Source organism: Erigeron canadensis, chromosome 1 (genome assembly GCF_010389155.1).
Source record: "Erigeron canadensis isolate Cc75 chromosome 1, C_canadensis_v1, whole genome shotgun sequence".
Taxonomy (NCBI): domain Eukaryota; kingdom Viridiplantae; phylum Streptophyta; class Magnoliopsida; order Asterales; family Asteraceae; genus Erigeron; species Erigeron canadensis.
Window position 1 is genome coordinate 44,843,715 of NC_057761.1, and position 72,089 is coordinate 44,915,803.

Here is a 72,089-nt window from a genome sequence, read left to right on the forward strand (position 1 = left end):
AAAAGAAGCTAAATCTTACTCGAAACCAACCTATATAGTAAGTACCTCTTATGCCTAATTAATTATTATTATTGATTATGTAAAAGTAAAAGCGATTCATCAATCATATTGAAGAAAGGAGTTAACAGCAATACACCTCCCACGTATCCATATGAATCTCCCCTGCTTTTTCTTCCTTTATATCAACCATATTTTTATTGGTACCCATTTGACATGTTCGCCTTGATCAGAAGCAGGCGTCGATAGTGGAGACTCAACCTCATCGTTATCGGCGTCATCAAAGAGGAATTATGGCTACATCGTTGGAACCAACTGATGAGCTGCTAGCACATTCTTGGCTGATGATGTGATCAGCTTCTTGTGTATCATTAACGTAACTGGCTGTAGTAGAGAACATGATCTATTAAGCGGATAAATAGGGAAGAACTTCTTTTAGGCGTTATCTTGAAGTCGTTGCAATAGTCGTCTTCTGTTTTTAACTTTCTCTTCATAGGAGTACCCATGGTTGACGACATTTTTAAGTGTTGTGATTTGTGAATATAGGGTAGTAGTGTACTAGTGTGTATATATTGATTGGGAGGAAGGTCGTCTAATAAGTCGTAAGGGGCCATTTTGAGATATAATCCATATGTCCCCCGAAAGATGCTGCCCACTTCCTGATACTTTCCTTGTTTCTTTTGTTAACCCCCCTTTTTTTCCAAGTTCACTTCTTTTTTCTTTTCTTTTTTTTTTAATTATAATGCGATTGGACATATATTGACTAAAGTTGTTTCAAGACTTGACTCTTGAGGGCGTATCTATTACTTCTGATAATACAGTTTCGGCTTTTGACTCGGTCCTTTTTTTTCTTTTGGCTACACTAATCAAATACACAATATCATACATATAGTATATATTGAGTGGTTTAAAATTGACTACACTAACAGCGCCTGCGATATCCGATCCAGCCATATCGAAACTCAAGGTCCGTGGTTTGAAAAATGCAAGCTCATAGTTTGCGATTTTTGGAATTGCAAACTTAAATTAAAATTTGTAAAAACTTTTTTAAAAAATTGTCTTTTTGAAATTTTGAATGTGTTTTAGCAATTTAAGTTATTTTTCTTATTAATTCTTTATAAATATTCATGAGAATTAATAATGTTTATGTCACACACCCACCTTAGGCGGAATCGTAGGATATGACAAAAAGACATAACATAGCACATGGAATTTATAATAGAGTTATACTAAATGAAATCCATAAATGTAATTCTCAAAAGCGGGATAAGACTAGGCAACACGCCCAACGAATAGCAAATGATGTAGCAAATAGAATTCAATGTTCAATGCAACCAGGAGTCCATGAATGATCTCTTTATTAGTCTTCCTAAAGTCCTTATACTCAGTCTCCTTAAACATTGTATTACCTGAAAATGAATGCTCGAAAATGTCAACATAATGTTGGTGAGTTCGTAGGTTTAAAGGAATATAAATGAATTTGTTGTGCAATGATATAAGTAGTTTGGACAATTGTGTAAATATAAACATGTAGTAGCATGTATGCATACCAATATCGATCAACGCCATCATAGTTATCCAACAACATAACCCCTTACTCCTGCCAACAACTCAATCACACACTGAATACCAACAACTACCACCTGGAGTATAAAGTTGATCGATAGTTATCAAATAGTCTTCAATAGATATCAACAGACATCTATTGCATCATAGAAATCAACACAAGCAAGTTAACATACACATTTCATAATTACACGTATTTGTCCAATAAAACAAAGTAGTTTTGGCACAGTTAGTAAAGAAATGAAAAGTGTTTTGAGCATCATTTTCCCCCAAAGAAATAAAATAAAAAGGGGCCACGAAACTCACCTCAATCAGCAAGCAGTTGTGCAAAGTCCAAAAGATCACTAGAATCTACACAACATATATATGTACAAGTTATAATTATGTACATGGTCAATAACCGTCCATTGTAACCCGCATTTGATGATATACATATATGGCTACTTTCAAAATATTCACAACTGATTGTCATGTATTATTAAGTTAAAAGTCACATAACTTAATATAGTGTATTTGTTTTAATGATATATCATTGGTTTCTACAAGTTCATATTCACTGGAATTTTTGGTAACTTTATCTATTTTTTATTAGGATGAAACGAATAACTCAAGCTTTCAAATCTTAACCACTGTAACCTTAGAGTGTTATATACTTACATGAATTTTTGCTTAATTTATTTGGCACGTTAACTATTTTTAAAAATTCCATAATTACAGACTAGTCAGAAAATTCACTGTTGGCGCACAGAAATGTTTTATAAAAGTTAAGGACCTTGGAAGCTTCAAAAAATCCAATTTTTTTATTGTAAACTCTTAACATCTTAAAAATTTCTTCTGAAAAAAATAAACTTCCAGTTCATAAAATCCCACGATATGACTATTTGAAGTCGACTCAAATCTGTTTGGAAAACTCAGATTTGCGCAGTTTTCTTATAAAATTCATTTGACAAACTTAAACTTCATGTTTTGACACGAAACCACTTCCATCAGAAAGTAGACTTCCTGAACTTAATTTTAGACAGAAAAAACGTGACTTAAACTTCTTTCATGACCAAGATACAACCTTTCAAAGTTAACAAACCGAATATGTCCAGATTCTGAAATAACTCAACTTACTGTTTTAAAGACTATCACAACTAAATATTCATATATAAACTTTCAAATCTTTCCAACACCTATTTACATATGTTATTATGATTTCCATGCCTTCATAATTGGATTTCTTTAGTTACATTAATTATTATGCTACATTAAATACTTAAACTTTTAACATTAATATGATTTATACTTCAAGCTTTTGACTTAACCCTAAAAAAAACACCTTTCATTCATTGTTATAAATTTTGCCATAATATATATATATATATTCATCAACATAGGTTACTTATAAATAAAGATTAATAAATAAAAATATATGCTTATATATATATTATATGAAAAGATAAGACAAGTGATTTACCCCAAGATTGATGATTTCCTTTTTGGATACCTTGAAAAAGAATAGAATATAATCTTTAAGAATTTTATTATTAATTGTAATTTAAATCAAGATTCATAAGAATTAAAATTAAGCTTACCAAAAAAAAATTATAGCTTTGATCTTGATAGAGTTTCCTTTGTTTTTTCTCTGGGTCGATGGCAGGAGCAACGCAACAGAAAGGTAATTGTGTTTTAGATATTTTATGATAACTAATAATGTTTTTTTTATATCCCATACTTGTAGAGATAAGTGTTAGTGTTTGTTTACCATTAGGATATATATATATACTAGGTATTTTACCCCGCGCGATGCGCGGCTAGCTAAAATGATTATTTTTACATTAGTAAATAGCTATTCTATAGGTTTATTATGTAAAATTGATTATGTTATAGTTCATGGTTAATTCATGTATCACTCTGGTCACCCTTTGTTTTTTCAGACATGTCGATAGCACAGTCACTTAACCTACTATAGTGATTACACATCCCTTCTAAGAACATTTAACCTAAGATATTTTGATATCATCAACAACACCATTTGTGTAGCCATAAATCGCGTAAAAATGTATTCACCTTACAGATTAACACTACAACAAATCAAACGTAAATCGATAATGTAGCATGTTATCTATTCATCAAACATAATAATGTACAAAGTAAAAAACCAAACATGACAAAATTTAGTCATATAAAATACACATAAATTTAGTCATATGAAATACACATAAATACAATACGAATAAGTAAAAAAAAAAACCGATAAGATAAATAAGAGAAAATCATTATAGTTTTTGCTTTTTATTATATAATAGACTTTGTTTTGTGATTAGAATAACAACCAACTTTAGTTAAAGTTTCGGCAAAAAGAAAAAAAAAAAAAACAACAAAATTGATTGGTCATATATAATCTAATAATATATTAAAATAATTTCTAAAATTTAATATAGTCTTTAAAGTTGTATATATATTTTAATAAATAATATTATTTTTGTCAAATATGTGTGCCAATTTAGTAGATGCATGGACGCTATTTTATTTTTTTAATATGAGTTTTGATATTATTTTTTATCTTGTGTATATAATTGTGATTAATATATTATATTATATTTAGAAAAATAAAATAGATTATTTTGAGAATAAATAAAGGTTATAAAATAAATATATTGTAAAAAATGTATGGAGATGCCATGTAGGATAAAATCCTATGTGGCAATATTTAAAATTAGCTTTAGATTGAAAGAAGGCTTTAGAAGGCTAGGATTCTTATTGTTTTAATATAGATATAGATATATATAATTAAATTATTATTATTATAAACCAAAAAAATTCGGATGAGATGGTAAATCCCTTTTATCCGTAAATCCATTCCAAGAGGTTTGGAGGATGTGATTTGGTATTTTTTTTATAAACTCATTTAATTTAATTGCATTGAACTTTAATCGTTTATTTATTTGTTTAATTAACTTATAATTTAATATTATAATTACTATTCTACATATATATAATTATTATAATTTACTTTCATAGACCTTATTCACCACTAAGTAGTGTATAGAAATTTATCTATGTCTAGAAGTGAATATGACATATAACTATATGTCTAAATATCAACGGAAATAATTATAACTGTCTAAATTTTGGAAGATAAAGTGACTAAACCCTACTTAATGAATTTGAGTAATAGAAATCACTTACTGGCTTGATCACAACATTTTTATGTTTGTTGTACTTTGTAAGCACATTGACTAGTCGAGAAATTAGGAATTCAAGTTAGAGACTATTATAAACTATCGATTTTTGTGACGGGTGTCACAGTTTAACTTTTTGTAAAATAATGTTTTAAAAACCGGTATTTTAGTCATCCCGGTGTAAAATAAAATTCCGGTATTATCGAAAATATCGGTCGACAAGACTATTTTAATTTATTTTATAAAAATCCTACAAAACGTGTTGCAATCTAACGAAAATAGTCAAAATACAATTATAATTCACTCAAAAATAATACCAAACATAGGTATTTCATAACAAATGTAAGTTTTAAAGTTCACAAATAACAAAAAAAACAATATTAAAGTATGATAAAAATAATTTTAAAAAAGATTCAAAAGAAATGAAAATATCGGATCTACCGGAATGATAATACCAGAAAATACCCGGAATACCGGAAATAACGGCCGATATTGCATAGTGAAAATACTGAAAAAATATTGTGCTTAAAATACCGGAGCATCTTCCGATAACAGTAATAACGGCCGATATACCGATATTTAAAACATTGGGTTATAGTACGAAGAGTTCAAAGTGTATGAATCAATAATGCACAACTTAATGTTATAACTGTAAGTCCCAACTATTTCTAGATAGGTGCTGAAGACACCTCTATGTCAATGGTGAGTGTACTTTGCAACACAATCACTTAATCTGGACATGACCAGTTTAGAGTAATTGTGTACCAGGTAATCTGGAGGTTTACTTACTAAGGTGACAATGTAAATAAGTAAATACAATGCAATAGATATAATTGACAAGTATTTATATCGATGAGAAATATGTATTTTTCAAGTGTATTTTATTTATTGATTGTTAAATAAAATACAAGGTTGTTGCGGAACCAAGATAATACAAAGATGTAAATATCCTAACAACTTATGAAATACAATTGATCTATACTTGGAAATTCTCCTAACAATCGAAACACTTAAAGTTGTGAAATGTTCCTTTTTGCGATTGAGAGAATATTGCACAAGTTCACCAATATTGCAGAATGTATGTGTTTGCAAAGTTGTTGAAATACTTGGGCAAGGACCTCTATTTATAGTCGAAGTATGAGCATTGGGATCTCAATTTCGAAGTACAAGTATGGTTGACAGCACACAAAGTATTAGTATATAATCTTTTGTGTGTGTGCTAAATAAAGTAAGACAAAATGTTACTTTATTCAACCACTCTACATCTTTGCACTTTTATCCATAGACACGATTATTGTCCGGTTAAAAGGATGTAGTGTAAAAGGTCCTCCTCGTAATCAGTGTAAAGCTTTGTAAAGACATTTACACTGAAGGATCTCCAGTTGATTGATCTGGTGAAATGTCAACTGGGCTTCGCTGCCATTGTCATTTCCTTTCTTCCATTTGTTGTCTTCGACTTCAACTAGAAGGTCTTCAGATTTAAGTCTTCAGATCTCAACTGGAGGAAGTCATCAGTTGCTTAAACTGTACAATGCAACTGGACTTCTAATATTTCGGACAATTCATCATGCTCTCCAGATGCAGCTGGAGAGCTCCAGTTTATAGCCAAAACTGGACCTAACAAATTCCCCCTAATTGTCCTGAAATATTGTGAAGTATTTTCAAACTTGTTTCTATACAAGTGTAAGTTTGAAATACTTGAGTTTGATAAAACCTATTAATTTTCCAATGCATTCTTATAGATCATCAAATGCCTTGGGTTCAATTTTAGATGTTTTTAGATTTTATCACTATCTACTTGTGGGTTACAATTGGCAACTCGTATATACAACAATTTTACATCAGTTACAAGAAAGTAAAATAAAATTACAAGTAGATAGACAAAGGAAAATTTAAGAATGTGGCCCTTCGCCAATTTTCCTTTTCTTGGCAACTGATGAGATCGACTGCTTGTCTTCCTGATCAAATCCCAATCTTTCTTCAACATTTTCTTTGAACTTGATCAGGTTCTGCAATATATACTCCCAGCCTTTCTCAAACTTGTTCTTGTGTTGCCTCTTGGCCAAAATATCCAACATCTCCACATGTTCAGAATGACCATACTGATGAATATCAGGATTTTCAGTCGTTCGAGTTGGTCCACCAAAGTATTGTACCTTAACCACATAATGTCTGGCACCTGGCTTGATTGAAACTTGCACATCTTGAATTTTGCCCTTGTTATGCCTTCGACGCCGCACATCTTGCAAATATGTTCGAGCCTCAGATTCATTTGTCAGCTTGATCTGGCTTGTGCTTAGCTTCTGAGTGGCTGCTCGAATGTCATCATTGGTTGGTTCAGAAGGTTCCACCCAAGTCCTTAGATTGGCATCTCTGGGCAATGCCTTAGTCTTATGTTTCTTTCCTTTGACCTTGGGTGGATTCAATACTTGGCTTACAATCTTCTTTACTTGTTCAGTCCTTTTCAAAATCCCTTCTGACCTTATTTCCTTAGCCTTCTCCACTGATACATTTAGACAACCAGCATCAAGTTTGGCCTCATCATCTTGATAGTGTTTGTCCAGTTCAACCTCCAGCATTTCATTCACACATTTCACAATCCTTGCATCTTCTTTTATTTTCTTGTATTCCACCAGTTGTATGCCAAGGAGTTGTGCGTCAGTTGCATCAACAAGGGTGAGTGGGAAAGATTTCCTAGATTCTTCTTGATTAATCTTCATTTGTTTCTTTCTTTCCTTAACCAGATACCCAATCCTTGCTAGCTTCTGACTTTCACTTTCAGTGACTGGAGGCAATTGGTCAATGTTGCCAGTTTCTAATAATGGTGCATCAGTGGCCAGCTTGTCAGATTCATCAGTGGCCATAGCCTTTCCTTTATCAACCTTCCCCTTTAGCACAACATCATCAATATGCCCACCAGCTTCAGTACTGGTGGCAGCTACCAGCTCTTTCCCAGTGGTTTTGGGAACTTCAAGGGCAGTAGAAGAAGTATGCACAGATCTTTCCCCCTTGGCAGCATCTAGCCCCTTACGAATACTATCAAAATCTAAAGGGCTTGAAGGCAAATTGGCTAGAGGCTGCCACGACTGCATATCTTTACACTGCTTGAAAGTCCCACAAACCAACCTCATAGTCCTCCATAGATGATTGATTTCCTTAGATTGAGTCATAACATTTTCAAAGGTGTGCACTTGACTCTTTTGTATGTCAGTTAAAAGCTTCGTATCATCTGGCGAGAGACTAGAGGGAACCATCTCATGAAGAACTTCCTTCAACAAAGTCTTCAACTCTTCATTCTTGTTTCTACCAGCTTCAGTTGTCAGATTGGTTAGAGCAGTAGAGTGTTCAGATACCTTGCTGGCCAGAGTATCAAGACTGCACCTCAACCGATCAATCTCAGATGTTATGGGAGTGAGATCAACCTAGGGCGCTGCAGTCTTGGTGATCTCAGATATCACCTTTTCCAAAAATACTTGTTCTCTGGCAGCCAAGGTGTCTTCAATCTTCTGACCAACTGAAGTGGCCAACTGGTTACCAAGCTCAGTCACATTAAGACCAGGTTTTTCAAAGAGCAACTTAACCTGTCTTTCAAGTTCCTTCACATCCACCTCTGAAGATCTGACAATATTAGTTAGTAAGTTGGTGATGGAAGATGTGACACCAGTTTGGGTTAATGCAAATGCCTCCCTTAATGATGTTGCCAGTTGATTGGAGAACTGCACCAACTCATTGAGCTTGCCAAACACTAAGTCCTCATTAGCAGAAAATTTATTGATCCCCAGGTCAACCACTCTAACATTTGTGATATGCTCCTTCTGGTACCTGAGAGGGACTTAGCATTTTTATCAAGTGCCTTTTGAATCTCATCCACCCTCGTAAGAAGGTTTGAGAGATCGGATTGAAAGGCAACAAATTGACTATCCAGTGACGGAGGGGAAGATGTCACTGGACCTGCTTGAAGGGCTACAGGTACAACTGGAAAGGTAAGATAAATGATGGTTCACCAGTTGTAGTAGCAACAGTTGAAAGAAGAGGAGTTGTTGAAGAAATGATGGGAAGAGATTCAAGTTGTCGTTCATGCTGAGAATGCTCAGGTGTGAACGACGGCGACGGTGGTGTTAGGATGTGTTTATTTCTAGGCACACCCATGGAAGATAGTAGCTGGCGAGAGGCGAATATAGGAGGTTCTTGTAAGCTTTCTGGTAAAGGAGGTGAAATTGAAACTTGGCGATCTAGGGGTTGATCAGAAAAGGAAGGGAGCTGATCATGTACAGATGCATCAACCATTTCCTGATCAGATTTAGTTTCAAAAGAGTCCGAGGACTCAAGCTGAATTTCACCCTCAAATATGCCTAGATTCATAAATGATAGGGGTGGCTGAACAGATTGTTCAGGCTCCTGATGACCAGTTGTCGGAATTACTTCCTGAAAAGATGTCACTTGTGCCTCAACCACAACTGCTCTTTCCTCAGTCGTGGTATCATTGGCCGTAGAATTTGGAACCTCGGTCTCCAGCTGTGACTGGCCAGAGACTTCGTCAGTTCGTGCAAGTGTGTCAGAAGTTTGGCTCTGCAAGTTGAGTGCTGACACGGACTCTACTCTGGGTTGGGCTGACCCAGTAATAACTTCACCACTCTCTCCTAAAGAAGTTTCGAGAGTGGTTGCTTGCGGTTGTTCCTTTTGACTTTCTTCAGGTACTTGTTGGGAAGCACCTGAAGGGCTAATTGGGGAACTAATGTCAGTGGCACGTTCTGACCTTTTCTTACGACGGGTTTTTGACCTTTGTGCCTTTGGAGCAGCCTGAAGACCTATTGGGAAGTCTCCAGGGTGGGTGAGAGGTTGGACTGACACACTGGAGCTGGTAGGGTTAGACTGTTGCCCAGGTTCGGCAACTGTCACATTACCAGCAGACGAACTGGTGGGTCCCTCATTTTTTTGAGGCCCGCCCGGTTGTCTTTCTGACTCACCTGGTATTGCTGCATCAGTTTTAGAGAATGCCAGTATCATTCTCGGAGGAATCTGGACCTCGTTAGCAGTGGATACAAGGTTGTCCAGATTTCTCAGTAATTCTGGCACAGAGTAAAGAGACTGTGTGTTTTTATATTCGTCTCTGCCCAGAATTAATTTGAAACAAAGAGATAAAAATCGAGAGAAGGGGATACATGGACCCCTATTACCTTTCAATTTGAAGACAAGGCTTCTGAAGAGGATGCTCGTGAAGTCTACTCTCAGTCCATACCAAAGGCAATATGCCATTTCTGCCTGGAAGGAGTTTATCTGGTCCAAACCACTAGAACTCCCTCCTAAACTCTCCACCAGATGAACCATGAAATATTTCCAAGAGGGTGAAAGCCCTCTCATCGTTATTGACCCCTTGGTTCTCAATACTCCACCTTCCAAGACCTCATTATTGCCCATGTCAAGAAAGACCTGGCGGAAGTTTATATTACTGGGGATCACCACTGGACGTTCATCAGTTCTCCAGTAATTGAGGTTAAGGGCATCCCTCAAAGTTTCAGTGGTGATGGTACACGGGACTGACCCATCCTTTAAGGTGAAAGAGATGGATGAGCAGTCAGGCGAGTTAAAGCCGTGTACCAGAACTCACACAAGTAATCATGGTACATCTTGTGTGGGTTCAAGGAAAAGGCATCGCTGAGTGGAGAATCCTTGAAGAAGGATTGGATTTTCCCAATTAGAGTATCAGCGGCCTGTTGCCCTTGAAGAGATGCCATGGGGTTGTTTGGATTTAATTTAATTATTTTGGAGTTCATGGGGGCCCCAACAGCATGGTGAACGTTATCAGATGGAACATACTCAACAGTGAGTAAGTTCACATCACGAGTACGAGAGGAAAAAGATGAAGAAGATTTAGGTGCCATTTGATCAGATTGTGAAAGTGAAATTGATTTAGGATTTAGGGTTTTGGACTTAAAGAAGAAAGAGAGAAAGGGATCTCGAATTTTGTATGATTGGAAGAGTAAATGAAGGGAATGAATGTGCGAAGTAAATGAGAGAAATGTTTGGGTAGGGGTATATATAGGTAATATAATAATACCAAAATATATACGAAAAGATTTTTAATCCCCAAATTTTCAAAATCGTGTTTTAAAAGATTTTTAGAAAATTTGAAATTCAAAAATAATTAATACCATCTCATCAAGCATTAAATGCTACGACGGCTGGTATTCTCACGCGCCCACTACCTGCAACAATCCCCATAAAACCTGCATTCCTTTTATCAAAATGGTTTTGACACGTCAAGTGACGGTTGGGAGTGGGTTTAGACACTCGAATACCATAACGTGTCACAAGTATTGACCAAGTATACTTACCGTTATGATGATTTGGTTGACCACCAGTTTGAGATAAGACCAAACATGTACACTGGAGAGTGTCCGGTGCCAGTTTCAACTGGAAAGATTTTCAAGTTGCAAAATTTTAAACAACAAAAGAAACAAATTTTAGTCAGTTTCACCTGGAGAATTCTCCAGATGCATTTTGAACAAAAATAAGTTTTGGTCATAAAAACATTTTGAGTCTATTCCCCCTAGAATGAAGAATCCAATTCAAGGATTTAACATTCCCAATTCGCTGATGAGATGTTTAAAAGTCTTTTCATCAAGAGGTTTTGTAAACACATCAGCTAATTGTTTGTCAGTGGGAATGAAATGAATTTCAATATCCCCTTTCATAACATGATCTCGAATAAAATGATACCTGATGTCAATATGTTTTGTCTTGGAGTGCATCACCAGGTTGTGAGATATTGCAATTGCACTGGTGTTGTCACAAAAGATTGGGGTTCTGGTATATTTCATACCATAGTTGAGCAACTGGTTTTTGATCCAAAGAATCTGGGCACAGCAACTGGCCGCAGAAATGTATTCTGCCTCAGCAGTTGACATTGAGACCGAAGTCTGCTTCTTGCTGGTCCAACTCACCAGTTTTCCCCCTAGGAAGTGACAACCTCCAGTTGTAGACTTTTTATCAATCTTACAACCTGCATGATCTGAATCTGAATAACCCATCAGATCTAACCCTGAGCCTTTGGGATACCAAAGACCAAGGCTAGGACACCCTTTCAGGTACCTAAAGATGCGCTTAACAACATGCAAATGTGATTCTTTTGGTTAGCCTGAAATCTGGCACATAAACATGTTGCAAACATTATATCTGGCCGACTGGCAGTTAAATACATCAGTGAACCAACCATTCCACGATACTCTTTTTGATCCACTGGTTTTCCATTTGGGTCAGAATCCAAATTTAAGGGTGCTGCAATGGGTGTGTTTTTAGATGGGATTGAATCATATTTGTATTTTTTAACAAATCTCTGACATATTTTTCTTGGTTAACAAAAATACCTTCCATGGTTTGTTTAATTTGTAAGCCTAAGAAAAATGTTAATTCACCCATTAAACTCATTTCGTATTCTTTTGACATGATTTTTGAAAAGTTCTCACACATTGCATCATCAGTCGAGCTAAAAATAATGTCATCAACATAAATTTGTACCAGCAAGATATTACCTTTTTCTTTTAAGATGAACAAGGTATTATCAATTGCACCTCTTTCAAAACCATTTTTGGTAAGATGTTTGGTCAGTGTGTCATACCAGGCTCTTGGGGCTTGACGAAGACCATACAATGCTTTGTTAAGTCTGTATACCCAATGAGGATGCTTTTCATTCAAGAACCCTGGTGCTTGCTGAACATACACTTCTTCTTCCAAAGTTCCATTTAGGAACGCACTTTTGACATCCACCTGGAAGACTTTAAATTGCAAATGAGCAGCATAAGCCAAGAAAATTCTAATGGCTTCAAGTCTTGCAACTGGAGCAAAAGTTTCATCAAAATCAACACCTTCTGCTTGACAATAGCCCTTGGCAACTAATCTTGCTTTGTTCCTAACAACATTGCCATCTTCATCCATCTTGTTTCAGTAGACCCACCTCGTTCCAATGGGTTCTTTCTTTAACCCTGGAGGACAAGGAACAAGTTCCCAAACATTGTTCCTTTCGAACTAGTTGAGTTCTTCTTGCATAGCCTCAACCCAGCTTGGATCTGCCAAAGCCTCGTCAATCTTCTTCGGTTCAATCAGTGATAAGAAGGTGACGTTCAAGCATTGTTCACTTGTGGCTCTTCTAGTCTGAACCCCACTATCTGGATTTCCAATAATTTGCTCAATGGGATGAGCAACTGTCCATTTAGTGTATTGACTAGGTTGATTTTGTACAACATCAGTGCAAGACACCTGACGATCTTCAACAGTTATGGCAACTGAAGAAGGATCAGCCCAAACTACTTCAACTTCTTCATCAGTGTCAACTGGCGTGTTGACATGATTATCTTCAAATAAAGGCATATTTTGAGGAATTGGAGAAGTCTGATCTGGTTCTAACGTTGTTGTGGCACGAACATCTGATCCAATCACCAGTTTCTGTGGTACATTGAAACTGATGGAGGGATAGAATGGAGTGTCACAGGAGCTTTTCTTTAGTATAACTAGTTCCAAGTCCTGGTGACTGGAAACATCTCTTGGTGTATTGACTGATTGATGAACTTGATCAGATACACCAAAATCAACTGGGACAACTGGAGATAAATCAAGGCTAGGTCTTTTATTGATTGCTTCATTAGATTCATCGAATGTGACATGAATTGTCTCATGTACCTTTTGGAGTCTATAATTATAAACTCTATAGGCTTTTCTAATATCTGAATACCCCACGAAAACACCCTCATCAGCCTTTGCATCGAATTTTCCCAACTGACTGGAATCGTTTAAGATAAACACTGGACAACCAAATACATGGAAATATCCAATATTTGGTTTGCGATTCCTGAGGACTTCATAGGCAGTCTTTCTATGTCTCTTGACATAAACTGACCGATTTTGGTATGGCAAGCAGTTGCCACAGCTTCAGCCCAAAAACAGGTGGGAAGACCAGATTCAGATTACATACTTCTGGTAGCTTCAATTAATGTGCGATTCTTTCTTTCAACCACACCATTTTGCTCTGGAGAACGAGCTGATGAGAAGTTCTGAGAAATGCCAGTGTCAGTGCAAAATGATTCCAATTCTTTGTTGATGAATTCAGTTCCATTATCACTTTGCAACTGACAGACTTTCTTGGTATACTTGAGCTCAATTCTCTTGATAAGAGAGATAATTTCACCAGGTGCATCACTTTTTGATCTGATAAATACCACCCAACAATACCTGGTGTATTCATCAACAACAACTAAAGTGTACCTTTTACCAACTTTAGTTTGAACATTCACTGGACCAAAAAGATCCATATGAAGCATGTGAAGAGGTTCAGTGATACTGAAGTTTTGTCTGGTCTTGAAACTGGCTCTTTTCTTTTTTGTTCATCTCACACCCTGGACATGGCTTCTCCTTTTTAAAGGAAATTAAAGGTATCCCATCCACCAGTTGTTTTCTTGACAACTTATTGATATTTTTGAAATTGAGGTGGGATAACCTTTTATGCCATAGCCAGTTGGTGTCCTCATCTGCCTTAGCATAGAAACAATGCTCTTTTGGAGCTGGTTCCATGTCCATTATGTACACATTCCCTTTCCTTGGTGCAATCATTACCACTTTCCAATCCTTGTTAAATATGGTGCCTTGAGCAATATCAAACAGAACCTTATATCCATCATCACAAAGCTGACTGACACTTATCAGGTTATATTTCAAACCATTAACAAATGTAACTTTTGTGAACTGGACCTGCCCATTGTTAACTACACCATATCCTTCAGTTTTTCCACTTCCATCATTACCAAATGTCACTGCCGGTCCATCTTGGACAGTGAACTCTTCCAGCAGGGACTTACATCCGGTCATAGTCCGGCCAGCAGCGTTGTCCAGATACCATATATTCTTCTTTCAATCGCCCTGCACACCCAAGTAGATAATTAGTTATTTTTGTGAACCGATCTTTTCTTGATGGGTCCACCAGACTTCTCTTGAGATTTCTCAGCAGATTTACTTGGGTTGGAACTGGAGGATTATTTCCAGCTTCAGGAGTAAAAACAATTGGTTTGATGGAAACAACAACATCCTCCTTTTTTATTCCAGATTTTGCTCCTTTTTGAGCAGATTGATTTTGTTTTTGCTTTTGCTTTTGCTTCAATGGAGGAGTTTTAACAACTTGTTTTTCAACTGAAGAAGACGAAGCTCCTTCCAGATTTTTTATTCTGGCAGTACAACTTTGTACTTGCCTAGACAAATTTTGGATTTGACTCTCTAGTTTTAACAAAAAGTTGTTTTCTTCAGGCTGCTGGACCTTGGACTTGGGTTCAGCAAAATTTTGAGTCTTTGGAGTTTTGGGCTCTTTGGACTTTTGAGGTAAAGGATTATCACCAGTTTCCCTTTTAACTGGAGCTTTAGCCTTCTTGGCTCCAGTTTTGACCTCAACAGGGGTGGTCTCAATGGATTCAGATTTGGCAATGTTAGAGGAGTCATAAGGAGTCTCAACTCTAACTGATTCTGGCATCTGGTGAATTGTGGGCAAAACAGCTGCCATCTGAAGATCACCAGATTTCCAGGCAGTTTTTTGAGCATCAATGGTTTTTGAAAAAGCGTCATAATTTTTACCAGATGCTTGTACCCAAGAATTAATAACCATGTGTTCTTTTTCAAGATCAAATTTTAGTTTTTGGTTATCTCTTTCCAATGCCTCATTTTTCAAATCTGACTCCTTGAGAGCCAACTGGACACTCTGCAAATCATTAATTTGACCTTTCATGTTGTTAAACTCAATTAAAACAGTTTCCAAGTATCTTTCACAGTCAGTTCTCATAGTTTCAACAAATAACAGGTCGTCATTTAATGATTCAGCAATATCCGGTTTTAATTCTGTATCCAATTCAACATCATAATCTCTTACCTTCTTTAAAATGATGTCTACCCATCTTCCAGTTGCAACATCATCTTTCACCACTAGTTGTTGATTTTCTAATGCCATGAAACACACATCTCTAATCTCTTTTTCATCATCAGAGAGTTCCCATTTCCCTTCAGTTTGAGCCATCATGCACTTGTTCTTTTCTTTCTCTTTTTCTTGTTCAAGAGACATGAGAGCAATTTGGGCCTTATGTTTCTTGTATTTGGCCTTATAATCATCAGTTTTAACAAAATTTGGGACAACAGGACCAGTTTGGTTGTTCATCTGACTAGATCTGCATTCCTTCATGAAATGACCTTTCTTACCACATTTGTAGCAGATAAGATTGGCCTTATCCAGAGAATTTGAACTGGAAGCATTATTGGACCCATTAAATCGATTAGATTTATGCTTGAACCTGTTAAAGGTTTTAGCAATCATGGCTACCAGATCATCATCGTCAGTTTCCTCACAACCATTACTTAGATTAGTGGTTAGGCCAGAGTTCAGTAAGTTGTTTAACATCTCCTTCATAGAATGTAACTGGACATTCTCAGCAGACATTAAAGCATCACAAGGTTGCCCAGTAAGGTTGGCAACCTTGGAACTCTGAGCATGGTTTAGAGCATCTTGCTCAGCCAATTCTTGCAGCATCATTATCTTCAGTGAATCTGAAGGCTCCATAAAGGGAAGCAATAGTATGGCTGTGCAAGGTCTTACCTTGTCTTAAGACAAGAACCATGTGTGCCCATTTGGATGGCAAGACATCACAAAATTTCTCAAGAAGAATATCCTTATCCTTCTCCACTCCCAAGCCTCTAAGTTGATTAATTAGGCCAGTAAATCTGGTGTAAGTACCAGGTAAACTTTCATTGGGAAGAGCAAAGAAGGATTCATACTTCTTATTAAGAGCAACCTTTCTGGTGACAATGGTGTCATTTCCTCCTTCAAACTGGAGAACTAATTCATCCCACATAGATTTAGCACTGGGAAACAGCACAAGTGTTGGAATTAGTTCCCCAGGAACAGCAGCAAGGATCATGTTTTTCAGTCTGGTATCAAGATCAACCAGTCTGCGATCCTCGTCTGACCAATGTTCCTTAGACTTTTCCCTGGTACCTCTTCTCCCAGTAGGGTCAAGAAGAGGGCTAACACCACTTGACATGGGTATATATGGTCCATCCTTAAGAATTTTCAACATATACCTCGCTATCCCACCAAAATGCAAGAGCATTCTATCTTTCCATGTACCAAAGGTCTCACCATTCCCATCGAATTTGGGAACTGGAGTGTTAGAGTAATGTACATGGACATGGTTTGCTCCAGGAGGAGGAGGAAGAGGAGGAGGGTTAGTATTTAAAGGAGTTGTAACATTAGGATTAGATTCATTTGGACCATAACCATTCTCACCTTCAGCAGCCATCGAAGCAGACCTAGGTTATAAAATTGAAACAATTCAACCTGCCTGCTCTGATACCACTTGTAAGTCCCAACTATTTCTAGATGGGTGCTGAAGACACCTCTATGTCAATGGTGAGTGTACTTTGCAACACAATCACTTAATCTAGACATGACCAGTTTAGAGTAATTGTGTACCAGGTAATCTGGAGGTTTACTTATTAAGGTGACAATGTAAATAAGTAAATACAATACAATAGATATAATTGACAAGTATTTATATCGATGAGACAATATGTATTTTTCAAGTGTATTTTATTTATTGATTGTTAAATAAAATACAAGGTTGTTGCGGAACCAAGATAATACAAAGATGTAAATATCCTAACAACCTATGAAATACAATTGATCTATACTTGGAAATTCTCCTAACAATCGAAACACTTAAAGTTGTGAAATGTTCCTTTTTGCGATTGAGAGAATATTGCACAAGTTCACCAATATTGCAGAATGTATATGTTTGCAAAGTTGTTGAAATGCTTGGGCAAAGACCTCTATTTATAGTCGAAGTATGAGCATTGGGATCTCAACTTCGAAGTACAAATATGGTTGACAGCACACAAAAGTATTAGTATATAATCTTTTGTGTGTGTGCTAAATAAAGTAAGACAAAATGTTACTTTATTCAACCACTCTACATCTTTGCACTTTTATCCATAGACACGATTATTGTCCGGTTAAAAGGATGTAGTGTAAAAGGTCCTCCTCGTAATCAGTGTAAAGCTTTGTAAAGACATTTACACTGAAGGATCTCCAGTTGATTGATCTGGTGAAATGTCAACTGGGCTTCGCTGCCATTGTCATTTCCTTTCTTCCATTTGTTGTCTTCGACTTCAACTGGAAGGTCTTCAGATTAAGTCTTCAGATCTCAACTGGAGGAATTCATCAGTTGCTTAAACTGTACAATGCAACTGGACTTCTAATATTTCGGACAATTCATCATGCTCTCCAGATGCAGCTGGAGAGCTCCAGTTTATAGCCAAAACTGGACCTAACAATAACATACCTTATCAATAGCAAAAGTTACACTTTTAACTACTGAGTATATTTTAATAGACATTGTAATTTAGTGATAAGTAGGATCCATATACTGACATGCATCTTAATTAAGATTAACATAGAGCAGTGTTAATAGGAAAATAAATAGTTAAAGTTGATGTTTTTTTTTAATCGAAACCATATAAAGAAATAAATAAATAAATTGCTCAGTGCCGTCCACTGCGGGGTTTTTGAGCCCTAATACTTCGACGGTGTATATATGGGGGTTAAGATGTAAACAGACCTTAGTCCTACCAAGGTAGAGAGACTGTTTTCAATTTCTACCTAAATGACAAAAAAGGACCTTCGGCCTTTAAATGGGATGAGAATCGAACCCTTGAACTATTTTAGTTATGCATGATGCTTGTAGTTTGCACACTTTCCACCATAACCTAGCTATATGTATAATTGAACATAGAGAAACAAAATCCTTTTGATAGAGATGATGGTTTGGTGCTTGACTTCTAAACTTGGAAGACTTGGGCTATGTATTGTGCTTTTCACACTTTCCACCATAACCTACCATTTAATATATATAATTGAAAATAGAGAAACCAAAATTTTTTTTTTGATAGGGGTGATAGTTTGGTACTTGACTTTTAAACTGGGAAGAATTGGGTTTGATTTCTTTGCCTTAATTTAGGAAATTTGCAAAGAGATGATATGACAAATACATTTTTCCTCAAGTACGTTTTGGTTTTGGTGCCTCAGAACTTGTATGAGATTGCATAAAAAACATCACGAAGTGAAAAAAATCGGTGGTTCGGCCTTCATTTGATGGGGTTTTTTTCGTGCCTTGGATATCTGTAATTGACACAAGTTTTTTCCAACCTTTTGTAATCTTTGTTGTTAAAGTTTCCGAGTAGGTCTAGATTGTGGTTCTGTTGTATTTTTAGACGTTGTTGTTGTAAAGTGTTGCATCTGGCAGCTTGTTAGATGCTTATTAATATAATTTCCGTTGGTCCAAAAAAAAAATTCATAAGAGACGAGTAAAAGATGAAGTTGTGGAAAAGTGTTTTTTTATAAGAGATAAGAGACGGTGTAAGTTATTATTTAATTGTTTGTTTGTGTATTTATTTATTTTACTGTAGTGAGAGTTGAGACGTGCAGTAAGAGATTATATTGCCAACAAAATTATAATGAGAGATGGGAATAAAAGATCGATTAAAGAAAAATAACATTAAGTTGACATAAAATAACATTATCTTTGCGGTTAAAGTTTTCGAGTAGGTCTAGATTGTGGTTCTGTTGTATTTTTAGACATTGTTGTTGTAAAGTATTGCATCTACCAGCTTGTTAGATGCTTATTAATATAATTTCCGCTGTTCTAAAAAAATCATAAGAGACGAGTAAAAGATGAAGTTGTGGAAATTATATTTTTTTATAAGAGATAAGAGATTGTGTAAGTTATATTTAATTGTTTGTTTTGTGTATTTATTTATTCTATTGTTGTGAGAGTTAATACGTGTAGTAAGAAACTAGATTTTAAACCCGTGTCAAATACACGGGCTTTATAACATTATCAATATAAGAATTAATATATTGAAATAAATAATACTTATACGTCAACCGTAAAAATATACTTAAAAAGAAGTTCAGATATTCATATGTAAATACTGATGTCTAAACCATATAAAGGCTGGTATTGAGTTTTTTTTAATACAACTTCTTTCAGAAAAACAGTACTTTAACTTTGAATGCACAATTGACTGAGTTCTTATTGATCTCTTGGAAAAAGGTAATTTTATTTTCGTTAGCCATGGTTGTTAATAACAATAAAAGTAGCAGTTGGTTCGTGTGTTTTTCAATGATTTCTTGTGTTGTGTTTTTATTTGTAGGCTTCAGTTTATATAAGAAGAATTTGTATCTTAAATATAGTTTGATTCCAAATACCAGTAATAACAATGATTATCTTAATTATAGTCTGATTACAAATTAGATAAACATTGTGCAATAAAATATTAATTATTTTTAAATTGGGGTTAAGAGATCGAAAATCAAAAAGTATAAATTAATTTAAACATGTGTTGATTCAATAACTTAAAAAAAAATTGAAGACTGTGATTGATCAATTGAAATTGAAAATAGGTCATTTGATTTTTAATATATATTAAAATAAGATTAAGTTAAAATGCACAAAATATGTTAATAAAACTATACTTTATAAATCATGATCAAACTCCAAGTTTAGCAATGTTAATGTTATGTTTCAAACTTTGATTAAAACAAAACCCATGACTTGTTATTTCTTTCTGTTCACTAACAAATTCTCACAAAAAAATATCATTAAGTTGGATATAAACAACCAATTGATCCTATTTATTTTTGTTTTTATCGGAATGTGATACTATTAATATTTAAATTGGGTTTAAAGGATTGAAAATCAAAAAGTATAAATTAATTTAGACATGTATTGATTCAATAAATTTAAGAAATTGAAGACTGTAATTGATCAATTGAAATTGAAAATATGCCAATTGATTTTTAATATATATCAAAATAAGATTAAGATAAAATTTACAAAGTATGTTAAAAAACTATGCTTTATACATCATGATCAAACTCCAACTTTACCAATGTTAATGTTATGTTTGAATAGAAAAAGGAAAACAAAAACCATGACTTTTTATTTCTTTTTGTTCACTAACAAATTCTCACAAAAATATATATCATTAAGTTGGATATAAACAACCAAACGATCCTATTTATTTTTGTGTTCATCGGAATGTTATACGGAGTATATATATTTTTATATTAGATTTAAGTAATTAAAAGTATTGATAAAGTAGATAATGGGTTTGACAATGTATTTATCCAAATATATCTACTCGATTTTTTTTACTAAATAACCTATTATAGTTTTATTAAAATTAAATGATGACTTCATCAAAAGTCAATTTGATAAAATCGATAACTCTGATTGGCCAATAAGTTATTAGGTCAATTGTCTTTTAGTATAGACGAGAGATAGTGATGCACGTTGCGGCGGTGAGATGTTGGGGGTGATAGGTCAAGTCATAGAGTATGATAGCCAAATGATTTAGCCGTACGAGCTCCGTCCTCGGATTTAAAAATTCGTCGAAAGTATATCGAATAACATCTCTAATGAAAGAACATGAAATTTTAAGAATACCCATATAATTTTTATAATTTATCGACATACGGGTTTTGGGATTAAAAATTTCAAATGAATTAGAGGAATATAATGATTTATAGATGAGAGAAAAAAAATATAAAGTGGTTGAGATTTGAGGAGAGAAAAAAAAATGAGTGGTTGAGATTTAAGTTTATAAAAGGAGAAGGAGTACTGGTTCGGGTAGCCATTGGTTTAGATATACCCGATTGGGTACACCATTATTTCAAGCCATCGGGTAGAGGTCGAGTCAGGGAAATCGGGTAGCGATTTGTGAAGGGAAGTCGAGGAGCGGGTATGGTTTTGAACGTTGGAAAGCAAGTGGGCCCCCTTTTAGAACATTGCAACCTTTTTTTAAATAAAAAAAAAACTTTTACCCCTTTATTTATATACACAACCACATATTTCACACACAACATATTAATTTTATCTTTTCTTTTTACCATCTTCAATATTTTTTATCATCATCTTCTTCTCTCAATTTCCATTTCACACACAACTTACTACAACGAACCTTCGGGATTGTAAAATGACGATCCAAGCCCACCTGAATAACAACTCCAAATATCGTTTTGATGTGAACAACGTCATTTAAGGCGTTTCTGAGAACAAAGTGACGCGGGGGAGGAGTACGTATCTTTTCAACCAGACGACGCGGCTGGGTCTCCTGAGCCCTACCGCTACATTCACCGCAATGACGGTGACTACATTGTTGACTCAGACTATTCCGAGTGTTAGTTATCTATTTTAGTAGTTTATGAAATGTTTTTATTATGTGTTTTAGTATTATTTATATTTTTTACTATTTATTATGTGTTGTGTTTTTATTATGTGTATTTTAGCATTATTTATGTATTGTGTTTTTTTTTTTAATGAAATTATGTTTTATGTTTATATGATTTTTAATTATATGTATTAAATTTAAATGGAAAAAAAAAGAAATTGGGTAAGTTTGATGAATTGGGTATATATTGCAAGAGATTTGAGTATAAGTTGGGTAAATTTGGGTACTTGTAAGTTGAAAGGTTTTGATTGGAGGCCGGATGATTTTGGTAAGTTAATAGATTGGGGTACCACTCCTTCACGGCCCCCTTATAGCTAGGTATAATAGGTAGAAATGTTTAAATTAGTGAATAAAGAATATAGGTACTTTGAGGTAGTTCAAATCATCTTTTCTCTAAAAAAAAAGAGCCAAAATGCTTTATACGGAGTAAAATAGTATTAGATAAAGATTATATTGCCAACAAAATTATAATGAGAGATGGAGTAAAAGATCGATTAAAGAAAAATAACATTAAGTTGACATAAAAAGATTAGTTATGATCAGTAAAAGATATCATCAACAGCGAACAACATAGAGCAAATTATAGATAAAAGACTTCTTTGTTAAGAGTGATATTTGACGCTTGACTTCTAATTTCTTCCTGGGCTTGAGTTTGACTCCCATAGTCGTCCCGTCCCATCCCCATCTTAATTTGATTCTCTTTTCTTCGTTTCGGTATTTAAATTGTTTTTTGTATTTTTAATACCTGACATGTGGATTAGAAAACTAAACAAATATATATTTACGAACTATAGTATGTTTAAAACTAAAAGACAACATATTCCAGTCATATAGTTCCTCCTTTTTAATTTTCTCTTTTTTTCTTTTCTTTTCATTTTAACGTTGTTTTCTGAGTTTAAATTTTTTTTAATATAAGCCCATTAAAAGAAAATCAAAAAGGGGTAGCCTGTCAGTCGACAGCGGAGCCATGACTGACTAAGGCGCGCGTACGTAGCGCTTATTAGGTAGATCACTCACCATGCATCAACCACCCCATGTGATTTTTCACCCATCGATCAGCTAAACCCGGCTCATTGTACCCATGAACTTGAAGTAAGTTTTTATTTTCCCACTAATTAATTAAACAAATTAAATCCTGGATCCGGCCGAGTCTGATATGGGTATTCCCTCTGTAACTAAACTATTTGATGATCGAAAAGAGGAGAAAAAAAGTAGTTTCATTCACATGAATATATACGTGACTGGAATATGAGCAAACAAATATAAATATATATATATTATTATCACAAACACATGCATCAGAGCTAGGAAAACTTGAAAAACTTACTACGTACACATATATAATATAATTAGAAAATAAGAGTACGTTCGAATGAGTCGGCGTTAAATGGATGTAGCTAGCTAAACAATATATATATATGGTCGTTAATATTTTAAAAGGAAGTGTCTACTCGCATAATGCCATGTTTCATCAAAGTAAAGGGGTTCATTCATCAAATTTATTATTGCCGGTTGTTTATCATCATCCTCCTCCTCCAAGTCTTCCTGCTTCTTTATTACTTTCTTGTTAACAATATCGTTTAGCAATTCTTCGTCGTCTTTTGTTAAAGGTACTGATGGAGACTCGTCATCATCTTGATGATCATCAGGCGGATCATAGTCGTTGTTGTTAATGTTGTCGTTATGGAAACGAACAAGGATGTCAAGAATAGAATCGGACGACGACCCAACTACTCGACTACTACTACTAGCACATGATCCTTGCTTCTTCTGGCTGCTGCTGCTGCGATCATCATCATCATCAATGAATATAGTAAGCCTAGTGTCGTCTGCAGGTGTGATCAGATCCTCCTTATTGCACAAGTAATTGTCTTTTGTTAGCCTTCTCTTCATTATTGGTACGTACGTGTTGAATTGAAATTGATCGAATTGAAGGTTAATTTTTAGTACGTGTTGCAACTATATATATATATATATATTCTGATTTACGTACGTACGTAGGTACGTGTGTGTGTAGCCGTTCTGATAAATAAAAATTAAAGGTGATGTGTGTGTATATATAAGAGGGAGACGAGGAAGAGATGTCCAATAATCAAAGATTCAAGAGAGGCTTCTTAATATTTTTGGAAATATTATGGCCGTCTGAATTACCATAATTAGTAGAATCCATTTTTGGAAATATGAACCACGCTTATTAATATTTGATATTTTCTATCAAGTGCGCTATGCTTAATTGGATTAATGTTTGCTTAGTCGAATCAATCGAGAACCTTTTGCATTCCTTAAGCTTCATTAATTATCTGAAAGTTTCTAAATATAAATAATACTTATAATAAATGAATATAGTTTATTTCAATATACCAAACTTACCCTTTCTTTTTTTAAAAACATTTGGGGTTTGCTAAATACAGGTATTAGGGTTGTGTTTAAGATGTATAAATTGTTTGTACATTTACCATGAAAATCAGAGGGCAAACTTTTAATATGGAAGATACAAATTTTTTTATGCACGTTAAATACAGTCCTTAAGGCTGTATTTAGCATTTCTAAAAACATTTAGATGATAGTTTGTTTGTTTTGAATGATTACTTCTCAGAAATAAAATTTTTGAATGATTGACCTACGTTTCTCGAAATTTTAAAATGATCATTAAATCAAAGTATTATTTTTGATCCAGCAGTCCCATTGTGTTTTTGATTGTTTTTGTTTGTTCATCAAAATTCATATATCTCATGCTTTTTATTTTCTCATTAAATTAGACTATATCTATAGATATTTAACATTTTACATATGTAATAAATTTAACGAAACACATATTAAATAATACTAAAATATAAATTTTTAACTAAAAATTGTTTCAATTACATGAAATATATATTATTGTTTAATGATGTTTAAATATATTACATAATATTTAAAATTTAAAAGTAAGCTTTAAGATGTATGAAATTAATGAAGGATAGTAAGCCTCACGATTTGTAACATTTCATTAAAGAAAGGAAAGGGTAAATTCGGTATAGAAAATAAAGTAAATTCTTTTAATGCAAGTGTTTTTTATATTTGAAAATTGTAACATAATCAATGAGGTCTAGGTAATGCCCTAAGGACACTCGTTAGACATTCCCTTAATTGATTAATTACAAACAATCTCTTTTTTTTGGTTTGTTAATGGGTAAATATCACTTTTAGTCCTTGAAATTGGTAGTTTTTGCAATCCACTAAACTCAAAAAATTAAAAAAAACCCAATCAAGTATCCCACTTTTTCCACTTTGGTCACCGCGTCCAAATTCGTTAATTTTTACTGTTAAAATGCTCACGTTTTTTAAATTATTTTTACTGTTCGTCCTTCCCATTGATACTAGATTAAAAGTGATAATCAGACTAACTTCAAGAACGTAATGTGTAATTTACCTAATTTTTTCTATATAAATACTTCTTTCGTCCAATTTTAAATTTTTCTATTTTGACTTTTCTAGTTATTTACTTTTAACTTTGACCGTAAACTTCAAAAAATGTTATTTCAAAACTCAATAAAATGAATATGTATTTTGCCCGATCGATCTCGTAATATGCATGATTTATTTGATGGTCTTTTGTTTAATCTCCTTGTTGCTTTGCTGCCCTGTGGTATCTCATCTGAAAACTGTTTGGTGCAACTTCCAAGTCCTTTTTTACATTTTAAATGCAATTTCAATTACAAAGTTCATAAAATCACACATTCTGTATGCAGTTAGATTAGATGATTAATCTCATCTTTGTTATTATAGTAACTAGTTTATTAATCCGTGTAATACACGAAATAAATATATTAATTTTTTATATAAAAATAATAAATGATTTATATATATGTTAGAAGATGATTGAAGTTATTATTATTCAAAAAAATAAATTGTATCGAATTTGATTAATAGAAAAAGTAAAATTATGGATAATTAATGTCTAACTAAGAAAATATAGTTAATAATGAAAATCAATAAACAAAAGGTATATCAAACATTTTGAATCTTGAGATTTAAGAAGTTAAGAGAAAAAACAACTTAATATTTGATAAAATAATATTATGGATATGTGACAATGCACGGTAAGTATACCTTTATCAAAATTACGTTTTTGAATTCACAATATAAGTTTTATAATACACATCTTTTAAGACAATGGTAGAATTATATATCCTTGATATATTCAAGTTTACAAAATTTAATTTGAAAATTATCTTATATCCATATTAAAAAAAAAAAGAAATAAAATGAATAAAACACTAAAAGTTTCAGTTTAATTGTTATAAATTAATAAGGTCTAACATATTGAATGTTAATTATCATTAATTAAAGTGTATAACAACAATTTAAAGCATTAAAATTGAATAAAGCAACACTTAATATTTTTAAAAAATGGTAAATGAAATCCGCAGGCTTCATATAATGTGTTTTAAAAAACTATATCTATTTAGATTGAAAATGATAAATGTACAACTATTTAATGCACATTAATGCAAGACCTTAGTACTCGTGTTTAGCAAAACTCTTATATTTTATACATATATCTTGATTGTATCAGCATCATATTTATTTATTTTCATTTTTTTTTATAATAACAAACATATAAATATTTATATCAATCTTTAGGGGTGTTTGGTATGATGGAATGGAAATGGGAGAAAGGGAATGGGAAAGACTTCTCTTGTTTGTTTACGACAAAGAAAGGGAATGAGAAAGGAGAAAGAGGAATCAATTTCATTCTCTCCATTCTCTACAATTATCTCCATTCTCTACAAATTGTAAAGAATGGGTGAAAATGGAAAAAAAAAAAAAATTTTTTAAGATGTTATATGTAATAAATGTATTATTATTTAAATTTTTTTTTTTATATATATTCATTCTCTGTGGGTACCAAACAACGGAATCCATTCTCTTTCCAAATACTCATTCTCTTTCTCACTATTTCCATTCTCTATTATATTTCCATTCTCTATGATTCCCTCCCACCAAATACCCCCTGAGTACTTATTTGACATGCAAATACATTAATTATTGATGCATAAGATATTATATGGTTTTTTTATCGTTATCATTTTATAGATATTATAATTAAATTAACCAACTATTCGTAAAAGAGTTGGCCACCACCTGTCACTTTTTAGGAGCAACTTGAGTTCGAATTTTGCCAGAAACATAATTGAATCTAAGTGGTTGACTTACCTTGACACTATACCTGTTGGGGGCTATATATGTGAGTACCAATTCGGTACATGAGATCAAACGGTTCCTATCAAATTACCGTTTTTTTATATTATAATTAAATTTGAACGACATATAACAAACTCTCTATATAATTAATAAGAGATAATATGTTTTTTATTATGTGACAATTATCTTTATTTGTCACTTAAGATTTTGACTTATGTGTCATTTTTTGGTTTTTATCACTTGTTTTTATTATTAAATAGTTATCTACTATCTAATTAAATATAAATATATTATCTATTGTTTAATTAATTAATTTAATGTTAAATATAAATTAATTACTATTTCTTAAAATACAAGAACTCTATATTTTATTTTTGAGAAATTTTGAGAGTTCCTTCCAAATTAGTGTTAGTAAAAAACAACTTTTATGTAATATTAATTTATTTTACAGTTAATTATATTCTAACTAATTCTATCTTAATCCTAATCATTTATAATCAAAAAACAATATAAATTCTTTCTCTTTATTTTTACTTAGAGATATAAATATTCATTTCACCATTTACATTTTAATTATTTTTTCTGTATATGCTAAAAACATAATTATTATTTAACCAAATTGTTAACTTTCATTGATAAAAATTATGTTTTGTTTAAGATTAAGTATACGGTTTTATAAGGAGTTTATAAAACCTATGTGTTGTTTATATATTTTTAATATGAAAAATCCTATATGGTACATTTATTTAGATGACAAATAAGATTTTTTGTTTAGTTGTTCTTTAAATATTTACAGTATTTTTTTTTCATGCCATGTAGATTATTAGTTATTAAAGAAAATTTTGTATTAATGTCTTTGTAATTTTTCAATTTATTTAAACTCTTTATATTTAATATGTATCTATGATTAATTTATAATCTCTTTATTAAAGAAAATTTTGTATTAATGTCTTTGTAATTTTTCAATTTATTTAAACTCTTTATATTTAATATGTATCTATGGTTAATTTATAATCTCTTTATATTTAACGTGGATAATTCATGGCTAATGTAGCTTAAGTCTTTGAGTATCAAAGTTTGTTCTTACTTGTTATTTTTTATTCTTTTTAATATTTTGTGATATTATTTAAAGAAAATACTTAGTCAAATCTATTATTTAGGGATTATATGATAAATAAGAATTTTCAAAATTTAAAGTTGGCCACATACTTATTTAACGTATAATCTAATGTAAAAATTACATATCGAGTATATCGAAGTATTTTAGCATCGAATTAATATAATATAGTGATTTTTTATTTTTTGAATTTTAGAAGGTCTTATTTTACTTTTTAGTTATTAAATAAAAATCCAATCTTTTACTAAAATTCATTAAATTATTCATTTCTTAAAATTAACTCTTTCAGTTTTATATTTTATACATTGAAATTTACTTATGTTGAGTATTTATTTATAAAGTATATTTTATATATTTTATTCTTTAATTTCATTTGTTGTTACATGATTGCATGATTAATTAAGACATTATTAAAGAACAAATCCGTTGATTAGTATTGAAATATATTCACTTATGATATAACTATCTTTAATAAATAAGTTTACATTTAAACATATTGTTACTACAATATTGTAGTCTTATAATTTTATATTTAAAAGATGCATTATTATTTTTAAGAGATATTTACAACAATTAGTTACCATGTAACATATGAATTTACTAGTTTTACATATATTGGTTTGATATATGTGATTGAATTTTCATGCTTTTTGCAATTATTATCAAGTTTTTATTAAATTTTTATAATGATCATGCACATATCTAATGTTAAAAAAAAAAACATGATTTCTATTTGTTTACGATGAATTTAGGAACTTTTTATATATATTGATAAATTAAAATTTCTGCGAGGTAATTTGATTAGAGTTAATGGTAATTGATATGGTTTACCTTTAATTCTATGCATATTTATTACATAAGTTCCATTACTAATTTAGCTCTCGGGGTGTTCAACCTTCTGCACTCGATTAGCTACAACATTCAAATCAGCAAATGCAGTTAATCAACAGGATGCTGCAAGTAAAAGTTATTCGTCAACAATACATTGTGGAACAAGTACTTTTACTCCCCACAAGTTACATGCAGCAGCATTTGGTTAAGCAGATCAGTTATCATATCTTGTTAAATTGTTCACATTTTGTACTTTTCAATTAACATTTTTGGAAAAATTACAAGAAATGTAACACACAAAATGAAACCTCCCAATTCAATGCCTTTCTTCATAATCAAATTTTGTCAACACTCCATCTATACCACCCCCCCCCCCCCCCCCCCCCCCCCCCCCCCCCAAATGCCTCCAATCCCAAAAACTTGCTGAGTAGTTTATGTACATTTAATTGAAAAAAACATCCATTGTCTTTTTAGAGTAAAATGTGTCATCTTTTAGTCTTGCTTTAAGGTTTACCAAGTGCAGCTGCAGCAGATTCTACGTGTGTAAGGAGATAATCATAAATCTTTTTCCTTATCCTATCAATCGTCTCTGGGGAGATATGACAACTTTCTTCTTCTTCTTCTTCCTCCTTGTTACATCCAATTGAGTCTAACCAGTCGTTTACACTCTTGAGCTGACTCAGCATGCCTGCAATCTGACCGTTATCTGAAAGACTGTTAGAGGTGTCAACATCAGCATCCAAGAATCTTTCAACAAATCCCAAGAACCAATCTTGAGACTCCATTTTTAGTTTTTGTGCCAAGTTGATTGCTTCATCAAAACCAACCCCCTTTTCCCATTCTGGTGGAGGTTGAACCACCTTTGCCTTTTGTTGGACATTTGATCCAACCGGTTGTCTTCGTGGAGTTGATGAGTTATTTATTTTTGACCCAATTGACTGCCGTGCTTTGACTTGGGTTTTAGGTGTTGAGGTATTGCTGGAGCCCTCAAGTACTAACACTGGTCGAATATTTTTAGGGGTTGAATCTGTGGTTGAAGATGGTGAGATTAAAGAGGTTAACTTGCCTTGTTTGCTATACACCGAAAAAGATGATAAGTTGGTAGCCATGGCAGCATGGACCCAAGAAGTTGCTTGTTTATGTCTATCAGAAGAAACTTTTAGTTGTTCTTCTGACGGAATTTCTTCATTATCTGATGATGAAACGAGCAGAGTTGTTTTGGACAAAGATTCAGAAATCTGATGAGCATTCTTTAAGTTAGCATGTAATGCCAAGAACTGCTCGACTGCAGGCTGTGGGTTGTCTTCTTTTGCTGAAGAACGCAACTCAGAATACGTGCTGTCAAACAAAAACAAGATGAGATTAAAGATATGAAATCGAAGTCAAAATATCAAAGTAAAACCTTGCTCCAAATTATATTAGGTAAAAAGATGAGATTAAGTAGGGGTGGCCGAGTGAGTTCGGAAAATCGGTTTGGTATAAAATGAGTTAACTTTTTGATACAGGTCAGATCAAGTTGGGTTGACCTGAAACACTTTATGCCCAAAAAATAAGTTTTACTGTCAAATATCATACCATATAATTATATAATTTCTAATATAACCTAGTTTTGTGATAAAGTATTTAGCAGGTCTTCTTTTGAAAACACTTTGGGAGACTTCCAGACCAATGAACCTGTGTCCCGTTTGGCTGTTTAAATAGTAAATGTTAGGTGTGTTAGATTTGGGTTCAAAGGATTCCTATATGGCTATATAACTATATATGTTCAAATTGAGGGCATTCCAGACATTTGGCAACTACTGAAACATATTCCTTAACTAGTGGTATCACGCAAACAATATAGTTTTCATGACAAGGTAAAAGTATTCTTAAGCACGCCAGTGCCATTTGGAACTCACTATCCACTTCTCATGCCAAATTCAACTTTAGAGCTTCTTAAGGCATGGTCTCTAAGGAGTTAGCTTTACCTAATACAATTCGAACCTTAGATATTATGTTTCATGAGAAACCAAAGTCTAGTAAAGCTTTCTGGGTTTAACAAAACAATTATTCTATTCCTCAAACTTCTGAACACTAGGATTTCCGTAAATATTTAATCTTAGTTCATACGAAAAGAACCGTATGGCCAACAAACTGTAACTGTAAAGTATATAACCAGTATAACTAAAGATTATCAGCACATTGTTAGGATTCTTAACCAACAGATTACTAAAAAATCTTATATTTTGAAGGTATAAGGTGGTACCTTATACATTGAAGTAAGGTTTCTGCAGCTGATGCCTCTTGTATCGCCTCTACGGCAGCAATTTGGGCAGAATCCCTATACTTGAGGACTTCCTACGAAATCATGCAAGTTCCCAAAGTGCAAATTAATTTAAGAAAGAAACCAACACTTGCAAACTTAATACTTTTGAGAGAAAAAATTGATGTAAGAGAAGAAAAGGTACCTTTCCAAGCTTTGCAAGAGAAGATGGGAGTGATGACCAAGAAGCACCTCCATCTGTCAATCGTCTGTTACCAAGAGAAACTTTGACCAAGTTTCCTGGTAGACCATTTGCAGATGCCTCTGCTGATGACTTCCTGCCTGGAGACGGTTTTGGTTTATCGGAATGGCCATTATCAGCCATTTCTCCTTTTTTTGCAGGTGTCCGTACCTCTTTAGATGGCTTTACAGATGATTCTTCTTTGGTAGACGGCATCTTTTCACTTGTAGATTTTCTAGGAACCTGCGATGATATATTATTGGTATCAGGGGCCTAAACAACAGTAAATACTTCTCATTTACTAAAAAGTATATTTAGAAAAGGTTTCATTTTAGGGTGGTCTCATGGAAATACCAACCTTTCCTTTTATTGGAAAGTTCTAACCTCTAAGTTGCATATTTGTTCGCTACCATATTTTACATAATCTCATTTATCAATTTGCTCCGCAACAGTTTTCTATATTGTCTTTAGTTCTTTATAGAATGGTATTCTAATAAACAGGCATTCAAGGAATTTCCTAACAGGCAAGAGTAAAAAAAACAATGAAACGCATCTAGTTGGAATGTTAAAAGTACACTAACATCTCAAATCCCCTTTCCTATGGGTGAGAATTCCCTCAAGCTTTTTCCCCAACTTGAGTCAAGTTGGGGAAATCTTGGCCCTTGAATGAAAATCAAGGGCCAAGATTAAAAATCATCTTTTAATCTTGTCCCTTGAATTTCATCTAAAAGCCAAGATACTCTCAACTTGACCTCTCAAGTTAAAAGTAACTTGATGGGATCTCTACCCCTTTCCTATTATAGATTGCCAATTAAGGATGACATACACTGGGTACAAGATATAATCAAAAAGCACAAAATACCAGAGTTATTAATAATGGGAAAAAGTTTCAATAAATTGCAAACATACTTTTCACCTTCATTTCTAATTTGGTTAAGGATTGTGAGAATCGCTACTAACCCTACTTTACTTCTTACTAAAGTTGATAACTTCGGGTATTTTCAGCCAAGAAGCATGTAACATTGTAACACGCTGAAAACAAATTGATTACTCAAACCTTTCATACTAATCATGTCTAAACTAAAAGCCTTCTTTTGCGTTGTAATTTGAAGTGTTGCCAGCTAAGAATGCATCCTACTAGTACAAGCTATTTGAAAGAATATTAATACTATATTACTAATTCAACATGATAAGACAGAATCACAATACTTTTTGAAATGATTCTCATTAAAACACAACTGCAAGATTGAGGCCACAAATTCATTGTCCACTTTAAAAAAACATAAAACTTTAGCAAAACTCATTCAAATGTGATTAGAGCCATGGTGGTAGTCACTAGTCAGTATGATATGGCGATATGGAAACAAACCGGAGATCTTGGTTTAAGATTTCAGTCATAACAAGTTGAAAATCAAACGAATCTTTCCTAAGATAGCAAAATATGGATCCTTTCTAAGATAGTAGGATATTAAACAACTTTAATCATCACATTTTTCAATTTTGGACAATGGCAATATGAAAATAAACATGGTTTAAAGGAGGAAAAAAAATTCAACGCATCCAACATTAGCTGTATTCAAACAGAAATGAATCTAACTAAATGAATAACTCACCGAAGTACTCCGAGGATCAGGCTTGGCATCATTCTTGGTGACTTTTAATCTTGGGGTCTTGATTTCCATATTACCTTCCCAGCTCTTTCTCAAAGCCTTGGGCCCTATCTCAATGCCCTGAACAAAATTTTTTATTGAGTTTCCGATCCCAAATTTTTTCCCACTTGGACTTGCCCCACGAACTGCACTCCCCTTTTCCCCTAAATTCAGTTTCCCAAGTTCTTTATCAAATCCTTTGATCTTTGCCTGTTGCTTAACCCCACTAGAAAACTTCTCAAAAGAAGTAGGCAAAGAGTAACAACTGGTAGGAGATGAAGGAATTGACCTAGAACCAGACGGTTTGACTTTCCCTAAAGACTGCTTAGAATCCTTCGTATACAATACCAATTTCGGCAACTGTGAATTAGATCTTGCCAAAGTCGATACAGTTTTCTTACCCTCCACTACCCCATTTGACCTTAAACTTGTGGAGCTAGAACTAGAACTAGTATCCTTTTTCGGCAATTTAACGTTCCCAACCAACTTAGAACTGGCAGAACTACTACTGCTACCATTGTTATTTAGAAACCCTAAAGAATGTGTGGCAACTATATCTTCAGGGGTACCAACACAAGGATGTCGACCAGGAACCGGTCTAACCCCGTGTAAAATCGGAACAGGGGTAGCTGATTCGAGTCTTTCAACATGTATATATTGACCTAATTGTATCTTATCACTTAATATAAGATCAATATTTTCATCAGGTAAAGATACATAAGTAGCATGAGATGAATCAGATACCTTGAGATAAAACCCTTGATTTTGAAAAAGCTCACCACCAGGAGCTAAAGCAGGAACTATACTTACAACTTGTAATAAAGATGATCTGTGTTCACCACCAACTTTTACATCTGTGTTCATATGTTGAAGCAACTTTAACAACACCCCAGGTACTAAAGTAGCCATTTTTTCTTTTTTATAAAAGCTTCAAAAAAATAAAAATTTATACACTTTTAATTTTACATCATTTTAACAAAAAACCAGGTCTAAAATAGCCATTGTTTTTATACAAGTTTCAATTATTACAAAATTTTAACAAAGACCAAGGTACTAAAATAGCCATTTTTCATAAAGTTTTAATTTTTATATCGTTTTAACAAAAACCCATAAATACCCAGGTAATAAAATAACCATTTTTTTTTTTTATTAACAAAGTTCGAATATTTACATCAAATTAACAAAAACCCAGATCCAAGATTTGTTATTGATATATAAAAAAGCAAACTTTATAAAATTTATTTGGTCCCCAATACCTGAAAGTATTGGAAACTGAAAGTGACAATGGTTTTAAGAAAGAAAGAAAGAAAGAAAAAGACAATTTGACTTTTTTAGTGTTGGGAGTAATAATGATGATGATTAATGTATGTAAGTAAATATGACAACAACTGAATTCAAGAATGAATGAAAAGCAGTTTAATGATCTATGGAGAAACCCAGAAAGGGAAAAAGGTATTAATGATTAATGAATTGCAGGTAATAATAAATTATAAAAATATTAAACGTAATAATGATGCAGAAAAATAATTAAAAGAATGTGTTGAGTTGGAAGAAAAAACAGCTCAAAAGTGAAGGGCAGGCAGATGGAGTATGGTGGTGATCTTGTAAAGGAGTGGTAAAAATGAAATGAAATGTGAGTTTTTGTTTGTGAGGGTAGATTGGGTAATTAAAGAGTAGTTGGGGGTGGGTTGAGATGCACGTTTCTTGCAGTACAACTCTGAAATATGTGGGGTTTGTGGAGCTTCTACTAGGGGCCCATTTGGGAGTCTTGGTTCACACTTCACACGAGCCAAAATGGAATTGATTTACTTCCTAGTTTAACCAAGGTGATTCGAGAAATCAAAATCGGGTGGACCCAACTGAGAGAATAGATTGAATTGGTGATTGGCCTCGGTCTATCGTAGTTCGTTTATTGTTTTTGAACCGTTTAAACCGGGTTGACTTAATGACCTAAATTTAAAACTAGCACAACCATAGTTGTTAAACTCTTACGAGTCATGAATCGACTTTTATGAGTCGAGTCGATTTATCCCAAAAACGAGTCGACTCGTTAGGTGACTCGTTTTTATCCAGACTCTTACGAGTCGTTGCGTAAACTTGGAGCGAGTCACGAGTCGCAAACTTATGACTATTGTAATATGACACTATGATTATATATTATACTTAATTTGTACATTATTTTTGTGTTTTATTTATGTAATTTTGATCATTTTATTTGAGAATTTAAAGATAAATTGTAAGTTTATGTCTAATATGTAATATTCTAGTAAATTTATGAAGGTAACGAACTTATGTTTTGCTCTAAAGACGTCACATATATATAATTACACTATATCATGTAGTACTTATAAATATCCTGACTCTTACAAATCGAGTCACGTTTCGAGTCATGAGTTACAAAAAGTCAAAAATTATGAATCGACAACTATTAGCACATCTGTGTGTGAACTATATAAATCAACTAGATAAATTGTGAAAGAAAAATATAAACATGAGGTTTTAATGTCATGTCATTGTAAATTTAATCTTAGTAAGAGTTTTTTTTTTTTAGCCTTTTTTTTATTTCTCACGGTTCAAGCCCCAAACTAACTAAAATTTTTGTTTTTATGTCAAGTTTCTTAGATATTGTAATTGTACTTATAACTTAGTTTGACATATAGTAATTTGTTAGACGTCACTTTATTTTAATATATATTGCCGTTTTTAAAAAAACAACAAATTTTACTGAGTTGATTTTTACCATGCATTGACCCTTTTACTTCAAAACATAGTAAAAAAAAAATACTCCGTAATAATATAATCAAATCATTTAGAATCTTTTATTACTCGTATAGAAACTAGAAAGACATCTCATATGCATCGCAATAATTAGCCGTCGGTCATGGACAATCTTCACGTGCGCCTCATGCCCAATATAATGGGTTTATTGTTAACTTCTTCTGCACTTCGTATTCATCTCAAATATACACACAACTTTTTATAAGATGTATATATATGTTTGCATATATCCCTGACTTAATTACGTATGAAAGTTTAATTGTTGTCTTCAAAGATATGTAATAAAATGTGTTTTGTAACTTTTTGCTGATTCCTTGAAATATATGTCGTGTTTGGTTCGCAGATTCTAATGGTATCTATTGAGTGTGTTTGGTTGTTCAATGATGAAGGAATATCATTCCATTGTAATGTAAAACATTATCTCATTTGATAGAATCTCTATTCTATGAGGCTGGGGGAGAATCTCATTTCTTCCATCACTTAAATCTTCAAAAAAATAAAAACATTCCGTCAAATTTTATTCCTATCATATTCAAATTTTTATTCCATCCATTCCAGACCATTAGGACTGGGCTTGATGAGACAACCCAGTGGGCCAGCACTGTTTTTGACTTTTTGAGTTCTTGACTTCCTGCACTTTTCTACCGTTACTATCACAAAGTTGCATTCATATAAAACGATCAAATCTTCAAATTTACAATGATAAAATCCAAATAATTTGATACAAAAAAGCATGAAAAGATATGTATTATTCTTCTGTTTGCAATACAAGATTAAGATTAGCATTATATCCTAACATAGTTTAAGCTGGACTTCTCATCAAGTCCCCGCGATTGAAAATTTACCATGTAATCCCCTACTATACGGTGAACTCTTTAAAAATCCGAGGACTTTCTTTTGTGACGACTTCCTCAATAGGCCCATATATTTTCGGGGGTGTAGCCACACCATGGAAAAAACACGCAACAGATGCTCTTGTTTGAGTTACATTGCCAAATGCTCTATGGATCACACTTGTGAACTTGTCATTTGATACAATCTGGGTGTAATTAACACAAAATCATAATTAAGCATCAGTTCGCTATGATGTCATATCAAAACTGAAGTTTTAAATTTGTATATGCAATAGAGCGAACTTCATATTAAAAAATTTTGAAAATTTATAATAGTAGTATTTTTCTTTTTTCCTCAGATGAAAACTAATGGAATGCGACTAGCCTTCAGAAAATATCTCTACGGGCAGGAGCTATGGGAAAATGTCCTGCAGCTTGTCCCCAAATGGGCTTCAACTTGATTTCATGTTATATTCAAGAGATTTTTGTCTATATGTACTTATTTATGTTGGGTAAGACGCAGTTCTCATATCGGAACATGTAAAACTCTAGGCACATGGTTTTACAGTGAAATTACATTGGATAGGGACTCACAGGCTTATATACTTCCTTGATATGAGTTGTTAAAAAGAGATTTCATTTTCGACACAACATGGTCTAATATATGTACATTACTGTGAGATTGGAAGTCCTGAAATAAAAGGTTTCTTATGTAAAGCATGTATTCATTTTCATATGTGCATTCTATGCCACTTTACTTAATAAGAGATATACTTGAAGGTAAGGTTAGATAAACTACCTACAAGATTAAATCTTTCTCTTAGAGGGATGGAAATTGAGTCCATTCTATGCCCTTTATGCGGTTCACATGTGGAATCAGCTACCCATTTCATGTTTGATTGTTCACTGGTAAAAAGCTTAGCTCGCAAGATTTTGATATGGTGGAACATTGATGTGATAGAGTTTGGGTCATATGAGGAGTGGATTTCATGGTATATGAGCCTCAAAATTCGGGGTAAGCTAAAAGAAGTATTGGAAGGTATTTTCTACGTGCTATGGTGGTACATTTGGAGAGTTCGTCATCAAGTTATCTTTGGTGGCCAGCCTCCTCTAAAGGCAGTTATGTTCGATGAAATTTTGGCTTTGTCGTATAATTGGTGTAATACTAGAAGTAAGTTGAATTGTAGTTGGATAGGATGGTTACATAATCCTTTGCTTAATATGTTGTAATTGTGATGCTAGCATCTTGCTAGAATGTTTTAAATAAAAGTTGCTGCTCAAAAAAAAAAAGAGATATACATGAAGAAGATCTCCAATATTGACAACAAGAGCACCAGGAATGGGTTCCACATGAGCCCATTGGTTTCCATGTAGAACTTCGAGTCCCCCAACCTCATCTTGTAGAAGTATAGTGATAAAAGAAGCATCAGTGTGCTTGCTGACCCCTAAGGTCAGGTCAGGTTCGGGGCATGCTGGATAGAAGTGTAAAGCCATGGATTTACCCTTCTCACATTCTAACTCTTTTAGGTGACCGGGTTTGAGCCCAAGAGCTTCTGATAGTAACTCAAAAAGGGTGTCTACTAGTTTCATGAGATGGCTTAAGTAGTCAGCAGTAGCATCTCTGCAAATCACAGCATTTCACATTAATTTGATAGAAACTCATGCTCACTACACACACTACTAGTTATTCGGTTGCATTTATGGGTTAGGCATGCTATAGGTATCAAATAGAAGCAAGTCAATGTTAAAATTGGTACTAGAAAAAGGTAATTGGAATATAAAAGCTCTAAGCTTTTTTTTTTTTTTTCTTAAAAATGATTTGGAAGTCCACAGGCAATGTTATATATTTGGACGCGGTATGCACACACAAAGAACAAATATACTGCACAAAAGTTGTGTATGACTTAATCATATGACTAGTTTTTGAATAAGTACCTGCAAACCGAGGGGAGATCTTGAGGATCAACATGATATGAATTTAACATATCAACAATCAACGTGTCCCTCCAGTTAGCTGCTCTCGACATGTAAAAATCATAATTAGTATTAAACTTAACCATCCTCTCAGGATCCCTTGAATAATACTCTTTTTTTGCTTCTAAGTCCTGCTCATTAAACTTATGCACAGCTTCCAGCATGTCTTCAAGTACTTTCATCGGTATCCCATGATTAACAACCTGAAAGAACCCCCATTTTTCCGATGCATTTTTCACTTCTTCAACAATCTTTTCTCTTCTTGAAGTCTCCTTATTACCAAGCCCTTTAAGATCAATGGCAGGAACTCGTAAACTAGTCCTAGTAAGTTCTAGATCTTCAGCAAGTTCTTCGGGTGGTCGGATAAATATTTTGGGAATATGAACCACACCACCAGCTGCAGCGTCGATTAGTCCTTTGACACCAGATTTTGTGTCATCAAAAGCTTTTAGCTGTTTATATCGATCGTCGTCCATTTGTTCTTTGACAAATGATCATAGGTTGTTTTACTCAAACAAATAATTATAGGTTGTTGCTTGATAGCCACCAATATATGCATGTATACGCATCAAGTTTGCAGAGTAAGTCAGATTCTAGAGATATCTTATATCAATTTTTGCTGCTTAATTAGATAACTTAGCAGACATAATTACTTAATATTGAAATCCCATGAGGCCAACAACTACCTTTATATATTCGAATCCAGACATCACATGTAAGTATTTTCCAAAGTTTAAGCAATAAATAAAATGCCAACTTGCGTGTGTAATGCATTTGACTAATTTGGTTTCCTTTGAGCTTGGTTAGGGTCAACATATCCAACTTTGGGATGGGTTACTCTTCCAAATGCAGGGACAGGTTCGGCTTTAACACGTTGGTTTTTCCTTTGTTGATTAGAAGTAGGGTCGATGCCAATAACATATAAATATACGTTTTAGGTTATAATGTTTTAGCTATCTTACTCTGTTTGTTCCATCTGATTCATTAGAAAACTGTGCATTTTTTATCACATTTTGGTCATATGTTGACCGCATAGCTGGTTGAACAGTTAAAGTCAACTCTTACACTATTATAAACCATAAGAGATGACCCGTGAAACCATAAGAGATGACCCGTGATCCAAGAGGATGTGGGTTTGGGTCCCGCATGGACAACTAGTAAATATGTATATGTGTGTCAATACTCAATGTTCCTAAAAATAGATTTCATAGTTGTTACAAAATACACCATATAATTACACATTAAAACGATACAAAATACGAAGAACTCATTATTGTTCGTCTCATCCCATAATTATTTGACGTTTGTAAGCTTTCGTAAATAAACATTGAAAATGCATAGTTTAAGAGATATGTATTATTTTTTCGTTTGAGAAACACCATTAACATTAACATTATATCCGAACATAGTTTAAGCCGGACTTTTCATCAAGTCCCCTCGAGTAAAACTTCGACATGTAATCCCCTACAGTGAACTCTTTAAAAATCCGAGGACTTTCTTTAGTAACGACTTCCTCAATAGGCCCATATAGTTTCGGGGGTGTGACCACACCATGGAAAAAACATGCAACGGATGCTCTTGTTTGAGTTACATTGCCAAATGCTCTATGGATCACACTTTTGAACTTGTCATTTGATACAATCTGGATGTAATTAACAAAACATCATAATTAAACATCACTATCAACATCATATCACAACTTAAGGTTTAAATTCATATATGCAAGGAGCTAACTTCATGGTAAATAATGTGCAAATTTCTAGTATCCATATTCTATTCTCAAAGGAAATAATGGGAATGCGACTAGCCCTCAGAAAATATCTTAATGGACAGGAGCTATGGGAAAATGTCATGCAACCAGAGGCGGACCCAAAAACGAAAGTGACCCGTAACACAATTATGTTTTCATTAGCCTTAGTATCAGCATAAAGTAACGATAACGACTAAATTGTTATGATTTTAAACATTTTTTAGTGACTTTTGGCTATTTTTTTAATGGATTTTAAGATTTTTTGGCACTTTTAGTGGTTTTTATTTATCATTTAGTTGTACACATACATTTTTATAAGTTTTATTGATAGAAAAATGTTTCTAAAGTTTATAGCTTGTTACATTGACTGGTATCCTATATTTATTTGACCCGTAACACCAATAAAAAATGCATCATTTTTCGAAAAATTTAAACTACATGAATTTAGCCGAACCGTAACCCAGGCTACCCCACAATTCAATGTGGTTTCGCCCCTGCCTGCAGCAGTGCAGCTTGTCCCCAAATGGGCTTCAACTTGATTTCATCTTATATTCAAGATATTTTTGTCTATATCTACTTATTTGTGTTGGATAAAACGCATATCGGAACATGTAAAAACTCTAAGTGTATGTATAGGCTTGGGGGCTATTTCTCCTATTAACCTATGGGTTCATAGTGAAATTACATTAGATAGGCTTATATACTTCCTTGATATGAGTTGGTTAAAAAAGATTTTATTTTCTATACAACATGGTCTAATATATGTACATTTCTGTAAGTTTGGAAGTCATGAAATAATTAAAAGGTTTCTTATGTAAAGCATGTATGCATTTTCATATGTACATTCTATGTCACTTTATTTAATAAAAGAAATACCTGAAGAAGATCTCCAATATTGACAACAAGAGCGCCAGGAATGGGTTCCACACGGGCCCATTGGTTTCCATGTAGAACTTCGAGTCCCCCAACCTCATCTTGTAGAAGTATAGTGATAAAAGTAGCATCAGTGTGCTTGCTGACCCCTAAGGTCAGGTCAGGTTCGGGGCATGCAGGATAGTAGTGCAAGGTAAGGGTTTTACCCTTCTCGCATTCCAACTGTTTTAGGTGACCGGGTTTGAGCCCAAGAGCTTCTGATAGTAACTCAAAAAGGGTGTCAACTAGTTTCGTGAGATGGCTTAAGTAGTCAGCAGTAGCATCTCTGCAAATCACAATATTACACATTAATTCGATAGCAACTCATACTCACTACACACACTACTAGTTATTCTGTTGCATTTACTTACGGGTGAGGCATGCTATAGGTATCAAATAAGAGCAAGTCAACGTTAACTAGGTACTCGAAAGAGGTAAATGGTACTATCAAAAGATGTTGTGTATGACTTAATCATATCACTTCCCTTATAAGTACCTGCAAACTGAGGGAATATCTTGAGGATCAATATGATCTGATTTCAACATATCAACAATCAACGTATCTCTCCAATTAGCTGCTCTTGACATGTAAAAATCAAAATTAGTATTAAACTTAACCTTCCTCTCAGGATCCCTTGTATAATACTTTTTTTTTGTTTCTAAGTCTTGCTCATTAAATTTATGCACAGCTTCTAGCATGTCTTCAAGCACTTTCATCGGTATTCCATGATTAACAACCTGAAAGAAACCCCATTTTTCTGAAGCATTTTTCACTTCTTCAACAATCTTTTCTCTTATTGTAGTCCCCTTATCACCATGCCCATTAAGATCAATGGCAGGAACTTGCAAACTTGTCCTAGTAAGTTCTAGATCTTCAGCAAGTTCATCGGGTGGTCGGATAAATATTTTGGGAATATGAACCACCCCACCAGCTGCAGCATCGATTAGTCCTTTGACACCGGATTTTGTGTCATCAAAAGCTTTTAGTTGTTTAGTTCGATCGTCGTCCATTTGTTCTTTGACAAATAGTTATAGGTTTTTTGCTTGATACCAGTATGTGTATAAATACACATTAGGCCAACAGCTACCATAACATATTCTAATCCAGCCATCATATTCATCTTTGGCTGCTTCTTTGGCTGCTTAATTTGAAAACTTAGCAGGCCAAGTTACTTAATATTGAAATCCCATTAGGCCAACAACTACCTTAATATATTCTAATCCAGAAATCACATGTAAGCATTTTCCAAAGTTTAAGTAATCAATAAAATTGCAACTTGCGTGTAATGCATTAGACTCTCTTGATTTTGTTATCCTTTGAACTTGGTTAGGGTCTACATATCCATGTTGGGATGGGTTTCTCTTCCAAATACAAGATCAGGTTCGGGTTTGACAAGTTGGTTTTTTCTTAGTTGATTAAAAGTAGGGTGGATGCCAATAACATACAAATATACTTTTTCGTTCATAATGTTTTAGTTCTTGTACTCTGTTTGTTCTGTCTGATTCCGTAGAAAACTGCGCATTTCTATCACATTTTGGTCATATGTTGACCGGATAACTGGTTTGAATAGTTAAAGTCAACTCTGATACTATTATAAAATATAAACTATACGCGATAACCGTGATCCAATAGGATGTGGGTTTTGCCCCCGAATAGACAACTTGTTAATATGTATGTGTATTAATACTTGGTATTTCCTAAAAAATAAGAATTCATAGTTGTTGCAAGATCCACCATATAATTACACATTAAAATGATACAAAAATACGAAGGACTTATTATTGTTCATCTCATCCCATATTTATTTGTCGTTTGTAAGCTTTCGTAAACAAACATTTAAAATACACACATCATAACACAACTATGGAGTAGCGAGGATCGTTTATAACTTGTAGTAGTCAAGACCAGACTTGTCAATGGATCTTGTAAAGAAGTGTTTCATATAATCACTTACCAAGAAGTCCTTGTATACAGGTGGACTTCCATCGTTGATGGGACCATACACCTTTGGAGGCACAGCAACACCCTTAAAGAAACTTGCTAAAGACATCCTTGGTCCATTATGATTAGCCAACACTCTATGATTAACACTTTTAAACTTGTCATTCGATACAATCTACACTCCAGAAAGAAAGCCGTTATGCTGATTGTTTAAACAGATGATTTGTATTGAATATTAAGGAAACACACACACACACACACACACAGATAATCACATATGTCGATTATACAGTTGTGAGTTATACTATCAACCAATACTTATCTACTTGAATCCATAAATTTTCATATGAAGTAAAGATTAGAGAAGTTGAAGGAAACCTGTAACAAATCGCCGATATTGACCACCAACGCCCCAGCAATAGGCGGAACATCTGCCCATTGGTCACGATGGCGGACTTGGAGACCCCCAATTTGATCTTGAAGGAGAAGTGTGAGGAATGCAGCATCTGTGTGCTTGCTAGCTCCAAGGGTTAGTTCTGGTTCAGGGCATGGTGGATAGTATTGGCATGCAAAAATGCGACCATGAGCACACCCCATGTCTTGCAGATAGTTTGGCTCGACGTTAAGGGCTTCTGATAGTAGCTCAAGCAGAGAACCACCAAGCTTAGTAACTTCCTTTATGTATTCAAGCATAGTTTCTCTAAAATAAATGAATTAGAAGGGTGATAAATACTTAATATAATGTTATCAAGACCATAAATAAAGTTAATTAATAAAAGACTAGTGTCCATTGTTTAAAATCTTTGTCATAAACTTACAACCATTTCCAAGGTGACCTAGTGATGATGTGGGCTTATCTTCCTAGGGTAAACATCTTGGGATGGTCAGGGAAGAGTCGAGAAACTATGGGAATACCGGTTAGGCTGCTTACGTTAGAATCAAATGCTGGACTCTCCGCAGATGAACAGGGATCCCTCTTTGTTTACCCATTTTACTACTAGTATAAGTCAATGTCTTAGGGATATGTACTTCACTTTTGCTCAATATTAAAATTCGATTAACTTCTCAAGATGTTCATAAAGTGATTAAACTATAATTAATGCTGCCATTTGTAATACTATGTTGTAGATGCCCTCTAATGCAAATTTCTTTTATAAGTTACGTTTCAGCAATTACATGCCCCAGGTAGATTTTGACTTCTAATACACTATATATCCTCATAATCAGTAGGGTTCGATCAAGTGGTTGGAGCTTTTGCCTCTAGAGACAGAGGTTAAGGGTTCAGTCCTCATGGCCGGCAGTCTTGAGGTCCTTTCCACTTTTGATAGATACAAGAAACAGTTTCTCTAAATCTCAACTTCCCCCATACACTGTTGAAGACGGTATTGGGACCCATAAAACATGAAATTATATAAAATATTGAAGGATCATGATACTTACTTACATATAACCTTATATAGAATATTGAAGGATCATGATAATTACCAACTTTGAAATCATAAGAAATATTATAACAGTAAAAGTTATACTCCAGTAATAATGTCAACATAGATTGTTAAGAAAGAGTTTACCTGCAAACAGCAGGAACTTCATTAGGGTCAAGATCACCAACAACCATCGAAATGGTCAACGTATCTCTCCAGTTAGCAGCTCTAGATTGATACAGATCAATATTACTATCAAATCTCACTTTATTCATACGCTCTCGTGAATAAAGTTTCATCTTAACTTCACTCTCTTGTTCATGGAACATACGAATGCAATCAATAGTTTCTTCCAGCAAACTCGTGGGAATATCATGATTAATCACTTGGAAAAATCCCCAAGTTTCTGAAGCCTCCCGAATTTGTGCAACTATCTCCATTCGATGATCATTTCCACTTAAATCTATAACAGGAACTTGTAAGTTGACCTTACCATAGTTCAACTCCTCAGCAAGTTCATCATGTGGCCTAACAAATATTTTGGGGATTTTGGTAACTCCTGCATCAACCAGTCCTTTGACGCCCAGTTTTGTGTCGTCGAATGCCTTAAGTTCATCAGCTCGATTGTACCTTTCGGCTTCGTGATCTACATTGTTGAGGATGTCCATTTTTTCTATCAGGTGGGTGGATATGAGATAGATCTCTACATATAGAGACTTGCAAGTCAACTGTAGAGGACAAAAAATCTTTGGGACATGGTCAAAAATTTTGAGCCACCAAGACAAAACATTATTTAATTTACTGTGTTGGAAATTAGGAACTACTCGTACTACATATTTTACATTCATAGAATAGATTATGCTGATAATGATATTTCCAACCCATTATTGATTTCTACATAGTCAATAATCAACATGAGATAATGTAAATTATACTATACCATTATTGTAACAGAATATAATGAACCATTGTAACAACTAGCTGCAATATAGTTGTTACAAGATACACCATATAATTACACCTTAAAACGATACAAAATACGAAGAACTCATTACTGTTCGTCTAATCAAGCTTTCGTAAACAAACATTTGTAATACACACTTCATAACACAACGATGGAGTAGTGATCGAGGATAGTTTACAGCTTGTAGTAGTCAAGACCAGACTTGTCAGCGGGTTTCGTGAACAATCTGTTCAGATAATCACCTACCAAGAAGTCTTTGTAAACAGGTGGACTTCCATCGTTGATGGGCCCATACAGCTTTGGAGGAACAATAACACCAGTGAATAAGCTTGCTAAAGAAATCCTTGGTCCATTATGATTAGCCAACACTCTATGATTAACACTTTTAAACTTGTCATTCGATACAATCTACACTCCAAAAAAGAGTCGTTATACTGATAGTTAAAACGGGTTGTTTCTATTGACCCTTAAGGAAAAATACATATATAACCACATAAGTTGCTTATACTAATGAGGTGTGGTCCAGTTTACACCCACACTCGAACTAAGCTAACCAAATTTTTATATTTAGAATACAATAAAAATAAATAAATATATACAAATAAATTATAAATATATATATTTATGAAAAACTTTGGAAAGGTTTAAGGTGGAAAAACCTTGGAAAGACAAGTAAGGAAGGTAAGGCTTCCTAACTTGGAGTGGGACCCAGGAAAGTCTAAGTCTCTCATTAAGAAAGGCTCTGCTCAGGAAGGCTCTCCCCAGCAAGGTTCTCCTAGCAAGGCTTTCCTTAGGGAGGCTAACCTTCACTAAAAATTGGAAAGCAAGGAGTGAACCTTTCTTATACCCCGTATTGTCGTATCTAGTACTGGGCCAGGGCCCATATCTGCACCGCCCAAAATACGAGAAAACCCTAATATGATGCCTATAAATAGTCCTGGATGTCAGATTCATTCCATGGACAATCAATTCATTCCACATTCATCATTAGAGCAATTCATATTCAGAAATATTCATATTCAAAAATATATATATCAATCATATCCTCCAAAGATCGAAACATCTCTTTGGGAAAATCATCATTCACCTTAGGTTCATGAAGAACTTAGTAGGTTTGCACTCTAATATTGAGGAGATTTTGATGATTTTCGTGGTTAATCCCCTTTTGTGATTGAGCCCAACATTCAATGCTCAAACATATAGTTATACAGTTATACCATCAACCAAAACTTATCTACTTTAATCTATAAATTTTCATTCAAAGTAAAGATTAGAGAAGTTGCATGAAACCTGTAACAAATCGCCTATATTGACAATCAATCCTCCAGAAATAGGCGGAACATCTACTCATTGGTCATGATGGTGGACTTGGAGACCTCCAATTTGATCCTGAAGGAGAATTGTGAAGAATGAAGCATCCGTGTGCTTGCTACCTCCAAGGGTTAGTTCTGGTTCAGGGCATGGTGGATAGTATTGGCACCCAAAAATGCGGGCTTGAGCACACCCTATGTCTTGGAGATAGTTTGGCTTGAGGTTAAGGGCTTCTGATAGTAGCTCAAGCAGAGTACCACCAAGCATTGTAACTTGCTTTATGTATTCAAGCATCGTTTCTCTATAACAAATGCAGTAAAAAGGTGATAATTATATTAGTTAATACGGAGTATAACTCATCAAGACCTCAAATAAAGTTATTAAAAGACTCGTGTTCATTGCTTAAAAACGTTGTCACGACTTGTCAGCCATTTCCAAGGCGGCCTAGTGGGATTAACATCTTGGGACAGCGAGGGAAGAGTCGAGAAACTGCCATGGAAATAGTTAGGCTGCATACATTAGAATCAACTGCACCACTCTCCCCGGGTGGCCTGACCAAAGGATCCCTCTTTGTTTACCCATTCTGGCTTAGGCCTAAGAATATAGGTGAAAGACGCCTAAGGATGTTCCTCATATTGGAGATAGTCTTAGGAACTACTACATACTTTATATATTCATAAAATAAATTATGATGATAAAAATATTTCCGACCCATTATTGATTTTTTTCACAGTAAACATGAGATAATGTAAATTAATTACACACCATTATAACAGAATATAATGAACCATTATAAAGTATGTAGTAGTTCCTAGATATCGTTGTAACAACAGAAATTATATAATTACACATTATTTGTCTACAAATTCTTTACAAAGAACTCATTGTTGTTCGTCTCATCCCGTAATTATTTGCCATTTGCAAGCTTTCGTAACAAACATTTATGTTACACACATCATAACACAAGGGCGGAGTAGTGAGGATCGTTTATAACTTGTAGTAGTCAAGACCAGACTTGTCAATGGGTCTTGTAAAGAATTTGTTCATATAATCACCTACCAAGAAGTCTTTGTAAACAGGTGGACTTCCATCGTTTATGGGCCCATATACCTTTGGAGGAACAGCAACACCAGTGAAGAAGCTTGCTAACGAAATCCTTGGTCCATGATGATTAGCCAACACTCTATGATCCGCACTTTTAAACTTGTCATTCGATACAATCTACACTCCAAAAAGTGATCTGAGTCGTTATGCTGAATCGATGATTTTTATTCTAGTGTTAAGGAAAGATACATATATAACCACATAAGTTACTTATACACTTGTACTATCAACCAAAACTCAGCTACTTTAATCTATAAATTGTCATATAAATAAAAGATTAGAGAACCTGTAACAAATCGCCGATATTGACCACCAATCCTCCAGCAATAGGCGGAACATCTGCCCATTGGTCATGATGGTGGACTTGGAGACCTCCGATTTGATCTTGAAGGAGAAGTGTGAGGAATGCAGGATCCGTGTGCTTGCTAGCGCCAAGGGTTAGTTCTGGTTCAGGGCATGGTGGATAGTATTGGCACACAAAAGTGCGGCCTTGAGCACACCCCATGTCTTTAAGGTAGTTCGGCTCGAGGTTTAGGGCTTCTGATAGTAGATCCAGCAGAGTACCACCTAGCTTAGTGATTTGCTCTATGTATTCAAGCATTGTTTCTCTAAAATAAATGCATTTAAAGGGTGAGTAATTGTTGATATAATCGTATCAAGAGCTTAATTAAATACAGGAGTAGCTTCTTGTCTTCCATTTCTATATAATGACTTAAAGTGATATGGTTTCTTTTTGTTTCAATTAAAAAAAAAAACTTTACAACCATTCCAAAGGTGGCTTAGTGCTAAGGTGAACTCACAAGATAAACATCTTGGGATGGTCAGGGAAGATTCCACAAAGTGCCATGGGAACACTAGTTAAATTGCATACATTAGAGTCAAATGCTCGACTTTTCCTAGATAGCCTGAACAGGGTCATAGGGATCCCTTTTTGTTTACCCATTTGCTATTATAAGTCAATGTCTTGCGACATTTGCTTCACTTTTGCGAGCAAAAGTGAGGTCAATACCAACTTCACAAAATGTTCATAGAGTAATTAAATTACAAGCAATGTTACCATTTTTATATATTGTAGGTTGCCCTCTAAGGCTCTAATGCAAAAACTTTTATAAGTTACTTTTTGGCTTATACTACACCACATAAACTCATATAAAATATCAAAAAATCATGATAATTGCCAGCTTTAATTGAGATTATAAGAAATATAATAACAGTAAAAGTTATAGTAATAATGTCAACAAAGATTGGTAAGAAAGAATTTACCTGCAAACAACAGGAACTTCATTAGGATCAAGATCACCAACAGCCATCGAAATGGTCAACGTATCTCTCCAGTTAGCAGCTCTAGATTGATACAGATCAATATTACTATCAAATCTCACTTTATTCATTCGATCTCGTGAATAAAGTTTCATCTTAACTTCACTCTCTTGTTCATGGAACATACGAATGCAATCAATAGTTTCTTCCAGCAAACTCGTGGGAATATCATGATTAATCACTTGGAAAAATCCCCAAGCTTCTGAAGCCTCACGAATCTGTTCAACTACTTCCATTCGTCGATCATTTCCACTTAAATCTATAACAGGAATTTGTAAGTTGATCTTGCTATAGTTCAACTCTTCAACAAGTTCATCATGTGGCCTGACAAATATTTTTGGGATTTTGGTAACTCTTGCATCAACTAGTCCTTTCACACCCAGTTTCGTGTCGTCGAATGCCTTAAGTTCATCAGCTCGATTGTACTTTCCGGTTTCATGATCTTCGGTGTTGAGGATGTCCATTTTTTGTTTTTATCAGGTGGATGGAATAATTGAGATTGGACTTTATATATAAAAAACTTGCAAGTCAACTGTATTTATGATCGTTACGTAGAGGACAAAATATCTTTGGGACATGGTCAAAATTTTGAGCTACCTAGACAAAACAGTGCATAAAACATTATTTAAATTACTGTGTTGGAACTACAACATATATTACATTCATAAAATAAGTTACATAACGATAAATTATAGCCGACCCATTTGATTTCACATCGACCTATTACACGCTCAACATGAGATAATATAAAATGCGTACCACTATGATCAAAGAGACATGGGACCCGGATTTAAACTCATAATCTTCGGTTTTATGATGCTTGACTACTATCACCAAGCTACAATAGTGGAAATTTGATGAAAAGACAGAATATAATGAGCCATTATAACAACTAGCTAAAAGATAAAATTGAACAAGTAATTGTTATGCCATTAAATGAAATTGATTGTCATGTCATTTCACTTTCAAAATAAAGCAGGAACGTGTTGGTCAACAATTCCTAAGATGGGTAATGGATATTAAGTTTGTTGTAGAGAAAGTGTCTCATTGCAAATTGGTTTCAATTTTGGGCTAATCCTAAACTTAATTGCTAAAACTTAGCAATGTAAAATTGTAGCTATGCAAGTTTTCCTTGTAGGAACGGGTTAAGATAAAACTATATAAGGGTTATCATCATAAATGCGGTAAATGACATAATTCTCCACATTTTACTCTTAACATGACTTTAGATGCATCAAAGTGTAGGAGGCAGGTGTGTCATCCTCCTACACTTCATACCTCAAGAACCATCCTTTGGAACATGCAAGATGAAAACCATTCATGTATAAAAAATTAAATCTAACAAATCCCAGGATTCCTAAACATTACAGAAGAAGCAATGGATGGCAAACTGTTGAAACAAAAGGGAAAACAAGTACTAATAAGGTTGCATGGTTGCAGCAGCCACCAATCTTTTACAAAATTATGTCCTCAACAAATTCAATCAGTGTGCTTTTGGTTTAATAGGCTTCTTCTTGTTCACCACTCTCCTTGAAGTATAGCTTTTCATCCCGACGAAAAACAGTAGTCCTCCCAACAACGCCAAATTCTACAAAATCCACATACATAGTTTATATAAAAAGTTTCAATCCAAATCTTGCAATATATACCCTAGAAATAAATTATTAGACAAAGAGTAGAGATGTTTTGTTGTAACCTGAGTAAACTTGATAAAAAGTTGAGCAAATTCTTTCGACTCAGTATCGTAGTTGTAGAAGTCATAAAAGATGGGAGTAGTAATCACCTGGTGGACAATCTGTAAACAGGTTTATGATTATCCTTTTGCACAGAGAGATGATGAACCAAATAAAGGTTTTAAATAATCAGTACTTGCAATACTAACCAGAAGAAAAGCGCCAAGTGAGCTGTTAAAAATGAAAAGAAGGCTTCCAATACCCTTGAAGACTATAGCTCCAGCAACCAGGAGTTTGATCTATAATTGACACATCGTTGGAATTTATATCAGAATTTCATGGTTAACATGCACAATCTTTTATGCTATTTAGAAATAAGCAGAGCTGTTTTTACCTCAAACTCTGGCACTTGGTAGCCGGTATGTGTGGTGACATGCTTTGAGAACACACTGAACTTAGGATCAATAGTTTTTGCTGCAGGTCCACCATCAACACCGAATTCATTGAACCTGCATTCACCAAAGTCACAAGGTAAAACTGGGAGAAGTACCAACCATAGAAGAGCAACTGCAACATATATAAGATATCAAGACGCCTTGTATAATGTGGTGCTATATATATACAAATTTGAATTAGTTACAACATAGTGAACAGAACAGTTACACCTAACGAGGATGACTAAGCAACAATAAAAAGCTACATCACTCAAAATTCTGACAGAAGTTTACTTCAAACATAACACTCATACAACCTCAATTCAAAAAACACTACCATGCTATTTTGACTACAGGCGGCTGATACTCTTTTTAATGGATAATCAAGCATCAATTAAACAAGCATTGCCCGCCATCTAGAATTATGAAGCAAAGATAAATATATTACCCAAGGACTTCCACTAGAACAAATTAGATATCTTGTATAATCCATTTGATGGAAAAAATAATTACAAAATGTGTAGCAACAAAATGCATATAGATTAAGACTGTTACAACTGATTTTGGCACAAATCACACAAAACCCAACAAGTCCATTATTCAAACCAATAATGTTTGCTAATTTTAAGCAGATATATGTTAGTAATACTTAAGTGGTAATTGGATTCCTAATTTTATGCCAATAAATGTTAGTAATATTATGGTAAAAAAAAAGTCAAATATATTTTGGAGGGAGGGAGAAAGGGCTGTCATATAATTTCAAAATTTGAAATTAGAAAGAGAAAGGTAAAAAAGAAAAAGAGAAATTCAAAAAGTACCCGGAGGAGTGGTCCCTAAATTATAAAATTTCACGATATCCAATTCTTTCAAATGTAAGATTGGCCAGTTTGTTATTTAGTTTTTAAATGACGAGTTTATTAACTACTGAATGTATAAACAAAGATCAAGTAAAATATACGATTATTTTTGTTTATTAAGTAAAAAAAAAAAAAAAACATAAAATTTGAGCTACATACTAGAGCGATTGTACACAAAATTTAAAGATTTTAAAAATGATTATGGTTAATATACAAACAATATATAAGGCATCATTTAGAAGTATTCTCAAGTCATCGTATTCTTTTACCAAAAGTATCACATAATAATTAATCAAGTACCTTCAAATTAATTAACTAAGTAAGCGACCTATTCGGTTTCCCGGGGATAACGAGTCTTTTTGCCTATCCAATTACCGTTTCCGACCATTTTCAAAGCCACCCTCAAAACATTTACATACATAGGTTTACAACTATTTATAGTACATCAATCACATAATAATAAAGACAGCCAGTTTATATATCTAATTTAGCCCTCAAAACCTTTTTTCTTTTTAACAAACATCAAGATCTAGATACAAGAAACATATATGAAAAACACAAGTCAACATGAGTCAAAAAACAGATCTACGGATAAAGAGCTTACTCTTGCCAAGCAGATAGAACAAAAACGGATACAAACAGAACACGGCCCAGGAAAGATATGAACGCCATTGATGCACCACCTGCTCGAGATCTTACAATTTTCAAAGTGGTGCGACTGGGTCTATGAGAGATATAGATACAGAGATAGATATAGGAAGACTGTCTGCAAAAAACCCACCCCCCATATTTAAATACTTGTAGAATAATTCTTTAGGGAAATTCTTACTTTGGGTCCCTCGCGTTACTTTTAAGTCCTTTGTCTATTTTTGTTTGTTAAGTCCAGTACTTTAGTTATTCATGCTAACAAACGTAACCCCTTTACTCTTTTGGTTGTATTTTACTGGAAAAAAAAAAATATTTATTGAAGATTTAGAAGTTGAATGAAAAAAAAAACTTAAATGAAATAAAAACCTTCCTAAAGAAGATTACATTGTCCAAAGGATTATCAAAATATAATCTAACAATAGGAAATTGAGAAAAATAGAGTGAAAAATGAGTAATGTTTTTAGGACTAAAAAAACAAATTTACAATATTACTTAACTAATTTCTCTTTTTGTTGTTCAAAAAAAAAACTTAACTAATTTCTCTTAGATAAATGAGCTCAGATCAAAAAAACTCTTGTATTACTATATTACATTTGATTCATTTTTGATTGCATATTTTTAAAGTTTGGTATCTTTGGGAAAAAAAATATATCAAAAAAATATATAAGTATCAATAATTACCTCAAATTGCAGGTTACAATTTTAAATCTGGTTACATACGAAATTTCTCATTTCATGGTGTTTAGATGTGCCACTAAAAAGTACTTAACAATTAAAAATACTAGAAAACTACCGCTATAACCGAACCCATTGAAAAATATTGTATGTGTTATACATCTAGATTAAAAAAATTTACATTTGGTTGCTCGGTTGAGCTCTCCATGTACCAATAATTGTCACTATTTGAAAGCTACTAATTGGCCAAACCATTTGGTTATAATCACAATATTCAAAACACATTTTAATGCTTTGAGAACAATTGAATAAGTCAGAGATAAATAAAGACGACATTTTGAGGATTAAAAATTCCAAATAATTGTTGAAATACCTAAAGTTAAACTTGAATTATATTGAGGGTGGGGTTTTTTGGCCATGAACCAAGGAGGGAGAGAGTAAGGGAGAGAGAGAGAGTAAAAGAAGAAAAAAGTTAGTAGAATAAGGGTTATCACATATGTTTTGGGTAACTTAATTGCTTGATTATAAAATTGTATTATTAGGCCATCAATCAAATTGTAATAGTGGTTGTTAACATATTTGCAAGATAGTTGATTTTTTTATTTTATTTTTTTGTGATAAAAATGTAAATTTCAGATGGAAATAAGTTAGGTTATTTTTTAGCAAAATAAGTTCATAACAAAAGAGAAGAAAAATTGATTAATTTGATTAAAAGAACTCAAGTTTTGAACTTAATTATTTTCTATTTATATATTTTATACTTTACTTATTATACTGAAAATAAATAATGTTATACAAACATGTAATAATTTAACTCCATTGAAAATATAATTGATAGTAATACGTTGATTTACACATGTCGTAGGGGCTAAGTTGAGAAGTTATGATAATGAAAAGGGCAAAAGTAGTATTGAACCATTTCATGTCAAATTGTTGTGATTTACTAAGAAAATATATGTAATATCAAATTGTCCATATCATATCCATTGATTTACTAAAACAGGTGTACACATCCATTGTCCATGTCTATATCCAGTTATTCACCTAATTCAGCACAATGGTCGACCGCATGTTTTCGTCCACAAGTCAATATTTAAATCGTCTTCACATGTCGATATGTGTATTTAAAGAGTCTAAAGCGTGTTTATATATCTGCATTATCATTTAAACTTTGGACAAAAAAATTCCATCGACTTCGTAATGAAATAAATCAATAATGATTGTTGTTGATCAATGGTCATCATACTTATATTTGTCACACGCTCTTTACACTTATCATAGGAGCATTATCTATACTATATTATAAATTAAATAGCTCATGTCGAAAATTTTAAATTTTAACATTTGCTTTCCTAAAATGTTATTCATATTTATTTTAAAACGAATTGCATTTTTGGTCCCTGTGTTATCACACCTTTTGCAAGTTTGATACAAAAATGTGCAAAGTGGTGAAACGTATCCCTGTGGTATCACACCCGTTGCAATCTTTGTCCAAAGTTAACTTTCCGTCTATTTTCTCCGTTTGTGAGGCCATGTGCCACAAATGTGATGGGCAAAACTGACTTTTATACAAAAAATGGACTATTTTTGCAAATCCATTTTTTTCCTTTGCAAATCATAATCTGTTTTGAAAAAAAAAACTCAAAAATTTGGTGGATATATATCACGTGATAATTTATATTATAAACACTAATCATTCTATTCTAAACATCAAAATAAACTCCAAAGTTCACTGCAACCACCGTAAACCGATATACAACGCATCCGTAAACACAACTGTTTCGATCTGAACCACTGCAACAAACGCCATTAGAACCATCACGACGATATTTGTTCAAACATCACCGTCGCAACCACCGCCATTGGAACAAACCTGTGCAACAACCGGTATCAGAAGCGCCATAACCACCGCCATCATTTCTTCAAGGTCGGGTTTGCTTCAATCAAAATCGGATCAAACTCGTAATCATTAAAACTAAATCGGCAGTTAATCAAACCAGATCCAAGAATTTAAGATGCAATTCGTCATATTCGTCTCTGTTGGTGTGATTGTGTTGTCACTGTGTTGTTTGTTTGTAATTATATGTATGTATATACATACATATATACATATTATTTTCTGGGTTATGTCTATATACACACATTTAAACTCACCAAAGATAGTTTAACACCATCCAAGACAGGGGGTTTCAATTGCAACTCCGATAATGATCATGATAGTCTATTAGTCTGATAGATGATAATGATGATGATGATGATGATGATGATGATGGTAACATCCCAAACTTTTTATTTAACGGTTGACTTGAGTCGTTAAGTCAACATTACGTGTCCGTTAAGCCTATAAATGATTTAATGACTATATGTGTTTAATGTGTTATATGTGTCAGGCTTTAGTGCCTTAATGATTAATGTGCTAAAGTGCTTAAGATATGTTTTATATGCTTTTTGATGTGCTTAAAGTGTTTAATGTGTTGTAAGTATTCCCAATAGGTGTTTTGAGCTAAATATGAGCCATAAGGAAGCCTAAGGACTAGTTTTGACATAGGTGGAAACTAAAAAACGGCATTAGGGTCTTGGAGCATGTCATTAGCTTCTAATTACTCATATTATCCTTTTCTCTTTGAGCCCTAACCATTCCCCATTGCCATAATCAATTCCTTGTTCGATTTCATCTTCGATTGGTTGATTCGAGAGTGTTTTGATCAAGTTTTTACATTATCTTTATAATCTCCAGGTATCTCAGGTATAATAACATTGATTTCATGTCCTTTCAATCCCTTGATTCGATTCATAACTGATCTACGTTTTTAGAGGGTTGAATTGGAGTCAAAACCATGAGTTTTAATCGATTCGGTAACCTAAAACGATTGTTGTTGTGTTGCAAATCAATTGGATGTTAAGGGTTGTTTTCATGACATCATTAGAGTCTTAAAATGATGAATTTTGAGGGTTAAAAGTCGTTCATAAGGTTTGGGGTCGTTTGGGGTGTATTTGGTTAAGTTTTGGAGGTTAAACAATGAGGTTTGTGCAGAATCGGGGCTAGCTGCGACGCAACTTGGTAGTTGCGACGCAATAGCAACGGAATTTTCAATGGCCATAACTTTTGAACCGTAACTCTGTTTTTAACAAATAAGCTATCCACGGAATCGTAAGAGAGTCTAATTTCTAATGGTTATGTTTTTAAAAGATGATTGTGATGTCAAGTTTCCAGAAAAGGTTAATTTAGTGAGTGAATGTCGAGTTTCATCGAGTTATGTAAGCTTTAAAGTATTAATCTAATGTCCGATGCATCAAGCCTTGTCATGGGTCATGTTTATAGATACTTAGGCTTGATTCATGAACAAAAGTAAGTAGGTACTTGTTTAGCTTATTATATCGTTTAATGATTATAGGTAGTCGGGAATACTTGCAAAGCTCGGTAACTTACGTTATCATTTTGTACGCTTCTAAGAGGTAAGATACACTACTTTGACATATTGGGGGTTAAACAAAAGATGGTTTTCTTATAATAACTTCCATTTGATATCTTGATAATTTATGGGTAATCGGGATACACGGGAGGTTATATGGGCTATGCAAATGATCAATGAGGCCTGAAATGCAGTCCCAATGAGGCCTGAAATGAAAAGCAATGTCTTATGATGAATTGATTTATGACACTTGTTGATGAGTATTGAAATGTGCATGTTTGTATGGCTTGTAACTAGACTCTTTAAGTTGCCATGTCACGTGCACGTTTAAGGGCTCAAACGTAAAGATGTATATGTGATGATTGTTTAGGTTGTGTAAACACCTAAACTATATGTGATGTGAAATCGAGCTCGTAAATTTAACGTGAAAGTGTTAAGCTTAACCCGTACTTGCCCTAGCCCGGTTAAGTGCGTTGATGTGGTTGCTCGGGTGGCTCCTTGCAACGAGGTATAACGTGAAGAGTAATACGGGAGGTCTTACCAGCCCCATTGTCATTGAACATACGGATTACTCCTGGAATTGGCTTGCCATTCCTTAACGACATCGATGGACAGCCGTAAGGTGTGTTCATCTAGTCGGGTGTAACTTATGTTACACTTAAATAATGTTATGATGTAATGTGTAACGACGTTAAAGATGATTAGGCACAATTAGGGTGACCTATTCTATATGAAAGATGATGAATGAGATGATATGTGGTGATATGTAATGATACGTGTTCTAATAATGCAAAACGATCTATATAACGTTTTAATTGGACAAATGCTTTCTAAAACTTGTGTATTCTTACTTCGCTAATTCATTAGCTAACACTTGTTTCTTTAAATGTGTTTTTCCCTCAGGTTTAGCAAGTTAAAGATCGTTGATGAATAAGAGAGAGGCATGGGTAGATAGCTTATGAAGATGACTCTAGTTTACCCATAGTTGCTACTCCTTTTAGACATTGAATTATGTTTTGCAATTTTCAGATTTGTAATGCCTTGTGATCGGTTACTTTATGTTGGGCAATCGATGGGTTTCCATTTAGACATATTCTATGATATGATGAGTAACACCTTTTAAATGAATAAACCAAACTGAAATTTCTGGTTTGGACTATAAAACCTTTTTCCGCTCTCTTTAACGCCGTTAGACGAAAATTTTTGGAAATCCATATTTTTAAATGTTGGGTGTTACAATGATGATGATGATGATGATGATGATGATAATGATGATGATGAGAGGGAAACAAGAAATAAGAAAGAAAATATTGAGACAAGAATGGAGCTTTGTTGGGTCACTGTGTCTGCTGCTTCATGATTGATTTGTATCAGTGTGTGTATCATTAATTTAATATACTATAGATAGATAAAATATAGGCATAGAAGGGAAAGTAAAAAGAAATGATGATTCATGTAGTTTTTGAAGATGTGGAATTGTGGATGATGGCTGGTACTTGGTAGCACAATTAAAGAACAAAGGAAAACAGAAAAAAAAAAAAGACCTGCAAAAATAGTCCATTTTTTATATGAAAAGTCAATTTTGTCCATCACATGTGTGGCACATGGCCTCACAAACGGAGAAAATAGACGGAAAGTTAACTTTGGACCAAGATTGCAACGGGTGTGATACCACAGGGATATGTTTCACCACTTTACACATGTTTGTATCAAACTTGCAAAAGGTGTAATAACACAGGGACAAAAAATGCAATTCGTTCTTTATTTTATATCTAACTAGAATAACTATAATACCATTTTTTTTTCTCTCTCTCCCTCCTAAAATCTCAACTAATCATTTTATATCTCTCCCCTCCATAAATCATTTTATTCCTCTAATTCTTTCAAAATCTTTTATCTCAAAAACTGTATATTCATAACTTATAAAAGTTATATATGTGTTCTTAAAATTCCACATTCTTTCATTAAAGAGGTCATTTGATATATTTTCGACGAATTTTTAAATCCGATGACAGAGCCCATACGACTAAGGGCGGAACCCGTCAGGTAGATTAACCCATCACCGTCGCCACCAATATTACATCACCACCCCGCCATCACCTCCGCAACGCGCGAGTACCTTACTCTCGTCTCACTAAAATATCTAACTTTTGGTAGTATTAATGTCACGCATTTTTCAAAGAATAGAAACTAATAAGTGGTAAACACTCTTGTCTCTGGAGACAGAGGTCATGGGTTCGATCATCATCCCATGCAAAGGTTGGAGGGCCTTTTCTACCATTTAGGTAGAAACTGGAAGCAGCCTCTCTAATTTGGTAGAGGTAAGGTCTGCCTACATCTTAACCTCCCCCATACACCGTCGAGGTATTGAGGCTCAAAACCCACGGAAGGCGGCACTGAGCAGTTACTTACTCTTTTCTTTTTAGTAAATAATATCTATCAAATATTCAACTGGGCAGTATTTGTGTGACACAAGTTTAAGGAACCTCTTTTTAAAAATAAAATTACTCACAAAACTAATGAGGTAATTGGTAAACTAGGAACAAATTATAATATATATTAAAAACAAAGTATTAAAAAAGCGTGTAAAGAATAGTATATTTTTAGTTTTTTTTATTTTCACCACATAAGTTTTAATATTTACATTTTTAGCACTAAACTATAATACTTTTTAGTAAACTTTTTGTTCTACTTATTTTCACCACAAACCTTTCAATCTTTACACTTTTAGCACTAAACTATAATATTTTTTAGTAATAATTAATATACTTTTTATTCTTGTTACTTTCACCACAGAAGTTTCAATCTTTACACTTTTAGCACTAAATTATAATACTTTTTAATAAACTTTTTAGCGCGTAAAAAATAGTATTTTTGTTTTTCACCACATAAGTTTCAATCTTTACATTTTTAGCACTAAACTATAATACTTTTTAAAAAACTTTTTGTTCTATTTATTTCCACCACAAAGCTTTCAATCTTTACACTTTTATCACTAAACTATAATATTTTTTAGTAATAGTATACTTTTTATTCTTTTTACTTTCACACAGAAGTTTCAATCTTTACATTGTTAGCACTAAACTATAATACTTTTTAGTAAACTTTTTATTCTTTTTATTTTCAACACAAAACTTTTAATTTTTACACTTTTAGCACTAAACTATAATATTTTTTAGTAAACTTTGTATTCTTTTTATTTTCACCACAATATTTTAACTCTTTACACTTTTAGCACTAAACTTTCATAGTTTTTAATTTTCTTTTATTTTAAGGTACGAGAAAACGTGTATAGAATAGTATACTTTTTATTTTATTTTATATTTTCACCACAATAGTTTCACTCTTTACACATTTAGAACAAAACTTTTATAATTCTTAGTAAACTTTTTAACTTTTTTATTTTCACCACAATATCTTAATTTCTTACACTTTTAACACTAAATTTTTTTACTTTTTGATAATCTTTTATTTTAACTGCAACATTTAAACCTCTTACACTTTAGCAACAAACTTTTTAACACATATATTAAAAAGAAATGTGCGGAAAAACTTGTAAAGAATAATAAACTTTCTATTCATTTTACTTTCACCACAACATTTTAACCCCTTATACTTTTAACACTAAATTTTTAGACTTTTTGATTTTTTTTTTTATTTTCACCACAACATTTAAGTCTCTTACACTTTTAGCACTGAACTTTTATGCGAACGACTTTCACTTTCACACAAAACTTTTACAGTTCATTTTTTAACTGACAAATGTCAGTTTTTAATAATTTGAATAATACATGTTTTCTTCAAAAAGTTTATGGCACATTATCTCTTGAATAATACTTTTTATTAAATCGTTAACAAATGTAATGTCTCCCGGGGCAACGCCCGGATGACATATCTCGTTGTTTCTAAAGTGAATGTTAGTTTGTCTCACACTCAAGTTGGGTGAAATCCCCCTTACATTTTGTTTTTTTATTCCATAAAATTTATGAGGACTATTATTTATTAATTATAAAAAATATTAAAATATATTATGTGAGAGGTTTTCACAGTTGTGTGATAAAATAGTTGTTTTGTGTTATGCAGTCTAAGCATGTTGTTTTGGCCTCAATGGGCCTTAAAGGTCTTGGTGGGATTGTATTTGTTGTTGGTAGCTCCACTGGTGCTTATATGCTGGTAACTATATATATATTTGTATATAAGCTTCCAAAAAGTTTACAAAACATTTCAATTCCATCCAGTTGATAGATTGATAAATCAATTTTATATATTCATTGATCAACTTTGCAGATGTATTACCTGCTATTTACGACCCCAATATTATATGATTTCTACAACTACAGAATCCATGAGCCAAAGTGTCACATGCTCCTAGCGGAGTTCTTGCAGGTTCTATTCTATATGTTAACTACTTTACTAAAAGTTACTAGCTTCCCTGTCTCCAAGCATAAGAAAGAAAGAAAGAATCTGCTCAATGCTGTTTTCTGCGGGTTTTGAGCCCCAATACTTCGACAGTGTATGGGAGAAGTTAAGTTATAGGCAAACCTTACCTCTACCTAAGTAGAGAGGTTGCTTCCATGTTCAACCTAAATGGTAGAAAAAGCCATCCAACCTTTGCATGGGATGAGGATCGAACCCATAGCCTCTGTCTCCAGAGACCAAGGTGTTTACCACTGATCCAACCATCCAAGCATGAAAAATGAAAATTAACTGATAAATCGTTACTACTGTTGATTTACTTATAAAATGAGAAAAATGTTGATATATAAACTTTTATTTATTTATAACATCAGTTTTTATTTATGAAACTTGTTAGGTCCAGTTTTAACTAAACTGGAGCTCTCCAGTGACATCTGGAGAGCATGAGGAATTGTCCGAAATATTAGAAGTCCAGTTGCATTGTACAGGTTTAGCAACTGATGACTTCCTCCAGTTGAGATCAGACGACTAGAATCTGAAGACCTTCCAGTTGAAGTCAAAGACAACAAATGGAAGATAGAGATTGGCAATGGCAGCGAAGCCCAGTTGACAATCTACCAGATCAATCAACTGGAGAATCCTCCAGTGTAAATGCTCTTACAAAGCTTTACACTGATTACGAGGAGGACCTTTTTACTCTACATCCTTTTAACCGGACAATGATATTGTCTTTGGATAAAGATACAAAGATGTAGAGTGGTTGAATAAAGTAACCTTTTGTCTTACTTTATTTAACACACACAAAGGATTATTTAAACAATACTTTTGTGTGCTGTCAACCATATTTGTACATCGAAGTTGAGATCCCCATGCTCAATCTTCGACTATAAATAGAGGTCCTTGCACAAGCTGTTTCAATAACTTTGCAAATACATATATTCTGCAATATTGGTGAACTTGTGCAATATTCTCTCAATCGCAAAAAGAAACATTTCACAACTCTAAGTGTTTCGATTGTTTAGGAGAATTTCCAAGTTTAGATCAATTGTAATTCATGGGTTGTTAGGATATTTACATTCTTGTATTATCTTGGTTCCGCAACAACCTTGTATTTTATTTAAACAAGTAATAAATAAAATACACTTGAAAATTACATATTGTCTCACCAGTTTATATGCTCGTCATTTATATTATTGCATGTATTAATATTCTGTCACTTTAATACTTAATTCCAGTTAACCTGGTACACGATCAAACTAAACTGGTCACATCCAGATTAATTGATCGTGTTGCAAAGTTCACTCACCATCGACATAGAGGTGTCTTCAGCACCCATCTAGTGATAGTTGGGACTAAAAAGTGGTATCAGAGCAGGCAGGTTGAATTGTTTCAATTCTATAACCTAGGTCTGCTTCGATGGCTGCTGAAGGTGAGAATGGTTCTGGTCCAAATGAATCTAATCCTAATATTGCTACTCCTTTAAATACTAACCCTCCTCCTCCTCCTCCTACTCCTGGAGCTAACCACGTTCATGTACATTACTCCAACTCTCCTGTTCCCAAATTCGATGGGAATGGTGAGACATTTGGTACATGGAAGGCTAGAATGCTCTTGCATTTTGGTGGGATAGAGAGGTATATGTTGAAAATCCTTAAGGATGGGCCATATACACCCATGTCCAGTGGTGTTAGCCCTCTTCTCGACCCCACTGGGAGAAGAGGCACCAGGGAAAAATCTGAGGAACATTGGTCAGATGAGGATCGCAGATTGGTTGATCTTGATACCAAACTGAAAAACATGATTCTTTCTGCTATACCTGAGGAACTAATTCCTACTCTTGTGCTATTTCCAAGTGCAAAATCTATGTGGGATGAATTAGTTCTCCAGTTTGAAGGAGGAAATGACACCATTGTCACTAGAAAGGTTGCTCTCAACAAGAAGTATGAATCCTTCTTTGCTCTTCCCAATGAAAGTTTAACTGGTACTTATACCAGATTTACTGGCCTAATTAATCAACTTAGAGGCTTGGGAGTGGAGAAGGATAAGGATATTCTTCTTGAAAAATTCTGTGATGTTTTGCCATCCAAATGGGCACACATGGTTCTTGTCTTAAGACAAGGAAAGACCTTGCATAGCCATACTCTTGCCTCTCTTTATGGAGCCTTCAGATTTACTGAAGATAATGATGCTGCAAGATTACTCGCTGAACAAGATGCTTTAAACCATGCTCAGAGTTCCAAGGCTGCCAACTTTTCTGGGCAACCTTGTGCTGCTTTAATATCTACTGAGAATGTCCAGTCACATTCTATGAAGGAAATGTTAAACAACTTTTTGAACTCTGGTCTAACCACTAATCTCAGTGATGGTTGTGAGGAAACTGACGATGATGATCTGGTTGCCATGATTGCTAAAACCTTTAATAGGTTTAAGCATAAATCTAATCGATTTAATGGGTCCAATAATGCTTCCAATTCAATCTCAATGGATAAGGCTAATCTTACCTGCTATAAATGTGGTAAGAAAGGCCATTTCATGAAGGAATGCAGATCTAGTCAGATGAACTACCAAACTGGTCCTATTGTCCCAAACTTTGTTAAAACTGATGATTATAAGGCCAAATACAAGAAACTTAAGGCCCAGATTGCTCTCATGTCTCTTGAACAAAATAATGAGAAAGAAAAGAACAAGTGCATGATGGCTCAAACTGAAGGGAAATGGGAACTCTCTGATGATTCATCTGATGATGAAGAAGAGATTAGAGATATGTGTTTCATGGCATTGGAGAGTCAACAACCAGTGGTGAAGGATGATGTTGTATCTGGAAGATGGGTTGATATCATTTTAAAGAAGGTAAGGGATTATGATATCGAAATTGATTCAGAACTGAAATTGGATATTGCTGAATCATTGAATGATGACTTGTTATTTGTTGAAACCATGAGAACTGACTGTGAAAGATATTTAGAAACAGTTTTGGTTGAATTAAACAACATGAAAAGTCAAGTAAATGATTTGCAAAGTGTCCAGTTGGCTCTTAAAGAGTCAGATTTGAAAAACGAGGCATTGGAAAGAGATAACCAAAAACTGAAATTTGATCTTGAAAAAGAACATATGGTTATTAATTCTTGGGTTCAAGCATCTGGTAAAAATTATGACGCTTTTTCTAAAACCATTGATGCTCAAAAAACTGCCTGGAAATCTGGTGATCTTCAGATGGCAGCTGTTTTACCCACAATTCACCAATTGCCAGAATCTGTTAAAATTGAAACACCTTATGATTCCTCTGGCACAATCAAATCTGAATCCACTAAGACCAACCCTGTTGAGGTCAAAACTGGAGCCAAGAAGGCTAAAGCTCCAGTTAAAAAGGAATATGGTGACAATCCTTTACCTCATAAGTCAAGTGAGTCCTCAACTCTAAAGACTAAAACCCCCGCTGAGCCAAAGTCCAAAGGCCAGCAGCCTGAAGAAAAAAACATTTTGGTAAGAATGGAAAATCAAATCCAAAATTTGTCAAGGCAGGTACAAAGTTGTACTGCCAGAATTAAGAATTTGGAAGGAGGTGCATCCTCTTCTGTTGAAAAACAAATTGTCAAAACTCCTCCTCAAAAACAAAAGATAAAACAATCTGCTCAGAAAGGAGCATACATCGAAAAGAAAAAGGAGGTCAATGTTCCACTGAAACCAATTGTTTTTATTCCAGAAACTGGAGAGAACCCTCCAGTTTCCTCATCCAGTTCAACACCTAGTCAAGCACATGGGACTTCTCAGAAGAAGTCCAGTGGACCCATCAAGAAAAGATGGGTTCACAAAAATAACTGATCACTAACTTGGGTGTGCAGGGCGATCGAAACAAAAATATTTGGTATCTGGACAGCGCAGCTGGCCGGACTATGACCGGATGTAAGCCCCTGCTGGAAGAGTTCACTGCATGTGATGGACCTGCAGTGACATTTGGTAATGATGGAAGTGGGAAAACTGAAGGATATGGTGTTGTTGACAATGGGCAGATTCAATTCACTAAGGTTGCATTTGTAAATGGTTTGAAATATAACCTGATAAGTGTCAGTCAACTTTGTGATGATGGATATAGGGTACTGTTCGACATTGCTCAAGGCACTGTTTTTAACAAGGATTGGAAGGTAGTAATGATTGCACCAAGAAAAGGGAATGTGTACATCATGAACATGGAGCCTACTCCAAAAGAGCATTGTTTCTATGTCAAGGCTGATGAGGACACCAACTGGCTGTGGCATAAACGGTTATCCCATCTTAACTTCAAAAATATTAACAAGTTGTCAAGAAAGCAACTAGTTGATGGGATACCTTTGTTTTCCTTTAAAAGGGAGAAGCCATGTCCAGGGTGTGAAATGGGCAAAAAGAAAAGAGCCAGTTTCAAGACCAAACAGAATTTCAGCATCACTGAACCTCTTCACATGCTTCATATGGACCTTTTTGGTCCAGTGAATGTTCAAACTAAAGCTGGTAAAAGGTACACTTTGGTTGTGGTCGATGAATACACCAGATTTTGTTGGGTGATATTTATCAGATCAAAGAGTGATGCATCTGGTGAAATTATCTCTCTCATCAAGCGAATTGAGCTCAAGTTTACCAAGAAAGTTTGTCAGTTGCGAAGTGATAACGGTACAGAATTCATGAATAAAGAATTGGAGACATTTTGCACTGACACTGGCGTTTCTCAAAACTTCTCGTCAGCTCGTTCTCCAGAACAAAATGGTGTGGTTGAAAGGAAGAATCGCACATTGATTGAAGCTGCCAGAAGTATGTTATCTGAATCTGGTCTTCCCACCTGTTTTTGGGCTGAAGCTGTAGCAACTGCGTGTCACACCCAAAACCGGTCAGTTTATGTCAAGAGACATAGGAAGACTGCCTATGAAGTCCTCAGGAATCGTAAGCCAAATGTTGGATATTTCCATGTATTTGGCTGTCCAGTTTACATTTTAAACGATTCCAGTCAGTTGGGAAAATTTGATGCAAAAGCTGACGAAGGTGTCTTTGTGGGGTATTCAAATATTAGAAAAGCCTATAGAGTTTATAATTATAGACTCCAAAAGGTACATGAGACAATTCATGTCACGTTCGATGAATCAAATGAAGCAATCAACAAAAGACCAACCCTTGATTTATCTTCAGTTGTCCCAGTTGATTTTGGTGTATCTGATCAGGTTCATCAATCAGTTAGTACACCAGAAAATGTTTCCAAACACCAAGTCTTGGAACCAGTTAAGGTAAAGAAGAACTTCTGTGACACCTCATTCTATCCTTCTATCAGTTTTAACCTACCTGAAAAACTGGTAATTGGATCTGATGTGCGTGCCACAACAACATCAGAACCAGTTCAAGCTTCTCCAGTTCTTCAAGAGATACCTTTGTTTGAAGATAATCATGTTAACTCTTCAGTTGACAATAATGATGAAGTTGAAGTAGTTTGGACTGATTCTCCTCCTGTTGCTGCAACAGTTGGAGATCGTCAGGTGTCTTGCACTGATGTTGTATTATACCAACCTAGTCAATACACTAAATGGACTGCTGCTCATCCCATTGAGCAGATTATTGGCAATCCAGATAGTGGGGTTCAGACTAGAAGAGCCACAAGTGATCAATGCTTGAACGTCACCTTCTTATCACTAATTGAACCGAAGAAGATTGACGAGGCTATGGCAGATCCAAGCTGGGTTGAAGCTATGCAAGAAGAACTCAACCAGTTCGAAAGGAACAATGTTTGGGAGCTTGTTCCTTGTCCTCCAGGGTTAAAGAGAGAACCCATTGGAACGAGGTGGGTCTACCGGAACAAGATGGATGAAGATGGCAACGTTGTCAGAAACAAAGCTAGATTAGTTGCCAAGGGTTATTGTCAAGCAGAAGGTGTTGATTTCGATGAAACTTTTGCTCCAGTTGCAAGACTTGAAGCCATCAGAATTTTCTTGGCTTATGCTGCTCACTTGCAATTCAAGGTTTTCCAGATGGATGTAAAAAGTGCGTTTCTGAATGGCACATTGGAAGAAGAAGTGTATGTTACGCAGACTCCAGGCTTCATAAATGAAAAGCATCCACATTGGGTATATAGACTGAACAAAGCTTTATATGGTCTTCGACAAGCCCCAAGAGCCTGGTATGATACTCTAACTAAACATCTTCTCAAAAATGGTTTTCAAAGAGGTGCAATAGATAATACCTTGTTCATCTTGAAAGAAAAAGGTGATATCTTGCTGGTACAAATTTATGTTGATGATATTATATTTGGGTCAACTGATGATGGAATGTGTAAAAGGTTTTCAAAAATTATGTCTCAAGAATATGAGATGAGTTTAATGGGTGAATTAACATTTTTCTTAGGTTTACAAATTAAACAAACCATGGATGGTATTTTTATTAACCAAGAAAAATATGTCAGAGATTTGTTGAGAAAATACAAATTTGATTCAATCCCATCAAAAACCACACCTATTTCAGCTCCATTAAATTTGGACTCTGACCCAAATGGAAAACCAGTGGACCAAAAAGAATATCGTGGAATGGTTGGTTCACTGATGTATCTAACTGCCAGTCGACCAGATATAATGTTTGCAACATGTTTATGTGCCAGATTTCAGGCAAATCCAAAAGAATCACACTTGCATGCTGTTAAACGCATTTTCAGGTACCTGAAAGGGTGCCCTAGCCTTGGTCTTTGGTATCCCAAAGGCTCAGGGTTAGATCTAATGGGTTATTCAGATTCAGATCATGCAGGTTGTAAGATTGATAGAAAATCCACAACTGGTGGATGTCATTTCCTAGGGGGAAAACTGGTGAGTTGGACAAGTAAGAAGCAGACTTCAGTCTCAATGTCTACTGCTGAGGCAGAATACATTTCTGCGGCCAGTTGCTGTGCCCAGATTCTCTGGATCAAAAACCAGTTACTTGATTATGGCATGAAATTCACAAGAACCCCAATCTTTTGTGACAACACCAGTGCTATTGCTATATCTCACAACCCAGTGATGCACTCAAAGACAAAGCATATTGATATCAGGTATCACTTCATTCGTGATCATGTTATGAAAGGAGATATTGAAATACATTTCATCCCCACTGATAAACAGTTAGCTGATGTTTTTACAAAACCTCTTGATGAAAAGACTTTTAAACATCTCATCAGTGAACTGGGTATGTTAAATCCTCATTAAACTGAAGAGGCCCTTCAGTTGAGGATGGTCCAGGTGATCCTTGATTGGTTGGAGATTGAACGCCTTGATGTACTCAAAGACTAGTCATTGATCAAATGGATCACATTTTTAGGGGGAAAAGACTCAAAATATTTTTCAAATAAATTATTGAAAAATGCAACTGAAGGTCATCAGTTGAAACTGGCATCTAAATTTTCTTTTGGTTGCTAGTTTGGTCTTGTCTCAAAATGGTGGTCAGCCAGATTTCATAACGTTGTGTTTTACTTGGTGGATACTTGTGACACGTGATGTTACTCGAGTACTAACCTCGCACTCACGAACGTCACCTGACATGTCTTACGTGTCAAGACTTTTGCTGAAATGTACTGCACTTTTTATGGGTATTGGTGAAGTTAGTGGGTAAGTGGGAATACCAGCCGTCGTAGCATTAAATGCTTGATGGGAAGTATTAAATATTTTTGAATTCTCAAAATTTTGGAAAATAACTTTTTACAAATTATTTCAAACTTTTGGAGACTAAAATATCTTTTCGTATATATTTTGGCAATATTTTTACTGCCTATATATACCCCCACCAATATATCCGTCTCATTTACTTCTCTCAAAATTCCTTCATTTACTCTTTCAATCATTCACAATTCGAGATCCTTTTCTCTCTTTCTTCTTTAAGTCCAAAACCCTAAATCTAAATTCACAAATGGCTCCTAAATCTTCTTCTTCTTCATCTCGTTCTCGTGATGTGAATCTACTCACTGCTGAGTACATTCCATCACAAAATGTTATTCGTGCCACTGGTGCTCCCATAAGCTCTAAGCTTATTAAACTAAATCCAAATAATCCAATGGCATCTCTTCAAGGGCTCCAGGCCGCTGACTCTCTTATCGGGAGAATCCAATCCTTTCTTCGGATTTCTCCCCTCAGCGATGCCTTCTCTTTGAATCCACACAAGCTATTCCATGATTACTTGTGTGAGTTCTGGTACACTGCCTCTCTTTCTGAGGACTGCTCATCCATCTCCTTTTCTCTAAAGGATGGGTCAGTCCCGTGTACCATCACCACTGGAACGTTGAGGGAAGCCCTTAACCTCAACTACTGGAGACATAATGAAACTCCAGTGGTGATTTCCTCCAATATCAATTTCCGCCAGGTCTTCCTTGATATGGGAAATAAGGAGATGGTGGAGGGGGATGTGTTGAAGACCAAGGGGTCCATTACAATGAAGGGGCTTTCACCATCCTGGAAGTTCTTTATGGTCCACTTGGTGGAAAGTTTGGGAGGGAGTTCTGGTGGATTGGACCAGATAAACTCCTTCCAGGCAGAAATGGCGTACTGCCTTTGGAATGGGCTGAGGGTGGATTTTGCAGGCATTTTGTTCAGAAGCCTGGTATTCAAGTTGAAGGGTAACAGGGGTCCTTGTGTTCCCTTTTCAAGGTTTCTGTCCCTTTGTTTTATTCAGATTCTGGGCAGAGACGAGTACAACAACACGCAATCCTCGTTCTCTGTGCCAGAACTGTTGAGGAATCTGGACAACCTGGTGTCCACTTCTGATGAAGTCCAGATGTCCCCGAGAATGATTTTTGCATTCTCTAAAACTGATGCACCACAATCTGGTGAATCAGAAAGGCAACTGGGCGGGCCTCAAAATAATGAGGGACCCACCGGTTCGTCTACTGAAGTAGTAACTGTGGCAGAAGCAGGAGTCCAGGCAGTTCCTAAAGCAAGAAGATCCTCTAAAAGCAGGAGATCAAGATCTGGACTTGCTGCACCTGACCAGTCACAATCTGTGATAGTGGTCTCTGAAGCCGCTGCCGATGATATTGCAACTGAGGATAGAGCAGTTGTGGTTGAGGCACCAGTCACCTCTGTCCAGGGAGAAGATGCTTCGGCAACGGATCCTCAAACTGATGATACCATTGAGGCAACTCAAACTGGTCATCAGGAGTCTGAACAACTTGTTCAGCCACCCCCAACATTTATGGATCTTGGCATAAATGAGGGTGTGTTTCAGCTTGAGTCTTCGGACTCATCTGAGACAGAATCTGACCAGGAGATGGCTGATGCAACTATACTTGATCAGCTCCCTTCTCTCCTTGGTCAACCCCAAGAACCACATGTTTCAGTTTCCCCAACTCATGTACAAAGCTTAGAAATACCTCCAATATTCACCTCTCGCCAATCACCTTCTTCTATGGGTGTGCCTAGAAATAGACACATCCTAACCCCACCGTCGCCGTCGTTCACACCTGAGCATTCTCAGCATGAACGACACATTGAATCTCTTCCTTTCATTTCTACAACCCCTCCTCTTCTATCTACTGATGCTACTGCAACTGGAGAACCAGATATTGTCATACCTCGTCCAGTTGCACCTGTAGCTTTTTCAGCTGGTCCAGTGACACCTTCTCCTCCGTCATTGGACAGCCAGTTCGTGTCTTTTCAAACCGATCTCTCGAACCTTCTTGCGAGGGTGGAAGAGATTCAAAAGACACTGGAGAAGAACACCAAGTCCCTCTCCAGGTACCACAAGGATCATCTGCAAAATATTAAAGTGGTTGACCTGGGGATTAACAAGTTCTCTGCTAATGAGGACTTGGTGTTTGGCAAGCTGAACGAGTTAGTGGAATCCTCCAATCAATTGGCAATATCTTTAAGGGAGGCATTCGCACTGACTCAATCTGGAGTCACATCCTCAATATCCAACCTGCTGAACAATACTGTCAGATCTTCAGAGGTTGATATTAAGAATCTGGAAAGGCAGGTGCAAGAGCTGTGTAGCAAACCTGGCCTAGATGTGACAGAGCTTGGGAGTCGGTTGGCCTCTTCAGTGGGTCTCAAGATCGAAGAAACTTTGGCTGCCAGTGAGAGTAACTTGATAGAAAAGGTGATATCTGAGATCACCAAGATTGCAGTGCCCCAGGTCGATCTCACTCCAATTACATCTGAGATTGATCGGTTGAGGTGCAGTCTGGATACGCTGGCTAGCAAAGTGTCTGAACATTCAACTGCCATATCTGATCTGACCACTGAAGTTGGCAAAGGAAGGGCGGTTGAGCCTGACAGTGCTCAGGAAGTCCCTGCAACTGGGCTCTCTTCAGATGATCTCTCCATTCTCAAACAAATTTTAAAGAGTCAAGAGCAGACAAGTGGAAATGTAATGACTCAGT

At 34.5% G+C, this 72,089-nt stretch overlaps 5 protein-coding genes and 2 pseudogenes across 6 annotated transcripts; all 7 read right to left on the reverse strand.

Moving 5' to 3' along the window:
• Positions 1-29,595: 29,595 nt before the first annotated feature.
• LOC122604577 lies at positions 29,596-34,525 on the reverse strand. The gene is made up of 4 exons (XM_043777462.1): positions 33,275-34,525; positions 31,626-31,904; positions 31,424-31,515; positions 29,596-30,516 (listed from the first exon to the last, which is right to left on the reverse strand). The coding sequence occupies exons 1-4, from the start codon at positions 34,217-34,219 to the stop codon at positions 29,682-29,684; spliced, it is 2,151 nt and encodes a 716-aa protein (XP_043633397.1). The 5' UTR covers positions 34,220-34,525; the 3' UTR covers positions 29,596-29,681.
• A 2,299-nt stretch (positions 34,526-36,824) lies between these two features.
• LOC122593319 lies at positions 36,825-39,371 on the reverse strand (annotated as a pseudogene).
• An 851-nt stretch (positions 39,372-40,222) lies between these two features.
• On the reverse strand, positions 40,223-42,583 carry LOC122593328 (1-aminocyclopropane-1-carboxylate oxidase homolog 1-like; the record flags this gene model as incomplete). The annotated part of the gene is made up of 3 exons (XM_043765726.1): positions 40,223-40,537; positions 41,522-41,843; positions 42,054-42,583. Coding segments are annotated over 3 exons (1,101 nt in total), but the record flags the coding sequence as incomplete, so codon positions are not given.
• Positions 42,584-43,251: 668 nt separating this feature from the next.
• Positions 43,252-45,617, reverse strand: LOC122605465 (1-aminocyclopropane-1-carboxylate oxidase homolog 1-like). Its single transcript, XM_043778424.1, has 3 exons — positions 45,071-45,617; positions 43,878-44,199; positions 43,252-43,674 (listed from the first exon to the last, which is right to left on the reverse strand). The coding sequence occupies exons 1-3, from the start codon at positions 45,589-45,591 to the stop codon at positions 43,441-43,443; spliced, it is 1,077 nt and encodes a 358-aa protein (XP_043634359.1). The 5' UTR covers positions 45,592-45,617; the 3' UTR covers positions 43,252-43,440.
• Positions 45,618-45,869: 252 nt separating this feature from the next.
• On the reverse strand, positions 45,870-47,888 carry LOC122605476 (annotated as a pseudogene).
• Positions 47,889-47,965: 77 nt separating this feature from the next.
• LOC122605451 (1-aminocyclopropane-1-carboxylate oxidase homolog 1-like) lies at positions 47,966-50,214 on the reverse strand. Of its 2 annotated transcripts, none has more exons than XM_043778406.1 (3): positions 49,566-50,208; positions 48,589-48,910; positions 47,966-48,419 (listed from the first exon to the last, which is right to left on the reverse strand). In XM_043778406.1, the coding sequence occupies exons 1-3, from the start codon at positions 50,084-50,086 to the stop codon at positions 48,186-48,188; spliced, it is 1,077 nt and encodes a 358-aa protein (XP_043634341.1). In that variant the 5' UTR covers positions 50,087-50,208; the 3' UTR covers positions 47,966-48,185. The 2 variants fall into 2 exon arrangements, with proteins under 2 accessions (XP_043634341.1, XP_043634347.1); XM_043778412.1 differs by having other exon boundaries at positions 48,313-48,471; positions 49,566-50,214.
• Positions 50,215-50,930: 716 nt separating this feature from the next.
• On the reverse strand, positions 50,931-53,357 carry LOC122583285. Its single transcript, XM_043755707.1, has 5 exons — positions 53,191-53,357; positions 51,690-51,804; positions 51,505-51,594; positions 51,319-51,417; positions 50,931-51,210 (listed from the first exon to the last, which is right to left on the reverse strand). Exons 1-5 carry the CDS (start codon positions 53,256-53,258, stop codon positions 51,106-51,108), a joined length of 477 nt encoding a protein of 158 aa, XP_043611642.1. The 5' UTR covers positions 53,259-53,357; the 3' UTR covers positions 50,931-51,105.
• Between the last annotated feature and the right edge of the window lie 18,732 nt (positions 53,358-72,089).

Excerpts from the sequence above, each read along its gene's own strand:
- LOC122604577 (XM_043777462.1), bottom strand. The coding sequence starts at position 34,219 with ATGGCTACTTTAGTACCTGGGGTGTTGTTAAAGTTGCTTCAACATATG. Across the intron at positions 31,905-33,274 it reads CTGATCCTCGGAGTACTTCG|GTTCCTAGAAAATCTACAAG; the intron begins GTGAGTTATTCA and ends ATATCATCGCAG. Across the intron at positions 31,516-31,625 it reads CTCTTGCAAAGCTTGGAAAG|GAAGTCCTCAAGTATAGGGA; the intron begins GTACCTTTTCTT and ends ATGATTTCGTAG.
- LOC122605465 (XM_043778424.1), bottom strand. The coding sequence starts at position 45,591 with ATGGACATCCTCAACAATGTAGATCACGAAGCCGAAAGGTACAATCGA. Across the intron at positions 44,200-45,070 it reads GAAGTTCCTGCTGTTTGCAG|AGAAACTATGCTTGAATACA; the intron begins GTAAACTCTTTC and ends CATTTATTTTAG. Across the intron at positions 43,675-43,877 it reads ATATCGGCGATTTGTTACAG|ATTGTATCGAATGACAAGTT; the intron begins GTTTCCTTCAAC and ends TCTGGAGTGTAG.
- LOC122605451 (XM_043778406.1), bottom strand. The coding sequence starts at position 50,086 with ATGGACATCCTCAACACCGAAGATCATGAAACCGGAAAGTACAATCGA. Across the intron at positions 48,911-49,565 it reads GAAGTTCCTGTTGTTTGCAG|AGAAACAATGCTTGAATACA; the intron begins GTAAATTCTTTC and ends CATTTATTTTAG. Across the intron at positions 48,420-48,588 it reads ATATCGGCGATTTGTTACAG|ATTGTATCGAATGACAAGTT; the intron begins GTTCTCTAATCT and ends TTTGGAGTGTAG.
- LOC122583285 (XM_043755707.1), bottom strand. The coding sequence starts at position 53,258 with ATGGCGTTCATATCTTTCCTGGGCCGTGTTCTGTTTGTATCCGTTTTT. Across the intron at positions 51,805-53,190 it reads GTTCTATCTGCTTGGCAAGA|GTTCAATGAATTCGGTGTTG; the intron begins GTAAGCTCTTTA and ends TGGTGAATGCAG. Across the intron at positions 51,418-51,504 it reads CACTTGGCGCTTTTCTTCTG|ATTGTCCACCAGGTGATTAC; the intron begins GTTAGTATTGCA and ends ACCTGTTTACAG.